At 39.5% G+C, this 64,754-nt stretch overlaps 1 protein-coding gene across 2 annotated transcripts; it reads left to right on the forward strand.

Annotated features, from left to right (window-relative positions):
* The first annotated feature begins 37,269 nt into the window (after positions 1–37,269).
* LOC143269039 (uncharacterized) lies at positions 37,270–42,069 on the forward strand. 2 transcript variants are annotated; one of them, XR_013045343.1, is made up of 2 exons: positions 37,270–37,786; positions 41,583–42,069. XR_013045343.1 is itself a non-coding variant. In XM_076553514.1 (2 exons), exons 1-2 carry the CDS (start codon positions 39,200–39,202, stop codon positions 41,810–41,812), a joined length of 537 nt encoding a protein of 178 aa, XP_076409629.1. In that variant the 5' UTR covers positions 39,193–39,199; the 3' UTR covers positions 41,813–42,069. The 2 variants fall into 2 exon arrangements, 1 of the variants encoding a protein (XP_076409629.1); XM_076553514.1 differs by lacking the exon at positions 37,270–37,786 and adding an exon at positions 39,193–39,506.
* The last annotated feature ends 22,685 nt before the right edge of the window (positions 42,070–64,754 follow it).

Genomic DNA, 64,754 nt, shown 5'->3' on the forward strand with positions numbered 1-64,754 from the left:
AGGCACAGATGCCGAAAATGCATGACAGACGTCATCTGTGAGAGCGTAAGTCAAAACCCAAGAGAAAACGATGCCATCGAGAGATTTGGCAAGCATGAGACCTGTAAGTAACCAGACCCACAATAACAAGACCCACTGGCAAATGCTTGTCAGCACTTCACAGTAAACACTGTTAAGGGGAAGAAATATACTCTAAAGCTATGACCAGAAAAAAATGATGCAGCTCTGTGGTAGAGTAAACTCAAGGTGAGTACAAACTCCTACATTTAATCCTCAGTGCCACTATGTTCCATTATAAACATATGTGCTATGATTTTTCTTCTTCCTCCTCCTTTTCCTCCTCCTCCTCCTCCTCCTCCTCCTCCTCCTCTCCTCCTCCTCCTCCTCCTCCTCCTTCTTTGTTTTGAGAGACAGTTTCTCTGTGCTGCTTTGGAGTTTATCTTGGAACTTGCTCTGTAGACCAGGCTGGCCTCAAACTCACGGAGATTCACCTGCTTCTACCTCCCAAGTGCTGGGATTGAAGGCATGTGCCACCACCGCCCAGCTGTGCCATGCTTTTATACATCTGGCACTACCATGAACATGTGTATAGTATGTTGTTCTATATTGTTAAGATAGTTGTAACATTGCCAAATGCTGGGAAATTTTCAGCTGCATCATCATTTTATGATACTGCATCACAGATATAGTCCACCTTCAAGTAAAATGTTATGTATGTTAAGCAACATGCTACCAGTTCTTTTAGGGGTCAGCTCTCTGTCTACCTAATACGTTTCTATGGAAAAGTCCAAATGGAACCACTTTTCTCTACCCTGCTTTGCCTACAATGTTGTTGATTAAACTTCAGGAAACTGGGAATGCAATCCTTCAGGATCAAGTGTTCCTGGGTTAGCATACAACATATCTAACAACTGCTAACCCACCTCAGAAGATTAGGCCATCCTGGAAAAGCAAGAATTTAGCATGTACGGTTGAAATTGCTTCACATGAACTTCATATTAGCAGTGACACATAGCAACATAAAACAAGCTAACTATCAGTCTTGAAGTCACTTTATTCTTTTTGTGTCATTGTTAACTTTCAGTTAAGCATTCTCTTTAACTGAATTCCCAAATGCGTTATGTAACTGTGGAGTCAGCTTTCTTTGGTATCACATGCTAGAAACATATGTGTAACTTTCCCCTAGCCTAGCAATCATTTCTATGCCTTCTATCCTATAGCAAAGTGATGCTAAGAAAATCTAACTTTGCCTGCTTTGTAACGGTCACTGTTTGGCTAGGCTTAGTCTGCCTAAGAAAGGAGCACTTTTTTTTCTTACACTTTTATATTATTGTGTCTTCCCTTATACAGGTCAGTGGATAATGCACCATTTCTATCTCAAACGATGAACATATATATTGCTTAGTTTTCAGTATCAGCTTAGTGTGAAGTATATAATCTCAGCTGGTTTTGAGTGCTTTGTCAGCTGCTGAATAACTGAAAAGGCTCAAGGACAGTTTTTTATTAATTTATTTACTTTATTGTTTGAGATTACAATATACCATTCTCCCCTTTCCCCTTTCTCCCACTAAATCCTCCCATATCTTCCTTTGCTCTCTTTCAAATTCATGGCATCCTTTTTTTTGTTAATTACATTATATATGCTCCAATTTTACATGTATATATAAAATGTGTGTGTGTGTGTGTGTGTGTGTGTGTGTGTGTGTGTGTACACGCCTGTAATTCTAGCACTTAAAAGGTGGAAGCCAGAGGATCAGGAAAGTTTTATTCATCTTTGGCTACATGGAGAGTTCAAGGCCATTCTGGGATACAAGAAACCCTGTATCCCAGAGAGAGGGGGGTGGGGAAGGAGGGGGAGATTGGTAAATACAACCTACTTAGTCTGTGCAATGTTTTTTGTTTGTTTGTTTTTCTTTCTTTCTTTCTTTCTCTTCTTCTTCTTCTTCTTATTTAATTTTTTATTATCAGCTTGATACAGTATAAATACTTATCCTAATAGTGAGATGTTTATTGTGCCTTGCCCAGTAATTGAGTAAAACCAAAACTTATTATAAGCCACAGTCATCCTAGGGTCCACCCTGTTATAAAGCCTCCCTGGTTCTGTGGGTTGCAGTCTGATTGTTCTTTGCTTTATATCTAGAATCCACTTATGATTGTCCTTCTGGGTTTGGGTTAACCTCACTCAGGATGATATTTTCTAGTTCCATCCATTTGCCTGCAAATTTCATACTGTCATTGTTTTTCTCTGCTGAGTAACACTCCATTGTGTATATGTACCACATTTTCTTAATCCATTCTTCTAACTAAAATCAATCAAAAGAGATTAGGATTGACATTACATATTTATCACAGGAAAAACCCACTAAGATGAAGTCTCAATTCTGAACATTTATGCCCCAAATACAAAGAGAACCCACATTCATAAAAGAAACATTACTAAAGCTTTAATCGCACATCAAACCCAACACATTACTAGTGGGAGATTTCAACACACCACTCTCACCAAAAGACAGATCTACCAGACTGAAACTTACAAAGAAATAAATGACCTAACATGTTATGACTCAAATAGACTTACCAGATATCTACAGAACATTCCATCCTAACACAAAAGAATATATCTTCTTCTCAGCACCCCATGGAACCTTCTCAAAAATTGAGCACATTCTTGTTTATAAAGCAAATCTCAACAGATACAAAAATGTTGGAATAACCTCCTGTATCTTATCAGACCACCATGCCTTAAAGTTAGATTTCAACAACAAAAATTATAGAAAGCCTACAATCTCATGGAAACTGAATACTGCCCACCTGAAACACCAATGGGTCAAGGAAGAAATAAAGAAAGAAATTAAAGATTTCCTAGAATTCAATGAAAATGAAAGTACAACATACCCAAACTTATGGGACACTATGAAAGCAGTACTAAGAGGAAAATTCATAGCTCTAAATGCAATGTTACTCGTGTGTATGTTCTCAGGTCTGAGCATTTGGTATTGGGTAACCAACTGATGTTCTCTTCCCTGAAGAAGACTATATCTCCTTCTGGCAGCATTCTTTAATTGTCTGTACTTCTTTGTACGGGGCTGAGTCCTCCTAAGCTTTATCCAGTACATGTTTGTGTGTCTATGTGTCTCTTGTTCTTGTTCAGCTCATGATTAGAAAATCCTGTGGGTATGGCCTTCGAGACTCCTAAGAGACACAATCTCACAGAAAACACTCCATTTTTTATACCATCTTTCCTTCCCTCTTCTTCAACTGTGGGTATTAATTAACCAGCTTTATTGACATATTTTAGGACAAACAACTTCCCTGTGATTATTTGACATAGGACTCTTGTTATTTCACTATATTTTTGATCCTCCAAATTTGTAGTCTATGAATAAGTCCTATCATTCAAATTTTCTGACGCATAAAATGCCAAATTACAATTCTTTACATTTACATTATGGGTTTTACTGTATGTATCTTAGTTAGAAAGAGGGATAAAATGAAGATTTATGATGTAGGAAAAATTAGATGTTTGATCTTTTCCACAGCAATATTTAGAACTACTAGCTACTGAAATTTCAATTAAACCTGTTACTGTAAGGTTTAATTTGAATCATGATACTATCTCAGGAGGTAAACAGGAAGGAAAATTAAACTTAATCATATGAGAAACTCTAATGAAAAAACATCCAAGGAAGTTAAAAGCAAGCGAGGTCTAATCATAAACCAAACCACATGACTTCAGATGGTTGTACTGCAAACTCCCCAGTGGCACAGGTCTGTGATTACAGAGCTTTCATCCATGAATTTAATCTGTGGAAATCACCACCTAGGAGACTCGCTACAAAGCCAAATAAGGAGATTTGCTGTTGCTACTGCCTACATTCATGGAAAGTGTCTTCCTAGATGTTTCACTATTGGCCTTGACTAGAAATTTAACAAATTAAGCTATGCTCATGCCTGTGAAGGCCAAGAAGAACAACAATGGATTCCACTTAATGATCCATTCATTTGAAGAGGCAAGGTGTCCTGAAAGTTTTGCTTATATTATTATATTTCATTTTCACAGTCAGTTTATGCAGTATGACTTACTAGTTCCCTCATGAAGATAAAGGTCAGACCGTAATAGGAAACCACGAAAACACTTGCATTAAACAGTGTCATGTGGCTGAAAATTAAGTATTATCAGAATGTTCCCATATACTCTTTTCTCGTATAAGCTCAACTCTCCAGCAACCATATAATTAGGGAAAGTTCCTATTTTCCTTTGTCTATGTCTCACAGGCTTGCCTAGGAGATTAGGATTGAGCATGATAGCATTTGCAGGAACACACAGCAGAGCCCCTCCTTCACACCGCCATGCACTGATCATACATCCTCTATACAAAGTAGTCTGTCTCTAGAATCAAATGAGGCAAAGCTTCTGGAGCAAAATGTGTGATGGTTACTAATTTAACTAATTCACCAGCAGTAATTCTCCAGAGACAAGCTAATCTGTCAATTGGACGCCGTCAAGAACTAAAACTCATGCTCACAATTAACACAATAAAATGAAGATGGGGGTAAGTTTAAAGTAATCAGACATGGAGGCTGCAGTGACTAGGCATGGCAGGAAGCTATTACCACCAATAGGCCTCTATGGTAGAGGAAGAGTATTTCTTATGGAAGGCTGAGTAGAGAGAGACAGGACTCCACAAAAGCTTTGGCTGTAAGACCACAATTTTGTGGCCCATCAATAACAGAGCTTATATATTATTCAGGATTCTCTAGAGACACAGAATTTATGGAATGAACATTTATAAAATATATTATATATAGACATATACATGTAAATACATATGGGATTTATTAGAATGACTTACATGCTGTGATCCAGTTAATCCAACAATGGCTGGCTGTGCATGAAATTTCAAGAATCTAGTAGTTGCTCAGTCCAAAATGATGGAAGTATCAGCTGATCTTCAGTATTCCCTGGAGTCCAGAAGTACACTCTGTTGCCAATGAAGGAATGAACTTGCTAGCAAGGCAATGGCAAGCAAGCAAAGAGCAAGAGCTTCCTTCTTCCATGTTGTTATATAGGCTTCCGACAGAAGGTGTTGCACAGATTAAAGGTATATGTCTTCCTGCATCAAGATCCAGATTAAAGGCATGTATCTTCCTACTTCAATGAACCAGATTAGAAGTGAAACGACCTACTTCCATTAAGGAAAAATCCCTCACAGATGTGTTTTTGGTTTTCAGTGAATTCTAGATGTTGACAACCAAGAATATACATCACAGCTGAGAAAGCATGTGAAAAATGTCTTCTGCATGTTTATGTCATTTGCATAGCACTTCTTGTTGAAGATGCTGTCTTGTCTTCAGTGTGTATTTCTGGTGTTAATAAAAATAAGGCAGCTGTGGTTTTGTGGAGTTATTGTTGAATAGTCCATTCTATTCCGTTGACCTATATGTCTGTTTCTGTGCTAGTGCCACACAGATTTTATCACTATGTTGCTTCATATAACTTGACATCAGGTAGAGTAATATCACCTACAGTATTCTTTTTGTTCAGGTTTATTTATTTGTTGTCCTCTGTGTTGGCAAATAGTAATTCAAATAGGATTTTCTCTTTTAAAATTTAATAATATAATGACATCCTTTCCCCCTTCCTCTCCTTCCATATAAATTTTAAGGCATTTTCTATGTCTGTGAAGAATGGCTCTGATATTTTGATTAGGATTGCATTTGATTCGCACTTTGCTTTAACTAGAACGGCCATTTTCACAATATTAAATACTCCAATCCATTAGCTTGGAATATTATTCAAGCTATTGGTTACTGCTAAGCAATCAAAATGCAGAGTTGTGGAGTCCAGTCTCACGGGATACATCTACAAAACACTCCCATAGCTAAGACTCAGGAAGCATTGTGGAAGATGAGCCATGAAAATTGTAAAGGGCCAGAGATTCATATTCTTTGCTGTGAGAATGTGTTTCCTAGTAAAAATAAGAAGCTACACCTATAAAGTCTCACCAGCGTGACTACCAAAATGTGTTCTAGAAAGTAAGATACCAGAATATATGATAAGCTGCAAGGGGTCTCAACTCCTACACAGAGAATTGCAGGTAAGTAAGTAAAGATAGCAGCAAGAGAGGTGGTCCTACCAAGGAAGAGCATACCAATTGGCTGTTCAATGTCATTTGGTCAAATAGTCATTCCTGAAAACATATATACAAGTACACATATACAAGTACATGTGGATTCAACAGGCTATATTTGGAAATGTATATCTATATGCAAATAAATGTATTCATGAAATAACTATTAATGAAAAAAGCCATGAATTTGAAGGAGAGTGGGAGGATTGTATGAGATAGTTTGGAAGTAGGAGAGGGAAGGGAGAAATGAAGTAATTAAAATGCAATCTCAAAAATTAACAAAAAATAACTGTAATGAGCTTTAAGGTAAGTATACTAATTAAGATTAAAAATTTTAAAAAGAGCAAATACTGGCAAGGATTTTGGAGAAAAAACTAACTGCTGGGAGACATGTAAATTGGTGCAGCCATGTTGTAAGTCAGCATGTAGTTTACAGAAAATGATAAACAGAACTACCATTTGATCCAACTCTACCACCCAAAGGTTTCTATGTCCTACTACAGAGATACAAGTTCAACCATGTTCATTGCTGCTCTGTTTATAATAGCTTATATTCTAGTTTCATTTCTGTTGCTATGATAAATTATCCAAATCAAATGAAACTTGGGGGAAGTAGGATTTTTATTTGGTTTACAATTTCAGGTTATGGTTCATCATGGCAAGGAGGTCCCAGAATTGGGAGCTTGAGGTAGTGGTCATATGACATTTATAGTCATGATCAGAGAGAAGCAGTGGTCATGTGACAACTACAGTCATGATCAGAGAGAAGCATAGGTCATTTGACATCTATAGTCATGATCAGAGAGAAGCAGTGGTTATGTGACGTCTATAGTCAAGATCAGAGAGAAGCATAGGTCATTTGACATCTATAGTCATGATCAGAGAGAAGCAGTGGTCATGGGACATCTATAGTCATGATCAGAGAGAAGCAGTGGTCATGGGACATCTATAGTCAAGAACAGAGAGAAGCAGTGGTCATGGGACATCTATAGTCATGATCAGAGAGAAGCAGTGGTCATGGGACATCTATAGTCAAGATCAGAGAGAAGCAGTGATCATGGGACATCTATAGTCATGATCAGAGAGAAGCTAACACATCCACTCTGCCTCCTGCCTCCTTACTAGCTTTTTTTACTCTTACACAGTTCAAGGTCCAGCCTAGAAAATGGTGCCACTCACAGTAAGATGTGTCTTCCGACATCAACTAACAATCAAGACAGTCCTCCACAGATATGCCCAGAAGCCAGACTGGTCTATAGAGTTTTTCATTATTAATTAAGTCTCTCTTCCCATGTGATTCTAAATTGTGCCAAGCTGACAGTTAACACTCATTAGCACAGCTCACAAATGGAACTGATAAATGGATAATGAAAAATTTATGCATATACACAATGGGATTATGTTTAACTATAAAGAAAAATTAAATTATGAATCAGGCAGGTAATATTGGTGTACAAGGAATAAATCATACTGAGTTAGGTAACTCAGACTCAGAAAGAGAAGCCCCATGTGTTTTCTCTCATATGTGGACTCTAGCTTCAAATATTTAGAATGGTGTCATTAACTTGGAGTACATGTAGAAGCTTAGAAACATAGAAAAAGGCCGTTCATGTGGGGGGTTTATTTAATGGAGGAGGGATCAGCAAACAAATGTATTATGAAAACAGAGAAGTGGATACTAAGTATAGAAAATTTACAAGTGATTGAGAGTGAGGATATAGGGAATATGAGGGGGGAAAACAGTCAAAACAAAGTTTATGTTAATAGCTGGGGTGGTTTTAAGAAAATTCCCCCCATAGGCCTATAGGAAGTGTTACTATTAGGAGGTGTAGCATTATTAGAGTAGGCATGGCCTTCCTAGAGGAAGTGGGTCACTGGAGGTGGGCTTTAAGGTTTCAAACACTCAAGCCAGGCCCAGTGTCTCTCTCTTCCTGCTGCCTGTGGATCCAGTTGTACAACTCTCAGTTCCTTCTCCAGCACCATGTCTGCCTGCATGCCTCCATGCTTCCCACCATGACAATAATGGACTAAACCTCTGAACTGTAAGCCAGCCTCAATTAAATGTTTTCCTTTATGAGAGTTTCTGTGGTTGTGGTGTCTCTTCACAGCAATAGAAACCCTTAGTAAGATAGAAGTTATGTGTAAACCTACTTAAAAAAACATAATTTAAAAATGAGAGAGTTAAAAGGGAGATATTCTGGAGGGCTAGATATTTCTTTTTTTTCTGAAAGCTGTAGGTAATAAACAAAAACTTCAGTGCTAAATGTGAGATATCTCCTTGTGAGTTTCTAGACAAGAAAGTCCTAGGATCCTAAGACAATGCAGGTTCTGGTCATTCCTCTTGTTTGCCTATCAGAACTAGTTGACAAGATCCTATTGCTAAAGATTATACACCATGATTAAAAGATATACAGAACTCAAGCTGTAACAAGGCTGATGCTTTCTCCCTCTGGATAGCTTTCATAGTGCTAGAAAGCTACACAATGTGCTGGAGGACAAAGGCATAAGCAGTGCTATCCATCTGTGACCGCCACAAACACAGTATCAACTAGCCAGGCAAAAGGTGTTGTCCACTGTTGCAATCCTAGCAAGACTGATATGGGGATATCCGTCATTCTCTGGAGAATTTTGTGCCTTTCACAATAAAAGGGAATTCATGTCTGGTACTCTTATCCTGGTCAAAAACTTTTGGCTGAGGTGATCTTCAGCCCTAGTGGCAAATTTATTACTGCTAGCTAGCTAAATATCATGGTGCCAAACATTTAGGTATATCCAGAGACAAATGCTATCCAAAGCTTTAATCAGAGAAGCCTCTTTTCAATGAAAGGTACTGGATGCAGAGACACATGGCTGCTCAAGTTACTGAGAATAAATGCTGGTTCAGTACTCAGCCATAAACCAGACTTTTTTAAAATTTATTTTTTATTCACTTGACATACCAACCACAGTTCCCCTCCCCCCCCTCCAGCTTCCCTCACCACCTCTTCCAAACCACCCCCATCCACTCCTCAGAAAGGAAAAGTCAACTCCTCAGAAAGAGGAGTCAACAAGGCCTGGCACTTTCAGTTGAGGCAGGACCAAGCCATCCCCCACATGCCTCACCTCCTCATCTAGGCTGAGCAAGACATCACACCATGTGGAACGGGCTTCAAAAAGCCCTCATGCAGCAGGGATAGATTCTGGTCCCACTGCCAGAGATCCCACAAGCAGACCAGGCTACAAAACTGTAGCCCATATGCAGAGGTCCTATTCCTGCCCTATGCATGCTCCCTAGCTGCCGGTCTAGTGTCCCTGTGCTACCACAAGTCCAGGTTATCTGTCTCTGTGGATTTCCCCATCATGTCATAAACCAGACATTTAAAAATACCATATCTAAGAGTATAGGGAACATTATGGAAGAAGGAACAGAAATAGTAGAAAATCTAGAAGACATGCAGAAAGGCTGTGAAATGCTGTCTTGTTTGGACAGCACATTAAGTGCAGCTACAATCCCATAGTAACTGACCTGGCCTGCGATAGGCCTAAAGATATCTGTGCTTGTCAATGGTCAATTGTTTATTAAGAAGGAATTCATGAGACTCTCTTTGCTAGTCTGCTGACTATTAATGGTTCTGGGAGAGGAACAGTCATTGTCTTCAGTTGTGTGTCAACCCCATGAGCCCACCATTTCCCTATAAATAATTCCAAAGCCAAACAGAAAACCACGGTTAAATCCAGTGGTCCTCAAAACAATGTAAGAAGATGTGAATGTGAGGAAAGGACTTGTGGGAAAAAGAAACGGGGTATTTAGTGAGGGAATTACATGGTAACAGGTTGGGGGTTACTGTAAACAGAGTACATGATATACTTGTATGGAATAAAAAACAAATTTAGCTGGGCAGTGGTGGTGCACACCTTTAATCCCAGCGCTCGGGAGGCAGAGCCAGGCGGGTCTCTGTGAGTTCGAGCCCAGCCTGGGCTACCAAGTGAGTTCCAGGAAAGTCGCAAAGCTACACAGAGAAACCCTGTCTCGAAAAACCAAAAAAAAAAAAAAAAAAATTTAATAAAAACAGTGGAAAAAGAAAGGGAATGAAAGAACCTCAAATTGCTTCCTCCACTTTCCTACTTATTCTTGTTGTCTTTTCTTGATGGAATTCAGTCTGACTCCAGGAAGCAAGAAAATCGCAACCAGGTAGATTACAGAAGATTACAGCTTACAATACAAAACAAACAAGAGTCATTCTACATTAGTCTGCAGTTCAGCATGGATTCTTGTCCATCAGGGAGAAAAATCACAAAGCACATCCATCACCAAATCACCACAGAGTGATGTCATATGTCATCATCTTCATCTACTTTAAATCTCATTAACTATGGAAGTCAAAAATAATGAAAGGAAAATAAATCAGGAGATATACTACATACCTACTGCACTCCCTATCTTTTGAGCTAATTTAGGTCAAATCTGATAGTGCATGTACCGTCCTCCTCATTCCATAGTCCCTTTGAATTTCCAGCACATTACTTGCTTATTCCTCTTTATTTATGGAGATAACACAATTCTTTAAAAAAAATTACCTTGTTTCTAATTATGTGTATATGTAGGAAAGGAGGCATGTTGTAATGTGCATGAGGGCATTCAGTGTCTAGAGAAAGCTAGAAGAAGGCAATGGACTCCTGGAGCTAGATTTAGAGATGGTTGTGAGCTACCAGATGTAGCAAATAGGAACAAAGTTTGGGTCCACTGCAAGACCAACTGATAATAAATTTAAAGATCTCTTTGATTTATTCATCAGCCAAACAGTTAAGATGTGCAAGGAGAGGACATGAATCATTCCCTCTCCACCTCTGTCATCTTTGACGTTTGTTACATACGCCTATATGAGATTATTTGAATGTATAGACTCCCACATGATTCTTCCTATCAAAATACTCTTTACTGCCTGGTCCTGAGGGGAGGGATTTGATGGAGTCATCTGGTTTAGGGGCGAGTGTTCTGGGATCACTCACTCTCTGAATACTGCTTAGTTGTGCATCCCTCTTTGCCCCCACCTGCTTCAGGAGGTAGCCTCTCTGATGATGGCTGAGTACAGCACTGATCGACGAATACTGAAGAATGTAACTAAGAACCATTTTATTGCTACATCATTTTTGCAGGTTAGGTATTTAGTGCTCCCTTGAGTCCCTGGGCAATCTAGTCTCAGGTTCTTGGTCACCCAAGCAGTGTTGAGTATGGGCTCCATTTCATGGAGTAAGCCTTAAAGCAAATCAGATAATGGTTGGTTATTCCAGAAGCTTTGTAGCCACCATTGAACTACTATCTTACAGGCAGGCAGGACTCCATTGTAGATCAGCAGTTTTGTAGCTGGGTTAGTGTTTTTGTTTTCTCTTTTCGTAGTTTGCAGAATACCATCTAGTACCAAGAAAAACAGCATTGGAGATAAAGATGGGGCAGAAAAAGTGTAAGTGCCAGAGGAGATAGAGGATGCCAAGGAAACAATGTCTTCTAAACACAGCAGAACGGACAAACATGTGAACTGACAGAGACTGTGGCAGCATTCAGTAGAACTGCAGGGGTCTGTACTCAATCCATAACCCAGAAGCAACCCCCAATTGATAACCACTTGCAAATGAAAATTTACTTTTCTCCAAGGGAGTCTCACTGGGAAAACAAACTACTCTTAAGGGTAGACAACATTCTCAGCAGTAGATGGCCAAAAGAAAACAAACTCATAAACATCTTGGAGGTTACTTTTCTCATAATATTGTGTCTGTTTTTGTGCTAAAGCCATGGTGTTTTTATTACTATAGTTCCTTTGCACAATTTGAGGTCAGGAATGGTGGTACCTCTAGCATTTCTTTGATTACTCAGGATTGTCTTAGCTATCCTGGCTTCTTGCTGCTATTGTTGTTTCCATATGAAGATGAGAAATTTCTCTGTGAAGAATTGTGTTGTAATTTTTATGGTATTGCATTGAGTCTTTAGATTGCTTTGGTAAGATTGCCATTTTTACTATATTAATCCTACTCATCCATGAGTACAGGAGATCTTTCTGTCTTATGATACTTTCTTCAATTTCTTTCTTCAATGTCTTAAATTTTTTTCTCTTTTGTATTCCACCCCCTGAAGAAATTTTGTATTCATTTTACATACCAACCACAGATCCCATCCCCTCCATCCTCCCAACCCCCATTCCAACCCGCATTCCCACATCCTCCAAGGCAAGGCCTCCCATGGGAAGTCAGCAGAGCCTAATACACTCAGTTTAGGCAGGTTCAAGCCCCTCCTCCTGTACCAAGACTATGTAAGTTGTCCCATCATAGGCATTAGGCTCCAAAAAGCCCACTTATGCAGCAGGGATGGGTCCTGATCCCACTGCCTTAATTTACCCTTAAGTGGGTAAATGTCTTAAATTTTTAACATAAAAGTCTTTCAGTTGGCCAAAACTAGTGCTCTTAACCTATGAACCATTTCTCCGGCACCATCTGTTTTATTGTCATTAAAAGAATGTGTTTGAAAATGTAATCAACAACTATTTTAAAAGGCTTTAACATATCAGATTGGTCAGATGCCTCAACGGAAAAAGAGCTTGTTTGTCTAAGCATATGCATTTGAGTTGGAATCTCAGCACCCATGGAGCAGCCAAGTATGCCAACATATGTCTGTAGCATCAGTGCTGGTATAGGGCAGAAACAGGTACCCCTACTAGCTTGATGACCAGCCAGTCCAGAAGAAATGGATAGTTCCAGGGTTAGTGAGAGGCCCTCTCTCAAAGAAATAAGTGAACATTGATAAATGAAGACATCCAATTGCCACCTCTTGACCCCCAGCACAACCACTTTGGAGATTGCACCTGTACACATACATATACAGTACACACACACACACACACACACACACACACACACACACACACACAGTTAGTACACTATAAGGTCTGCCTGCTAACTTAGATAATTATTACACTTAACCCAGTAAATTATGTAAAAAAAAAAACATTGAAAATATCCGAGAAAATGTTTGAGTCAGTTTGTGCAAATGTACAAAACATCAACAGAAAAAAAGTAAAAGACAAAACAAGTGGTCAATCTTCCTATGATTATGGATTGGAAGAATTAAATAGTTACCTCCAAACTGTAAATCTCAGTGAAAATTTCCCCAGTAATAGAAAATAATCCTAACATTCATATGGAAACACACACACAAACACACACACACACACACACACACACACAGAGAGAGCAGAGAGAGAGAGAGAGAGAGAGAGAGAGAGAGAGAGAGAGAGAGAGAGAGAGAAGCCAAAGCTACAGAGATAGAAAACCTAAAATATTCCATTTTCTATTTTAAATAAATAGCAAAACTTTATGAATAAAAACAATCCAGCATCTGAACAAAGGTAAATCAAGAAATAGACCGGGGTCCAGAAAACAGAGGTACACACAGAGGAAAGCAGTCCCAGCGAGAGTGCCACAGTCCACAGTGGGAAACAGTATAATCCAGGGTGCTGGGAAATTTTCATATGGATGCAAAAATAAAGCTGATCCTTACCTTACATCTTACACAACACCCATTCAAAATGGATTAAAACTACTAAAGAGGTTAACGACATGACTCAGAGGGTAAAGTAACCCATCTCTAGCCTGAAAACCTGAAATGAATCCTGAGGACCCGCAAAGTAGAAGGAGAAAACAGACGCTTCCAAGATGTCTTCTGCCCTCCACAAATTGTTTTCTGATTTTTCCACAATCCCTGTGGCATATTTCCCTTCCTTTTCCAATAAACAATCATACACACACACACACACACACACACACACACACACACACACACACACACACATTGTCATTTCTTGAAAATTGGTTCTGTTCTCATACAGTACACTCTGATTATAGTTCTCCTCCCTTGACATCTCCAAGTTCCTCTCTATCTCCTTTCCCATCCAGATTCACTCCCTTTATGTCTCTCACTAGAAAAAAAATATGATCCTAAGAGATAACAAAATATAACCAAATAAAATACAATAATACATTTTTTAAAATCACATCAAAATTGGACAAGGTGTAATTAGTCAGGGTTCTGTAAAATATATATATTCCATGGGGTGGGGAGAGATAATACGTATAGGAAGAGAGAGAAATATACATATGAGTTTATTGGAATAACTTCAGTCCAGCTAATCCAAGAATGGCTAGCTGTGAATGGAAAATCCAAGAATCTAGTAGTTGCTCAGTTCCACAAGACTGGGTTCCTCAGTTGGTCTTCTGTACATGCTGGAATCCCAAAGAAGTAGGTTCCAATGCCATTGAAGGAATGGATGTGGTAGCAAGGTGAGGGCAAGCAGGCAAAGACCAAGAGCTTCCTTCTTCCATGTCTTTATATAGGCTTCCAGTAGAAAGTTTGGCCCAGACCAAATATGTGTCTTCCCTCCTCAAGATCTGGATCAAAGACATGTCTCTTTCTGCCTCAAGATCAGGATCAAAGGTGTGTCTTACTACCTCAAAGGTCCAGACTAGAAGTGGATTCACTTACTTCAAAGCAAGCAGAAAATCTCTCATGGGTGTGTTCTCCATTTTGGATTGTAGCTCATTCTAGATATAGTCAAGTTGACAACCAAGAATAGCCATCACACAAGGCAAACCAGAAGAAGAAAAAGAGCTCCAAGAGAAGGAACAAGAATCCCAGATCCACTCGTTGACACACTCAGGAATCCTATAAAGACACCAAACTGAATGCTATAATATATATACGGAGGACCTGTAGCAGACCTGTGCCAGCCCTGTGCTTGCTGCTTCAGACTCTATGAGTTTATATAGTTTTCCTCAGTTGGTTTAGAACATCTTGTTCTCCCAGTGTCCTCCATTACCCCTTATTCCTACACTCTTTCTGCCTCTTTATCTGCAGGATTCCTTGAGCTCTAAGAGAAGGTATTTGGTGGAGACATCCCATTTATAACTGTTTGTTCCAGGGCTTCACTCTCTGCATGAATAATGTATGGCTGTAGGTCTCTGTATTTGTTCTCATCTGTGGCAGGAGGAAGCTTCTCTGATGATGGCTCAATAAGGCACTGTTTATGAGTATAGTAGAACACTATTAGGAGTCATTTTATCACTACTACCTTGTTTGTAAAGACCAGTAGTATTTGATTTCACCTTATGTCTCTAGACTATCTAGTCTCTGGTTCTTGGTCACTCAAGCAGTTCTGGGCACAGTTACTCTTTTGTGGAGTGGGCCTTAATTCAAGTCAAACATAGGTTGGCTACGCCCACAAGCTTTGTGCCATTATAGCCATAGCATATTTTGTAGGCAGGACAGCATTGTACATAAAAGTTACATGGTTAGGTTCGTATTCACTTTTCTCTTTTGGTAGCCTGTAGAGTGCCTTCCCATAACAAAGATGCTAGAACTAGAATGTAGGGTGAAGGTTCTATGTAGGCACCAGCTCAACCTCTCCTTGTTCAATGAGTTGTGTGGGTATTGTCTTCAGTGATGAGGCCTTACTGTTTGTGGAGAGCAATCTACAGAAAGACAATATATTAAAAAAAAAAAAAAAACTTTAAATATAAACCTGAAACTGAAAGACTCATAAAAAGAAACAGACAGAAAGACAACAATTACTTCAAAATGACATGAAAAGCAAAGAATAAATAAATAAATAAATAAATAAATAAATAAATAAATAAATAACTAGTAGGATTATATCAAACTCAAAATTTTCTAAGTAGCAAAGAATGTGTGAGTAAAGCATTACTTTCAAAAGGAGGTAAAATGTGTTCAAATCATTTGTCTGATAAGGAGCTAAGATGCAAAACATGTACATTGAGTTAGTTGTTCCTACAATTCAGAGTCAAGGCAACAGCAACCATGTAATCCAACTAAAAGCAGAGCAAAGAATCTAAGTAATGCGATTATATAGAGATTTGGTGGGTAACAGAGCAAGCATAAAAGATGCTCAGTAGTCACATGTCCCAAGAGAAATCCAAATCAAAACTACAGCAATGAATCACATCATAGAAGTTAAATGGCAAATATTACAATAACAAGGATTAATAAGCATTGGAAATAATAATCAAAACTCACAAACAACTATGGTATAAATGTTTCAGCAACTATGAAAGAAGAAATGAAGTTTTCTTTGAAAATTAAATGTAGATCTATACATGCAGACAGCAATCCTAAATCTAGGTATACACCAAAATGAATGGAAATCAGTATCTCAAGGGATACCTCCACACCTATGTTCATCTTTTCATTATTCATAACAATAAGTTAGGGATATACACACATGCCTTTTGATCTATAGAAAAACAGACAAGGAAATGTGATATATGCATACAAAATAATATTATTCAGCTTGAAAAGGAGAAATATCTTGGCATTTCTTATAAGGAGGGTAGATATGGAAGACATTATACTAAGTATAATAAACCATTCACACAATAATAAATGCTGTTTTATTACACTAAATGAGATACTTAAAATACTCAACCTCAAAGAGACATAGCCTCGAATTATACTTCCCAAAAGCCAAGAGAAAAGGAAAGTGGGTAGTTGGTGTTTCATTGACATGAACCTTCAGTTATGAAAAATGGATTAGCTAGCTAGGATAATGCAGACATATAATCCTAGCTACTGGGAAACTGAGTCAGGAGGAGTTTGACTTAGAGGCCATCTTGGGCTACATGTGAGATATCTGTTTTGCACATTGCACAGCATAGAGCCTATCCTCAATAGTATCATACTGTGTACTTACAAATATATTAAGAAGAAAGATTCCATGGTGGCTTTTCTTACAAGAAAAAAGTACAAAGGGAAACTCAAAACCTTCTCAAGATGCTAGATGTGTTAACTGTCTTTAGGTTCTGCAGCAATAGTACATGGAAATATGGAAATTCAGAAAACTGTGTATGTTAAATATGTGGAGTTTACTGTACATCTCTTATTCTAGTAAGAGTTGTGTTTCTAAACAATGAATTGATTTTAATAAATACAAAATTAACACAAAAAGAGAGTGGGTACTCTGCCTGGTTTATAAACCTCTAACGCTAGCACTGAGGAATGGAGGCAGTTGAGTCCAGGTTCTAAAGACAACCTGGAGGATAAACAACATATACAATATTTTTAATGGAAATCATATCCAATATATGACCATTTGAAAGGTCATTGGCAATTTCTGATAAGGCTGGAATTGTCCCTTTAACTACGGGTGTGGTTACCTGATGATTTTGTCTTGGTTTCTGTTGTTTCTTTTGTTTCCATTTTCTCCCTTTCTAACATGTGAGCTTTAGGTTTTACAAGGTCAGTTGTGGAGCATGAAGTCCTTGAGGGACGCAGCTATGGCTCCTTGTACTGTATGACATAGACGTCAGAGAACTAACTAAGTAAGGCTGCATAACCCTGCCCAGTGACTGTGTGAAAATCTCTAAGTGACTGCTGAGGCTAAATGAGACCCCAAAGTAAGGCAGAGAGGCATTTCTTGGACAGCTTGCTTGTTTGGAACTGCATGACAAAGTTCCAAATGTTTATGTTTCAGGCAAAGTGACATAAATCAAAATTTTAATTCCAAGAAGCTTTAACCTGTCCCTTTTAAATGAAGAAGCTGACAACTTTGTGATTTATAAGTATTTAAGCTGTCATTGGCCACCCGGTGTCTTGTTAATGATTTTTTCCCCTTTAGATGACAAATCCAACTGATTAACATCCTAATTGGTACTGTGCACATCTTTCCTTAGCAGGAGTCTGAGGAATTTGGAGGGTATTTTTCAACTACAATTTTGTTGGAGACTTTAAAAGACAGACAATATTCTTTATAGACATGTGTGTAATACTTAAATAGTTCATATCTTTGTTATAAAAACAAACTGGTGTGATGTCTGAGTAGCAAGAATATGACAAATTTTGGAAAATTGCCTCATGTATAACAGGATACAATCAAAATAAAAACTTTCTTTTTCTGTTTGTTTTAACTCTGTTCCGTGTGTGTGTGTGTGTGTGTGTGTGTGTGTGTGTGTGTGTGTGTGTGTGTGAAGACAACCTATAAGACTTGGTTCTGACTTTCCTCCCTGTGAATTCTGGGGATGAAGTTCATGCCATCAAGTTGGAGATAGTGGCTTTGAACACTTAGCCATCTCTCAGACACTGAAACAAGCACTTATGGACATGCTTATAAACATAATTGACAAGGCTGTTAGTCTAAAGTAACTATACTTTGAGTCATTTAAAAACGTAAACAATTTAGAGGATTTAAATTATTTATATAATATCAATGATATATGGAATCTACATATCGTAACCTCCAAAAACTACACTAGGTACTTAAAGAGGCTTTATATACAAAAATCCATAATGATATTGAAATACTTGTGGTTTATGTCTTCACACTTTTACAGTAAGATAAATATTGGTTAATTCTACTTCATTCTCACTGTCATTAATTGAAAGTTTATATATATATATATATATATATATGTATGTATGAATAAAATATATAACTATTATAGATAATACAGCGTGTGTGTGTGTGTGTGTGTGTGTGTGTGTGTGTGTGTGTGTCTTTAATCACATTAAATTACCTTGCTGGCTGATTTTAAAGTGGCACTTAGAGGGTCTACAGACAGCCTACCAAATGAGATGTTAAATAGATTCAAAGTTCTATGATAATATTGAGAAAATTATTTAGTGTAAATATATGCTCCATTCTGTGACTCCAGTGCAGTTATTTTTATCACTTTACTCAAATAAAAACATCAGACAGTTAGGTTAAGGAAGTTGCTCTAACACTTGTCCAAATCTCTACTTGAGTATATTTATATGCTATTCCACTCCGTATTAAGGAGCCATGGAGCCTTATCTAGGGTTTTACATTTTCACCACCAATTACATTTTTATGCACTCATCCACCACAGAAAATAAAAATAAAAAAATTTTTATCATTTCAACTCTGTCATATTTTTAGGAATTTGTTAGCTTACATTACTGAATTTCATTATGATATTTTCATACATATACATATTATACTTTGATGTTCTTCATCCACATCAACTCTCCTCCCTGCCCTTTTTCCTCCCATTATTCTCTTTTCCTCTCCCCCAAATACTCCCTGCTCAAATTTCTTATTTTACATTTTATAGATGTTCATTCTATATATGAAAGAAAACATCTATCTTTGCTAGTATGGATTATTTCTCTTATTATGATGAACTCAGTGGTACTAGTTATTTTTTTCTCAACTTGATACAAGCTGAATTTACCCATTGAAAAGGAATTTCAAATGAGAAAATGCTTCCAGCAGATTGTCTGTGGGCAATTCTATCAGAAATTGTCTTGATTAGTGATTGATAATAGGAGACCCCACTCCACTGTGGAAAATCACACCCCTGGCCAGGTAGTTTTGTATTTTATAGGAAAGCAGGCCTAGCAAGCCATAGGGAGTAAGCTAGTAAGCAGTCTCCCTCTGTAATTAATTTCTGTTTTAGTTCCCCCACCCAGGTTCCTGCCTGGAATTCTTCCCAGGCTTCCCTCAGTGATGGACCATAGTATACAAAGTTAAGCCAAATAAGCTTTTTTTTTTTTTTTTTTTTTTGCCTCATGTTGCTTTTGGTCATGGTGTTTTATCACAATAATAGAAAGCCACCAAGGACACTAGTTTAATTAGTTTTCCTATGAAAGGCATAATTTTGTTCTTTGTGATTGAATAAAATTTGAGTATGTGAATGTACTACATTCTCTCTATCCAGCAGTCCACCGATATGTACCAAGACTGGTCTTGTACCTGGCTATTGAGAAGACTGCTTCAATAAAAATGATTGTGTAGAAGTCCCTACCATTTTCATGTCACCATAAAAATATAGGTCCTTCTGAGAGATAAAGCAAAAACACATCTGTTCCATAAATTCCTATGAATTAATGGCTATCCTGTAACCCATAGAGTAATACAAGAAAGCATTTTCATTGCACTTTGGAAGCGGATGTGTGGGAAGGCAGGGAAGACATATCCCCTAAACTAGCCATGAAGTAAAACCTCAAAATTGGCACATTATAGATGAACAAGCCTAAGCACCCTGGTAAAAATAGAGAAAAAAGATAGCAGAACAGGTAAACACATTATGCAGCCCATATGTACTCTGGGCTGTCTCTTCCAGAAAAATTAGGGAGACTAATACTATTTAATTTCTACTACTCTGATGGTGGTCACTGATTATGTGAAATAACAGAACAGTTTGTTAAACCACACCATAGCTATTCGGCAAATGTTCTTAGTCAATACACAAATTATACCCTAGCAGTTCCCATGTGTATCCACTTAAAATGATAGTTGAGGGATTAGAATAATCATAACTTGGTCTTTTCCTAACTAAGTACAGAAAAATGTTCCTAATACAATTTAGATGTTCCGGTTTTAATTTAATTATTTTTCTTATCAGGAACACTTGAGGTTGGACAAAAATTGTCTCTTTTAAAAAGCAGGGACCAAACTACTTTCAGCAAGTTGACAGGTTGTTCTAAAGTCTCTATAAGTGAAGGTGAAGTGCAAAGAGTTACTTTCAAAGGGGAGCCAGCTCTCAGCCTGATGTGCAGGTTCACATCGCAATAATGCCATTCTCTTCAATCAAGCATTGCTCTGTTTCAAAGGGCCCCAGGCAGCTTACTGGGTTTCATTCTGTTCTTGCATTTGTGTTTACTCACTAGAGTTTCCACTGGGAATTTAACTGTGTTTTATTAAATAATGCTGAACTCACATTCACTTTTAAAAAAACATATCTTGGCCATTGGAAGAAAATGGTTCTAAAGTTTGGAGGAATTTAAGAGAAAGCAACTGTTAAAACTAATCTTTTCATTCAGGGAGTTCTTTATGGATTAAAATATTAAAGGTATCTGCTAAGTCATACATAGAAACTCTCTGTTTAAATTCAAATATTCAGGTTATAACATAAGCTGTTCATTTATGTAATGACCCCAAAGTTAAGTCCAGCATTACTATGATTACATTAAATTATTTAAAAACATTTATAAACATCTGAATATTAATGTACATACTTATTATTATTATTATCATTATGATTATTACTACCACTACATTCACTGTTTGATCATGATGATGAAGAATAAGGAATTTAAATCTCAGTGGCTCCTTTTGGATATCAACTCCTAATTTTAAGTTTGTTCAAGGCAATAAATATCTCTGTTCTTCATCAATCAAACGTGACTTATCAAGTGTCACCAACAGGAAAAATGACAACTGTATTAGCAATCGACTGAATAGATATATTTTGAGTTTTAATGACATAGACCAAAAATCATCATTGTTAAATATAGAACATGTATATGGTTTATTGTTTAGATCTATTGTTTCTATTAGTTCTTTGAGAGTTCATACCATATGTCTTGATTACATTCACTCTCCCAACTTTCCCAACTCTCCCAACTAACTTCATTTATTGTAGTGGCCCACTGAGGCTTCCTAGTGAGACCTCATGCAGGGTCGGAGAATCTGAGCTTGCTTTACCCAGAAGGGCTGCATAAGGGGATGATTTGCCCATGGGTGTGTTTACCAGGTGTTTGGAAGGGTCTGCACTTGGCTGTATGGTGTGCTTTGATCTTGCAAGTGAGAGGTCTTTTGCATCTCCCCTTGGCATATTATAAAAAGCCCTTTTGAATAAAGCTCTGGGTGGCTGAAGCTATCCTGTGTCTCTATCTTTCTATCTATCATTTCCTCATTCCTCTCTTCTCCACCCAAGAACCCTAGGAAAGGTAGGAACAGGTCAGGGCTGGACTCTGGCAGACTCACACAATTTATCTCTCCTTTCCCTACCCATCCAACTGTATGACATTTTTTTAAACCTTCAAGACCAATTTTTGCTGCCCAAATATTCTTGGAGATGTGTTCTTCCACTGGAGAAAAGTCAACTTACCAAGGGCCATAGTCACAGAGATCTTACAGATCAAGATGTGAACTCACATCTGTTCCTGCCTCCATGTCTTTGATCAGCCATCAGGGACTATAACTCTCTGAAACCTTAAGCCAAATTATGTGCTTTCTTTTATAAATTGCCATTATCACAGAAAAAGAAAAGTAATTAAGACAGAAATTGGCAGTAGAAAGTGAGATATTGCTTTGACAGGCCTGACCATGATTTTTTTTTTTTTTTTTGTAGGAATGCAGAAGACAGAATTTGGACCAGAAAAGCAGTTGGATACTGTAAGTAGAACTTAAAGGGTCATCCTAGAATAAGTTTTGTAAACAGTGGTGCTGAGAGAAATGTAGACTACAGGTCAGATTAAGACGTTTCAAAGAGGTGAATTAGATACTAGGTTGCATCCAATTATTGTGATTTTTAGAAAACAATGGGCCTGCTTTCTGCCTTTACCCTAAGATTTTTTCTGGAGCTAAATTGAAATGTAAGGGATTAATTTCTCTGTCAGATAATATTTTAAGACAGCCTAATATTGTCTCTGTGACATTGTTATAAGTAATAGCTGTTCTATAATGAAAAAGTGGGACAAAAAGAACTACAAAATATACAGCTTGAAGAGAAAAAGAGAACCAGGATGTAGACAAATTTCTAAACAGTCTTAGTAAATAAGAAACACAGAGCCAAATACAGAGGTAATAGCCAAAGAGATCAGAGCAAGAGCCAAGACTAGCTTCAGCTTACCACCAGCAGTAGCTTCCTCTGAGAGAGAGCTTCTTCCTGTCTGACTTGTCTTTTTATTGCCTTTCTGTTCTGCCTTCTCATTGGCTCTAAACCCAACCACATGACTTCCTTGTCACTGCCTGTCTATACAGACCTCCAGGTCTCTATGGTTGGTACTGGGATTAAAGGCACTTGTCACCACTCTTGGCTGTGTCCTTGACCCCACAGAGACTCTGCCTGCCATGTGATCAGATTAAGGGCATGCACTACTACCACCTGACTCTGCTTATGGCTCGCTTTGACCTCTGATCTCCAGGCAACTCTATTTATTAACATACAAATAAAATCACATTTCAGCACAAATAAAATATCACCATACCAGGAAATTTAATGTTGCAGCCTAGGCTTGTGCTGAAAAGATAAAGAGATTAAAGACAGGCCTGATCTTCATTTGAGTAAAAGGAGGGGTGCTCTCAGGCCAAGACCCAAACCACCCTACTCTTCCCACTTATGCAACAAAAAGTGTGGTTGATATATTGTGCATCCAGATAAACTTATCTGGGAGTCAGAGAACAGAACAACAGCTAGATAGACATAGAGGCCAGAAAATGGTGTCATACACACACCTTTAATTATAGCATTCTGGAGGCAGAAATCCATCTGGATCTCTGTGAGTTCAAAGCCACACTGGAAACAGCCAGGCATGGTGACATACGCCTTTAATCCCAGGAAGTGATGGCAGGAGGCAGAAAGGTATATAAGGTGTGAAAACCAGGAACTAGAGCCTGGTTAAGCTTTTAGGCTTTTAGCAGCAGTTCAGCTGAGATTCATTCTGGATCTCAGAGGCTTCCAGTCTGAGGAAACAGGATCAGCTGAGGAATTGCCAATGTGAGGTGGCTGTGGCTTGTTCTGCTTCTCTGATCTTTCAGCATTCACCCCAATATCTGGCTCCTGCGTTTTATATTAATAAGACTTTTTAAGATTCATGTTACAGAAAAGGCCTTAGGAATATTCTACTCCTAAAAGAATCAAATAAAGCCACTAAAAATAAAACTCAGGAGTTTAGGCACCATCTCAGGCAGGCAGCTAAATTTCCTGTGTTGTCTAAATGATTCTGACTTTAGGATACAGCAGTAAAGGGGCTGTAGAATCTTCTGTGATTAAAGAGAACTGCTGAGGCCAGGCTGGAGAGTCAATGTATGAAGGCCCTTAGAGACTATTGCATTAAGATGTGAAAGTGAACCCTGGACCGCACTATTTACCCTAAGATTTTTTTAAATTTAATTTAATTTAATTTTACAATATAATTTAGTTCTACATATCAGCCACGGATTCCCTTGTTCTCCCCCCTCCCAACCCCCTCCCCTTCCCTCCAGTCCCCCCCCCCATTCCCACCTCCTCCAGGGCAAAGCCTCCCCCAAGGATTGAGATCAACCTGGTAGACTCAGTCCAGGCAGGTCCAGTCCCCTCCTCCCAGGCTGAGCCAAACATCCCTGCATAAGCCCCAGGTTTCAAACAGCCAACTCATGCACTGAGCACAGGACCCGGTCCCACTGCCTGGATGCCTCCCAAACAGATAAAGCCAATCAACTGTCTTACCTATTCAGAGGGCCTGATCCAGTTGGTGGCCCCTCAGCCTTTGGTTCATAGTTCATGTGTTTCCATTCGTTTGGCTATTTGTCCCTGTGCTTTATCCAACCTTGGTCTCAACAATTCTCGCTCATATAAACCCTCCTCTTTCTCACTAATTAGACTCTCAGAGCCCCACCCAGGGCCTAGCCATGGATCTCTGCATCCAGTTCCCTCAGTCATTGGATGTATTTACCCTAAGATTTTAGAGGTGCCAGAACTCCGGAATATCTGTAGATGAGTTCTGCATAAAAGAATGGAACCAGCTTCAAGACAGGGAAATATGTTGCACATAGCACATAGCAAAGCCAGAGTATCAGAGGTGTGTAAGCCCTCTCACATCAGACATGGAGTTACAGGACTTGGCGGCTTTGCCATGCTCGATTTCCATCTTGCTTTTGTACAGTATTTTCTCACTATACTTGTATTACCATCACCTGGAACATACTATGACATGATAAGTTGGAAATATGTAATTTGATTTTTTTTTACTCTCACAGTTTATGCAATCAAGAGATGACCTTGAGTGTCAGAAGAGACTTTGGAATTCAGACTTTCAAACTGTCAAGACTGAAAAACTGTGGGGACTTTAGAAGGTGGAGTGAATGGATTTTTCATTTTGATATGGTTACAAGACTATGGGAGTCAGAGAACAGAGTCTTCTGGTTTGAATGAGAATATCTCCAGTAGGCTCATATGCTTGAATTGTTTGGTCCCCTAGCTGGTGGAACTCTTGGCAAAAGACGATCTTATTGGAGAAGATGTGTCACTAGGCTTTGAAGTTTCAAAAGATGCAGTCCATTCCGTGTTCCTCCTCTCTGCCTTTGAATTTCTGGTTACGTCTTGAGCTCTCAGCTGTTCCTGTTACCATGCATTTGTTCCAATGTCATGGACTCAAACTCTTTGAGCTCATAAGCCCAATCAAAACCTTCCTTTTATAAGTCGCCTTTGTTGTGATGTTTTATCCCTGCAATTGAAAAGTCACTAGGACAGTCATAGGTCAAATGTTCCTACCTCATAGAGGCCAGGAAGCAGAAGAAACGTGGAAGAAATGAGGGGCTGGCCTCCTACTGTCCCACATCCTCCATGACACGGAGACCTACAAGTAGATTTTACTTCAAAAAGACTACAGTTTCCCAACAGTCTCATTGGCTGGGGAGCAATCCTTTGGTATATTGCTCTTTGGAGGACATTGCAGATTCCAGTAGCGGAGGCATACAAGAAAAAGATCAGGACGTTCGAGACGGACTTCACTGCTTCCTTTACTGGAACCTCTGCTGGTCATTGTCCTTTCTGTGCTTTTCTTTTTTTTTTTTTTATTATTATTATTATTATTATTTTACAACACCATTCAGTTCAACATAATAGCCACAGAATCCCCTGTTCTCCCCCTCTCGCCCACCCCTCCCCCCAGCCCACCCCCCATTCCCACCTCCTCCAGATCAAGGTCTCCCCCGAGGACCGGGGTCAACCTGGTAGACTCAGTCCAGGGAGGTCCAGTCCCCCCCTCCCAGACCAAGCCAAGTGTCCCTGCATAAGTCCCAGGATTCAAACAGCCAACTCATGCAACGAGCCCAGGACCCGGCACCAATGCACAGCTGCCTCCCAAACAGATCAAGCCAAATGACTGTCTCACGCATTCAGGGGGCCTGATCCAGTTGGGGGCCCCTCAGCCTTTGGTTCATAGATCCTGTGCTTCCATTCATTTGGTTATTTGTCCCGGTGCTTTATCCAACCTTGGCTTCAACAATTCTCGCTCATATAAACCCTCTTCTTTTGATCCCCGTGAATGATGGGTAAAACGGCGCTGGTTGGTGGAAGTGTCACGGGCCATGGCTATCAGAGTTAGAATGGGCTTTATTAGAAAGAAGAGGGAATAAGAGGGAGAAGCCAGGCCTGGGCAGGGGAGGGAAGCAGGGAGCAGGGCAGGGAGCAGGATAGAGCAGAGAGCAGAGAGGAAACAGAAAAGAGAGGGTGGGGTCTGTGTCTGGCTTTTTAAGGCAGGACTCAGTCGCCCACACCCCCTGATGATATAAGACATTAGACCCTGAAGAGTGAGTGCAGGATCCTAACAATGACCTCGGTCTACCTGCTTTCACATTTGTAGTCTTTTATTTCCAGCCCACAGAAGCATCTTGCAGATGAAAAAAAGGCAGGGGCAACTGAAGTTCAATTTTTGTTTGTGGACTTTTCTTCCTGCAGAGTCAGTGCCAAAGGTTGCGGATCTCCAATAGGCAGTTGTTCTGGTCTGAGCCCTCTCCACACCCATACCCACCATGGGCTTGGGTAGCAGCTTTTCCTCTCACCACTTTGGGGTGAAGTGTTAGAAGGTGACACACTTTTGCTACTTTGGGGAACCGCAGTAGTCCTTCATGCTTTCATTCGATCTTGCCCACATCTGTGTAAAATCAATTTATCAAACTTTCCTCGCTGTGAGAGATTTTTTTTTTCCCAGTCAAGGCATATATTGACTGACACAGTTCCTGACTTGTGAAAGGCTACAGGAAGCAAGGATTTTCACCTCTCGGGGTTTAGAATCATATCAACATAGGATCTTTTTTTGAGCTACTCATGTGTTTGAGAAGAGATGAAACAGCCTCTCCGCTGAGGGTTAGGTACCACTGGTAATTCTGTGTTGTGTGGCAGCATCGTAACTCAAATTATCCCTACCAGCAGCATGCGGTGGGTGTTGTTGTATGGATAGAGAGGTCAAGTGGCTGAAGCATTGGTGGCTATGACAACAGTCCTGATTACAAAGATTGTGCAGTCATTTGGCTGTTTCTGACCAGCTTAGAAGGCATAAACAATAAAAGGGACAAAGTGGAGTGCTGAGTGCTCAACTAAGCATAAAGTGATTTTTAAAAAAAAATCAAGGCTGGGTGGTGGTGGCACACACCTTTAATCCCAGCACGTGGGAGGCAGAGCCAGGCGGATCTCTATGAGATCGAGGCCAGCCTGGGCTACCAAGTGAGTTCCAGGAAAGACACAAAGCTACACAGAGAAACCCTGTCTCGAAAAAAAAAAAAAATTCAAAAAAAGTTTAGGGAATTTTTCAAAGAGATTTTTCCCTCCTACAGTGACAACAAATATTTGCTAAAATATAGCTCATTAATAGAATGGAACATGAACCTTAAGACAGTGTGTTTTAAAAGTGCTAAAAACATGAGCAGCAAAATCTTCCTAAATCCACCTTCTCAGAAGTTTTATATTTCCAGTGTGTGCTTGCTGCTCAAGGCAGGTAGGAAGTAGACTCCTCTTGAGTAAAACATTTTGATGCTTTGATTGTTGCTTTATATAGCAAAAGAAAAAAATATTTAAAAATTTTCAAGCAATATGCTATGATCATATTATTTCCACTCCCCATCTGCTCCCAGATCCTATCTACTTCTCTCCACATCCAACTTCATGTTCTCTCTCAAAACAAAAACAAAGCAAAACTTATAATCTGCATCATAAACCAAGGCAGAACACAAATGGCTCAGTATTTTAATTTTATTTATTTATTATTATTTTGGGGGGGTTTGTGTGTGTGTGTGTGTGTGTGTGTGTGTGTGTGTGTGTGTGTGTGTGTGTGTGTTGGGGGAAATTTCATTTTATTTTATTTCTTATTGGCTTTGTGTTTGTTTCGATTTTCATTTTCCATGAGCTATTTTATCTTCTGTGTTTTGATGCTTAGACATCTAGGAACTGTACCTCCAGGGTAAGCATTTCTAGACATAGACAACAGTTTAATTAGGAGCATACTTAGCAAGTACAAACCAATTAATCCTGAGCTCACAAACAGCCACCTCCTTTGAAGGAATGTTTTGTCCATGCCAATAACTACATGCCCTCAATCAGATGCCAAACAGCAAAAGGCAGCTTTTCTACCCAGAAACCAACTAAAGTTACTAAAATAAACCAATCCTAGACCTCTACCTCTTGTCTTAAATGATGCTATTAAAACCACATATGAAGTTATATTCTAGAATCCTCCATCTCTTTCTGCCTCCTGCCAAGCTCTGATGCTTCCTTGTGTGGACATAGTGTGTTCCTTTCTCAAGAACTGTAAATGATAAACTACATCTTTCAAGTTAGTTATCATCTGACCTGTCATTCTTTTTACCTCAATGTCTCTATCAAAATACATGTTTTTAATAAACTACACTGGAAGTTCATGGAATTACTTAAGGGGAAAAAGTTAATACTCCAGGTGTGTTATTCATTATTGGATGCCACTAATTTCTATTAGCAATGGTCTCAAAAGTATTTTATGATTGGACTCTAGACTAGACCAGAAAGCATAAAATATAAGTAATTGTGATGAATGTATTATATGTGTGTGTGATTACTGTAATTAAGCATTTGCTTTATTGTGTTAAGTACTAAAAAGAACATTGGTAGGAGAATATTGAGCTCCTGAATTCTTATTTTCTCTTTATACAATAGTTACTCTTCATTGTAAATGTCACAGCATACAGAATCACCTAAGAGTCTGGTGAGGACATCTGTGATTGTGTCTGGAAACTTACTTTAAAATGGATTAGCTGAGAGGAAAGTCTCACTCTGAATATGAGTTGTGTGGTTTCATAGGCTGTCAACCAACATAACACAAAAGTGGGAAAGACAAAACTAATTGAGAACCTCAATTTCCCTTCTCTCTACTTCCTGTTATTCAGAAGTGAGAAATAGCTCTCCTCCAACACATGCTTCTGAGACCATGATGCTTTCCCAAGTGACCATGCATTGGGATGAAGTAGCCACAGACTAACCTGTTGTGGGATATTTGTACACTGTGTGAAAATGTACTACTGTGATTGGTGTAATAAAAAGCTCAGCAGCCAATAGCTAGGCAGGAGGTATAGGCAGGACTTCAGGGCAAAGAGAGAACTCTGGGAACAAGGCAGAGTCACCAGCCATACACAGGTGAAGCAGAATGAGCAGTATGGAGAGATGAAGTAATAAGCCATATGACTGAATGTAGATTAAAATAAATGGGTTAATCTAAGTTATAAGAGCTAGTGGGACAAGCCTAAGCTAAGGCCAAGCTTTCAAAATTAATTATTAAGTCTCCAGGTTATTATTTGGGAGCTGGCTGGAGGGACAGAGAAAGATTCCCTACACTAAAACTTTTGAAATCATGAGGAAAAAGTCCTTCTTCCTTTGCTTATCTCAGTGACTTTTGTCAAAGAAATGCACAACTAACTTATACACTGCCAACTCCTCTTATTTTCCTAGACATGGGTAAATTCAACCTAGTTGCCTACGGCTACTAACAAAGCATGCTGTCCTCTCCTTCTCTAGAGTTACAAATCTTAGCCTACAATAAATGTTGGGCTCTCTCTGTTACACTCAAGAAGCACAATGATCTACACATATACCTTCTGCAGAGATTCATTGAAGACTGCAGTCTAAATTGATCAGGAAATTATCAGTGACAGGGTCATCACTATATAAATCTGTATAGTAGCTGACTTGCATAAGCAAGAGCTAACAATGGTTTCACTTTGGTCAAGAGAGCAAATAAAATGCATCCTAGACCAGATGCCATGACTAGTAACAGCTACAGCATCTGGTAATTCCTATGACACCCTAACTTAATTGCCTGTTAGCCTGTGCAACAACAACAACAACAACAACAGATAACCAGGTCAAAGAGAATAATGGTAGATCACCACAAAACTTCCTCATAATGTAACCATCACATTCACATTGCTAGAGATATGTCTTTTCTAGGGCTATGAATACACATAGTCTCTGGTAGGGAGGAGAATTCTCTTCTTCATTACTGTCAGGAAAATTCACATTTTCAACATTTTTACCTTTCTCAGCAACAATATCAGCTTACCTTCATTTTCCTAAGAGCTGTGTCAGAATAAAGCCAAAGGGTCTCTTGATCATGCACCTTATTACTAACATTTAAATTGGTGACAATGTTGCAATTGACTCTCATTAGGCTGAATTAGTAAGACTTCAAATTGTTTTAGTAAAGTAAATTAACACAAGAAAATGGAATGTAATCCAAATATTTTCTGGGATTCTTCATACTAGAGAAATGTCTCTAAGTTTTAGTAGTAGGGAGACTGTGTCATTGAATGCAAGTTGCTGACCTTGTGCCATTCACTGTGAAAAACTCGGTCTTTATTGGTTCTTTAGCAATCATAAATTTGACAGTTTCAATTGATGCTCAGAATAAAAGAAAAAATGTTCCCTGGTAAGGAATGGTTGACCTAAAACTTGGACTCATCGGAAATGTTCCTGGTAGTTTGATTATCACTAGAATGAGAAACGCAGATCTCTACCATTTGAGAATAAAGGCCGATCATTTATCCCCTGGCTTCTGCATATGAAAAGTACCCTGTCACTTGGTACTGGCCAAAGTGAGAATAGAATTGTTAACCATGCATACGTAATCATGTACCCCCAATGCATGAAGTAAGCAAGGTGTTTGCTGAGCTACTAAATCATAGAATAGGCTGAGTCCAGCAGTTTGTCACTGCTGAGCAAAGGGGGAATTTATGACACTGGGTCTGAGAATGTCTGCAATGCAGAGACAAACTGTAGAAGAACTTGAAGAACTTGGGCGTGCGCTTTTTCACTACTTTGTCACTTTTCTCTCACCCTACATGTCTAATAAGTTTGACCATCAAGTTCACATTCAAATTGCATCATTTGCAAGAGGGAAAACCAATACTACTTGTAACTGATATGGAGCAGTGTATTTATCCTGTACTAGCTGGAAACTATCATGTCCTTGCCTATAACCATTTGACAAAGGAAGAAATTCAAGAATAAAACCCATGAATTTCAGTTTACCAGATAATACTGTTCAGAATTTCCAAACATTCAAAACTGGAAGACTGTTTTACTGAATGCTATACTCCACCAGGAATGGTCTTGAAGGAAATTTTGTAGGGGATTTCTCTTAAGCTGGCAGTCACTTGGAAATTAGGGTGTATGATTTCAAATAAGAAGAGAGGTAGTCTGCAATTCCTTTGCTGATTCATGGACAATAGCTAGTCAGAAAATTGAAAAAAAAAAATGAAGACTGCTAATGGAATTTGAGGTGAGTTATAGACCTCTCAAACAAACACAGACTTTAAAAATATTTTCAACCTTTATAAATGCTGACCAGTGAGCTGTCACTATGGATGAATCTCTTCCCATCAAAAGACCAAGCACATAGAACCCTAGTTTTGCAAGCCATCCAGGTACTTCTCAGAGGACCTATTGATAACGGGACCAAGTCAGCAGGATGAAGGCTGTGTGTGAGCTGTCCAGGAGGTTGATCCTTATCCAGGCTAATTTTGCTACTGCTGTTGTGTTCAACCTGCCAAAAGTAAAAGCCAATGCTTCACTTCCGATTTGGTTTCAATCCCTGGGGTAATAATAGGCCACCTGGTGACAACATAATTAACTTAGATCTTTTATGCTATGGAAGTGTTTGTTAGCTAGGGTCCCCACCCCCACCCCCAGTGAAAATCAGTCCCCAACTATCAATGACTTGAGACAATAACAACAGCAGCATGAAGTATTTCATGTTCTGGAAGTTGATGGCAGGCTGATAATCAATTATGCTAATCTGCAGTGGAGGTGAATGAATGAGTCCAGTTGGAGACGTTATATTATTGTGGAAGAAGAGAAAGTCAGAAGCAGCTGTAACAATCACACTGAAAGTCTCTACTCTGTATGTGAGCAGTATAAGTCATTCCCGTACGTTTTCCTTGCATCAAAATAATTCATAAGGCTAAGCCCAGCAGTTAAAGGGGAAGATTCTACTGCATATCTCATTCCTCAGGAGATTAGACAAACCATACAAGCAAGGGAGGAGGTCAATCCTCTTCTAGGGAATAGCAGATCGCTTTGATAATAATGCAACCTTTTGCAAATCACTCTGTACACACAGGGCAGACATTTTTCTACATACATATTTATTATAATTCTTCTTCCAGGACTAAGTATAAGATATTTCAGAAAGCTTTACCAACTGCCATGTATTGCATACACCATAAGCCTTTGTTATAGCACATATGTTATAGCAATCTAAGGTTGGGAATGCATTCAAGCACACAGAATTTAGTCTCACCACATCTTACATCCCCACATGTTTGATAGCATACTCACTAGCCTACAAAATTGATGTGTCAATCAAAAAATGCACAATATGTCTTTTATCAGTGCCCAGAGTGGAAGGCACAAGTTTAAGAGTCAAATAGTAAAATCAGAAGTGCTTTCTCCTACTACTAAAATATATTATCATTAGAAAAGTTTTTCTTATTCCCCAACACAATAGTAGGGTTTCTCCAGAATCAGAGAGCACCAGCATTATTCCATTTAATCAAAATCTAAGTCCATATTCTGACCAGTTTGTACTTAGGAGCTGAAGTCAGAAACATCATTCTTATGCTTATGCAAATTGCATTTTTTTTTCATTTTTATGCTCATCAGACAAAATAAGAGCTATTGTGAATTTTCTGCCTTATGGTGCTAACACATTTCACATGGCCTGAGGCATCTACAACCTTGTAGCTTTTATTTATAGATACACATTTTTCACTGGAAGAACGAAGAAGAATGGATGCCAAAAGGGACCAGGATAAATTGTGGCACGTAAGTCTCACTTTTCTCATTTGCCCTCTCTGTGAGAAGATGGAACTGTTTTAAGTTGCATCAACTGACACAAAAATAGATTGATGAGAAAAAACTCAGGATGTAAAGATATTTATATTGTAGGATCACACTTACCACTAAAAGAGGCATAGAATAATTCAGCAATCAAAATTACTTGACAAACTGTTGTCAACCAGCCTGTATCATGGCCGTTATTGGCAAACTGCTCCTCAGTGGAGTAATCACCGATGAAAGTCAGGCATGGGATCAACAATGGACTCACTTAGCTCTGCCAAATATCCAAATTTCTAGCAATTGAACCCAATGCCAGGTTATCAAAAGGGCCTGTTCCAAATGCGACCCAACACACTAGAAACTCATTTGTCTTTATTCTGCTTGTTTCTCGAGAGGGTGAGAACAACCACAGTCCTAAAATGGTTTTTTCGGGTGAAGTGGGTGGCATATCTATTTGAAATCAATAGAATTCATGGTACACTTCCCAGGTGTCTTGTTTAGGACAAAGCCAATCCTTTATTTCTACATCTCTGGGAATACTAGATTCTGATGAGAAACAGCTAGTTTTTGTTCTAAATGGATTTAACTGGACCTTTTGCTTTTAATTAGAGGCATCATGTTTCCAGGGCTGGGCAAAGGAATGGCCATGGAGTCTCCATGTAATGGCACTGAAATTCAATATATATCTGTTTGTACATGTCCTGATTACTCCACTGATTAGAAGTAATAATATATTGAATGAATTCCCTCATTAAACTTCTATCCACAAACCTAGTCCCAGAGTTTGATTCTTAGAAAACCCATTGATCATCAAGTGCTAAAACAAATGATTTTTGATAGTTAACAAATGATTTTTTTACTTAGTCTATCTAAAATAAACAGCATTATATCTTTAATAAAATACAATTCTATTATAATTTACTATAACTTTGAGCATCATTATGATCCTGTAATGAATCATTTTAGGTTAATTTCTCAGAATACGCTATATTAAAATTGCTGCAAATTTTAATGAGAACTTTTGTATTCATATACACAGACAAAACATAACGTATCTTTTTGAAAAATTTTTTATTTCACATAATTTTTGGATGGTAATTTTTTTTTTATTGTTGACTCCCTTCTCATTGTTTCTAATGCTGGTAGGAAGTGGTGTAGGTGAAATCAGCACAGGACCAATACCATAATAATTTGTTGCTGTATAAACCAAATGGGAAAGTGCAGAAAAGAGGGAAGGGAAGGATACACTCCTGGTTTCATAGGTGTCAATTCATCATGTCAAGAGGAGTTTTGAGCAGTTCACACAATAATGGCAGGAGAATAACAAGGGGCAGGAAAAGGTAAGGGAAAATATAGGATGAAGGACCCACTCTTAGTGTCTGAATCCCTTCCCTCTATCTACGCCCCATCTTCTAAAAAATGTACCTCTCGTCACAGCACCACCAATATTATATACATGAACTTGTCACAGGCGCTTTTTCTTTAAAAATATTTTATTACATATTTGAGAGTCTTACACAGTTTGCTGGTCCTCTCAGACCAATTTTTCTCTCCCTACCTATCAAGTTTTATGCTCTTAATGAGTGTTTTTAAAACCCACTGAGTACAATTAGTGTTGCCTTTATTCTCTTGAATATGTCTCCAACTACTGGAGCATATTAGACCTATCAGGGACCACACCCTTAAAAAGAATTTATTCTCCCCCTCCTAGCAAATATCAATTACCAATAGCTCCTTAGCTAGGGTTCAGACTTTGTGTGTACTTCCATTCTCCACGCTAGCTTGAGTATCCACAGGTCTTGTGCATTCTCTCATAATTATTGTTGAGTTCATATGTGCAGTTGCCCATTGCATCTAGAAAATATGGTTTCCTTGTAATCACCTACCACCTCTGGCTTTTGCAGTCTTCCTGCCCTCTCTTCCACAATGATCCCTGGGCTTTGGGAGGAGGATGTGCTATAGCTATCCTATTTTGGACTTACTTGTCCACTGACACTAGTTCTCTCCACTTTGACTAGTTGTATGTTTCTATGTTAATGGCCAGCCACAGGAAAAAGAAGTTTCTTGGGTGAGTTTAAAAAATACACTAATATATATATAATGAAAGGTCATTAGGAAGAATACTTATTAGCAGATTAATAATAGAAGGTGCTTCCCTAAGGCCTATCTAGACACAGGTTCTTGGCCCAGATATCAATGCCAGTTATGAGTTGCATATTATGAATCAGATCTTAAATCCAATCAGAATATGGTTGGTCACTCATTGAGATTTATGCCACTATTGCACCTGTAGGCATATCTTGCCAGGCAGGTTATCATTGTTCAGAGGACTCAACAGATGTATAAGATTAATTATTACTTCTGTTTCCCAGTAGCAAGAATAATGTCTTCTAGCAATATGAAAATGGCCCAGTAAAAATGAAGCTTGATTTCATCATGTTCTATGTCTCAAATATGTGATTATTCAGCAATACATTCTGATCATCAAGTTCTGGAGGACAACTAAAAAAAATTACAAGATCTTCTCAAAAGATTCAGGAAAGGATTTTCACAAAATCCAATATGCCTTCAGGATAGAAGTCCTAGAGACAGCAGAACCAGAGGAAGCATACTTCAACATAATAAATTTTCTTAAGTGGTGGATGGGGAAGAGCTCAGCCCATTGTGGGTGGTGCCATCCCTGGGCTAATGGGTTCTACAAGAAAGCAGGCTGAGCAAGCCATGACAAGCAATCCAGTAAGCAACACCTTCTATGACCTCTGCATCAGCTCTTGCCTCCAGGTTCCTATCTTCTGTGAGTTCCTGTCCTGATTCCCTTCAGTGATAAACTGTAATGGTGGAAGTATAAGCCAAATAAATCCTTTTCTCTCCAAGTTGCTTTTTGATCATGGTATTTTCTCACAGCAGTAGTTGCCATAACAAAGACACCTGATTATGGTGATATTTTATTTGTACTGAAATATTTATTTGTATGTTAATAAATAAAGTTGCCTGGGGGTCAGGGCTAATAGCAAGCCATAGCAGAAGTCAGGTGGTAGTGGCGCATGCTTTTAATCCCACCACTTAGGAGGCAGAGCTAGGCAGATCTCTGTGTGTTTAAGGATTCAGCCAGCATTGAGACACACACATTTCATCTCAATACCAACCATAGAAACCTGGAGGTCTGTATAGATGGGCAGTGATGAGAAGGTCATGTGGTTGGGTTTACAACCAATGAGAAGGCAGAACAGAAAGTCTATAAAAAAGACAAACAGACAGGAAGTAGCCTCTTGGCTGAAGAGGACAGCAGCAGCAGTGAAGGGAAAGGTTCTTAGCTCTTGGCTCTGACCTCTTGGTCCTTCAGCTCTGTATTGGCTCTGTGTTTCTTATTTCACAAGAAGGTTACATCTACACCTGGTTTTCCTCAAGTTTTTGCAGAAGGAATCAAATACACCAAAAGAATTACTTCATACAAGAGAAATGACATTTTTCTTTCATATTAAACTAAAAGTTTTACGTTTTTATATAAATAACAAAATATAGAGTCTCACTACAAATGTTTTTATCTCCTTGCCTCTTCCACAGCAAAGATAGAAACAATCATCTGCTGAAGGGCTTATACTTTTGAGTCATCTAGTATTCCATTAATGTGTACTGAATCTCCTGCTACTAAATGTGCATTTTTTTGAGGTTGGAAAAACATCCATTGGGAATGAAATCATCAGGAAAAATAATGTCTCTGTTAACCAATCTGTGTGAGGATTCACCCTAATGTCCATTATTACCAAATAGCAGACATAGTTGGAATTGCTTCAGTTGCATGGGCCACCTCTGGTTTTTTACCTTTCCCTTACTAGTGATGCCCCATTACTAACCTTACTCATTTAATCTTTCTTCTTTTAGACATCCAGTCACCTGTCTACAAATTGAAGTTAACTTTACATACCAGTTATCATCTCTATTAAAAATATACTGCTGATTAAAATGTATCCACATCACTTTGGCTTGTGTCCATTGTAGTTAATATCTGACAAGAAACAATAAAATCCTTTTAAGAGGGGACATAGGGATTGTTGAGAAATTAATACCTCAACTAATATCTTAACTAAAAGAATAAAGGAATGGATGAGATTTCCTGTTGCATAATTTTTAGAAGTAATTAATATCTTATTAGTGGCTAGTGTGTAAGTATTTGCCATGAATACTATGAATATAAGTCATATGCATCTAATGATAGGTTTTATTTAAAACTTAACACTAGTGAGGCTGAACAACAAACAGGCCATCTGTGCTTTTCTTTTGTAAATCTGTTGAAAGATCCCAGCATACTAGCTTAGCCTAACGCCATTTCAAGTAAGGTCTGAAAAGCGCGGGGTGTCTACGGCCGGCCTCCTGGCCCCAGAAAAGGGTACTAAAGGTCAGAAAAACAGCTTGGAGCCAGACAGCAGGCGTGTCAAGCTCGGGGAAAAACCACGAGCTGCCCTGAGTTTGAACCCGGCCTCATTTGAATCGTCCAATCAGAGCCCTGTAAACCATGAGCTGCCCTGAGTTTGAACCCGCCCTCCTCGTGCTCCTGCTGCCCGACCCTATAAAAACCCTCCGCTCCAGCCCAGGGGCGCGCCAGTCTCTTGAGCTTCTTGAGGGACTGTGTTGCCCCGGGTACCCGTGTTCCTGAATAAAGCCTCTTGCTGTTTGCATCTGACTTGTGGTCTCGTGTGATCTCTGGGCGAGGGTCTCTCCAGAGGGAAGACTGCCTTCGGGGGTCTTTCATTTGGGGGCTCGTCCGGGATTAGAGACCCCCCGCCTCGGGACCACCGACCCACTGTCAGGAGGTAAGCCGGCCTTGGTGTATGTCGTTTCTGTCCTGTCAGAGTGTTGTCTGTTTGCGCGCCTGAATCGGTCTGGAGTCAGTGGGGCTGAAGGAGCTGACGAGCTCGGACTTCGCCACTGCGACCCTGGAAGACGTTCCACGGGTCTCTGAAGTCCCCTTCTGGGGCACGGGAAGTCCCCTTCGGGGGCACGGGAACTGTTGTCGGTTTGTCTGAATGTTAAATGTTATATGTTTGCGCGCCTGAATCGGTCTGGAGTCAGTGGGGCTGAAGGAGCTGACGAGCTCGGACTTCGCCACTGCGACCCTGGGAGACGTTCCACGGGTCTCTGAAGTCCCCTTCTGGGGCACGGGAAGTCCCCTTCGGGGGCACGGAAAGTGTTGTCGGTTTGTCTGAATGTTGAATGTTATATGTTTGCGCGCCTGAATCGGTCTGGAGTCAGTGGGGCTGAAGGAGCTGACGAGCTCGGACTTCGCCACTGCGACCCTGGAAGACGTTCCACGGGTCTCTGAAGTCCCCTTCTGGGGCACGGGAAGTCCCCTTCTGGGGCACGGGAAGTCCCCTTCGGGGGCACGGGAAGTCCCCTTCGGGGGCACGGGAAGTCCCCTTCTGGGGCACGGGAAGTCCCCTTCGGGGGCACGGGAAGTCCCCTCTGGGGCACGGTTTTTCGGGGCCACCCCCGTATCAGAAGGATACGTGGTGCTGGCAGGGGACGGAGAATTCAAACACTCTGTGTCCCCATCTGAGTTTTTGCTTTCGGTTTTACACCGGAGCCGCGCAGCGAAACTGTTTCTTGTTTGTGGTGTCGTTTTGTTTTGCGTCCTTTGTCTAATCCTTCTCCATCCAGGCGCGGCGCCTCCTGTCATGGCGCCGGCCGCGACCCCGGCGGCTGCGCTCGCGGCGCCTCCTGTCATGGCGCCGGCCGCGACCACCTCAGCGGCTGCGCTCGCGGCGCCTCCTGTCATGGCGCTGGCCGCGACCACCTCAGCGGCTGCGCTCGCGGCGCCTCCTGTCATGGCGCCGGCCGCGACCACCTCAGCGGCTGCGCTCGCGGCGCCTCCTGTCATGGCGCCAGCCGCGATCCCGGCGGCTGCGCTCGCGGCGCCTCCTGTCATGGCGCCAGCCGCGACCACCTCAGCGGCTGCGCTCGCGGCGCCTCCTGTCATAGCGCCGGCCGCGATCACCTCAGCGGCTGCGCTCGCGGCGCCTCCTGTCACGGCGCCGGCCGCGACCACCTCAGCGGCTGCGCTCGCGGCGCCTCCTGTCATAGCGCCGGCCGCGATCACCTCAGCGGCTGCGCTCGCGGCGCCTCCTGTCACGGCGCCGGCCGCAACCTCAGCGGCTGCGCTCGCGGTGCCTCCTGTCATGGCGCCAGCCGTGGCCCTCCCAGCGGCTGCGCTCGCGGCGCCTCCTGTCATGGCGCCGGCCGCGGCCCTTCCAGCGGCTGCGTTCACGGCGCCTCCTGTCACGGCGCCGGCCGCAACCCCGGCGGCTGCGCTCGCGGCGCCTCCTGTCATGGCGCCGGCCGCGACCACCCCAGCGGCCGCCCCCCCCATGAAGACCCCGCTCCCTGGGGACTCGGAGGAAGAAGAAAAACAGAGAGTTTTCCTGGAGGCCTGGAAGCAGGTTCCGGGCGATGACGGGAGGCCAACCCAACTCCCAAATATCATCGATGCCGCCTTTCCCTTGACCCGCCCAGACTGGAACTTCAATACACCTGAAGGTAGGGAGCATCTACGTCTCTATCGCCAGTTGCTCTTAGCGGGTCTCCGAGCGGCCGCCAGAAGGCCTACCAATTTGGCTCAGGAAAGGAAAAAGAAAAAGGAAAGGAAAGGAAAGGAAAGGAAAGGAAAGGAAAGGAAAGGAAAGGAAAGGAAAGGAAGAATCACCCGCTGCATTTTTAGAGAAGCTGAAGGAGGCTTATAGGATGTACCAGATATCCGAACCAAATTGCAGCGGTTGGAAAGTTTGCAAGCGCTAGGTTTGCCAGATTTATTGAAGGAAGCAGAGAAAGTGTTCAGTAAGAGAGAAACTCTTGAGGTGCGTGAGGAAAGGAGATGGCAGAAACGTGAGGAAAGGGACAAGAAAACAACATAGGGAGATGAAAAAGGTTTTGGCCACCGTTGTGTCTCAGGGACAGCAGAGAGAGGGAGATAGGTTGGGAGAGCGAAGGAGGCCACCCCTTGATAAATATCAATATGCTTACTGCAAGAAGAAGGGACCAAGAGTCACAGGTCCTAAAGGAGACCCCCTACAAATCCTTGCCCTCAGTTTAGAGGAAGAATACCGTTTGTTTGAGGCAGAACCCACGGAGAAGTCACCTGAGGAGCTACAGAACTGGCTGAGGGAGTTTCCTCAGGCCTGGGCAGAGACTGGGGGCTTGGGGTTGGCACGCGATCAGCCACCGCTGATGATCTCACTAAAGGCCTCCGCGACTCCCGTTTCAATCAGACAATACTCAATGTCACGGGAAGCTCATGAGGGGATCAAGCCCCATATTCGGAGGCTCCTGGACCAAGGGGTGTTAAAGCCCTGCCAGTTACCTTGGAACACCCCTCTCTTGCCTGTTAAGAAACCGGGGACAGGAGACGATAATCTCCATCCCCCCTCCTCGAAACCCCCACCAAGTTCGAGAACTCCTGGATACGGCTGGGTACTGCCGCCTTTGGATTCCTGGCTTTGCCGAACTGGCAGCCCCATTATACCCCCTCACTAAACCAGGGACCATGTTCCAATGGGAAGAGAAACATCGGAAAGCGTTTCAACAGATCAAAAAGGCCTTACTCGAGGCCCCGGCTCTGGGTCTGCCAGATCTAACCAAGCCCTTTGAGCTGTTTGTGGATGAGAACTCAGGCTACAGGATGGCCTCCATGCTTCCGCATGGTGGCAGCCATTGCCGTATTACTCAAAGATGCCGGAAAACTGACTCTGGGACAACCATTGACTGTGCTGGCCTCCCATGCAGTGGAGGCCTTGGTCCGACAACCACCGGACAGATGGCTTTCTAACGCCGGATTTCGGGACCACAGCCTGAGAGAGACCCCGTGCCCTATAGCCCAGAAGACCATGAGCTAGCAAAGAAAATGGGGGTGGACTGGGAACAAAGAAGACAGGCATTGACCCATTTGAGCAAAAACAAGATAAAGACCTTATTAGACAGAGAAAACACCTGAGCAGTGCTGCTGAACCAGGATCAGGTACTCCAGCAGGTAACTTCCACCTGCCCAGCCTGTGCTCAAGTCAATGCAGGAAAGGTTCATCTAAACAAGGGGGCCCGCCAAAGAGGCCATCGTCCTGGTGTTCATTGGGAAATAGACTTTACAGAAGTACTCTATCTCCTGGTCTTCGTGGACACCTTTTCTGGATGGATCGAGGCATTTCCAACCAAGAATGAGACGGCTAACGTGGTAACAAAGAAACTGTTGAAAGAAATCTTCCCCAGGTATGGGATGCCTCAAAATATTGGGGTCGGATAACGGGCCTGCCTTCGTCTCCCAGGTAAGTCAGAAGGTGGCCAAACTATTGGGGGTTGATTGGAAACTCCATTGTGCATACCGCCCCCAGAGCTTAGGACAGGTAGAACGAGCTAATAGAACAATTAAGGAGACTCTAACCAAATTAACGCTTGCAACTGGCACTAGAGATTGGGTGCTCCTACTTCCCTTAGCTCTCTATCGAGCCCGAAATACCCCCGGCCCACACGGCCTAACCCCTTTTGAGATCATATATGGGGCCCCACCTCCTGTTGTAGACTTTCTCCATCCTGATATTTCCTCTCTTGCCACCACCCCTACTTTAGAAGCACATCTTCAAGCCCTCCAGTTGGTGCAGAGGGAGGTCTGGAAGCCCCTGGCCAAGGCTTATCAGGAGCAGCTAGACAAGCCGGTGGTGCCCCACCCCTTCCAGATCGGGGACTCCGTTTGGGTCCGACGACACCAGACCAAGAGCCTGGAATCACGGTGGAAGGGGCCCTACACTGTCTTGCTGACCACCCCCACTGCACTCAAGGTCGACGGGATTGCTGCATGAATCCACGCCTCTCATGTGAAGGCTGCCAGGGAACCCGACCCAGCAGGATCCAGAAAGTCAACATGGACAGTGCGCCATACACGAAACCCCTTAAAAATAAGGTTGACCCGCGGCTCCTCTTCCTCCCCCTCCTCTTAATCTCTACCTATCCCCAGGGGACTAGGGCGGCAGAGAGCCCGCACCTAGCTAAGAGGCTCACTTGGCAGGTCATTTCACAAAATGGGGAGACGGTCTGGCAAACGACCGCCTTTCACACCCCCTTTCACACCCCCTTTACATGGTGGCCTAACTTACATCCAGATCTCTGCCAATTAGCAGCAGGGTCAGAGGACTGGGACATCTCTACCACTGACCCCATGAACCCCAGAGCACCAGACGTCTGTCAGGATGGTAAGGGAACTTGCAAATGTAGTGACGGGAGATACGGATGTGGCCACCCTGAAGCTAGGGCAGCCCTGTCACAACTATCCTTCTACGTCTGCCCCCGGGATGGTAGGGACAGAAAGCTGATTAGCCAATGTGGGGGTTATGAAAGTTACTTCTGTAAAGCATGGGGATGTGAAACAACTGGCAATACCTATTGGAAGCCTTCGTCCACTTGGGACCTCATTAGGGTAAAAAGGACTACCCAAGGGGAAAGCCGCACATGGCGCCCACTCACCCGAGCACATTGTTGGGGTTTCCCAGGCGAGCTTAGTACATACTGGGAGGGGGAGGGCCCCTGTATAAACTTCACCTGCAACCCCCTAAACATATCCTTTACTCAGAAAGGAAGGGGGACGGCACAAGATTGGATTAAAGGAAAAACATGGGGACTTAGATTTTTCATGACAGGACAGGACCAGGGATTTACCTTTATGATTAAACTTAAAATTGAGGAGCCCTCCGCCTCTATAGGCCCCAACCAGGTTCTCTCTGACCAAAGGCGCCCCTCTTTACCTGCTCCAGCACCCCCGAGGGCTACCACCCGACCCAATTCGGCCATTCGCCCAAGCACGGCTCCGAATGCCGCAGTAACCCCAGTCACCCTCCAACCACCCAGACCCGGTACGGGAGACAGGCTATTGAATCTTATAGAGGGCGCTTACTCAGCCCTCAATGTTACTAGCCCAAATCGGACTCAGGAGTGCTGGTTATGCCTAGTTTCCACACCTCCCTATTATGAGGGGGTGGCCGTAGTCGGCAGCTTCACCAATTCCTCTTCACCCCCATCAGGATGTGCCTCAACACCTCAGCATAAGCTCACAATCTCCGAGGTGTCAGGACAAGGACTATGTCTGGGGACAGTACCCTACACCTACCAACACCTGTGTAATCGCACCCAGGTACTTGTACCAGGACCCCATTATCTCGTGGCTCCCAACGGAACTTACTGGGCCTGTAGCACTGGACTTACACCATGCCTCTCCCCCTCAATACTAGCTAATACGGCCGATTATTGCGTGCTCATAGAACTGTACCCCAGGATAGTCTATCATACACCTGAAGATATCTATGCCCGATATGAAACAGGGGTCCCCCGTATAAAAAGAGAGCCAGTCTCACTAACCCTGGCCCTGATACTAGGTGGATTAACAATGGGAGGGATCGCCACCGGAATAGGCACAGGTACCACTGCCCTCATGGAAACCAACCAGTTCCGACAACTCCAGGTTGCCATGCATACCGATATCCAGGCACTGGAGGAATCCGTGAGTGCCTTGGAAAAGTCACTCACCTCCCTGTCGGAGGTAGTTCTGCAGAACCGGAGGGGATTAGACCTCCTCTTCCTGCAGGAAGGGGGGTTATGTGCTGCCCTTAGAGAAGAATGTTGCTTCTATGCGGATCATACTGGGGTGGTGAGAGATAGCATGGCTAAGTTAAGAAAGAGACTAGAACAGAGACAAAAACTCTTTAAAGAACAGCAGGGGTGGTTTGAAGGATGGTTCGGAAGGTCCCCCTGGCTCACCACCCTCATCTCCACCCTTATAGGGCCCCTTCTGATTTTATTCCTCCTTCTGACTCTCGGGCCCTGCATCCTAAACAGACTTGTCCAATTTATCAGGGAACGTGTTTCTATAGTTCAGACCTTGGTATTGACCCAACAATACCAACGACTCAACCAAGTGGGAATGGAGCCACATCCCTATTCTTCCCCATGAATGGAGGATTCCATTCCCTGAGATAAGAAAATGGGGGAATGAAAGATCCCAGCATACTAGCTTAGCCTAACGCCATTTCAAGTAAGGTCTGAAAAGCGCGGGGTGTCTACGGCCGGCCTCCTGGCCCCAGAAAAGGGTACTAAAGGTCAGAAAAACAGCTTGGAGCCAGACAGCAGGCGTGTCAAGCTCGGGGAAAAACCACGAGCTGCCCTGAGTTTGAACCCGGCCTCATTTGAATCGTCCAATCAGAGCCCTGTAAACCATGAGCTGCCCTGAGTTTGAACCCGCCCTCCTCGTGCTCCTGCTGCCCGACCCTATAAAAACCCTCCGCTCCAGCCCAGGGGCGCGCCAGTCTCTTGAGCTTCTTGAGGGACTGTGTTGCCCCGGGTACCCGTGTTCCTGAATAAAGCCTCTTGCTGTTTGCATCTGACTTGTGGTCTCGTGTGATCTCTGGGCGAGGGTCTCTCCAGAGGGAAGACTGCCTTCGGGGGTCTTTCACTGTGATTCATTTTTCTCAATTTGAATTAATTTATGTAGCTTAGTTACATAGTATTTCATAAAATATTCTTGAAATTAATTCTTCTCAGTTGCACATAATGTATACACCCTTCAAAATCATTAATAATTATTTTTGGGTAAAAGAATTCTATTTTTAATGTAGTCATAGTCATTGATAATATTTTTTTAATCTGTGCTCTGCTAAAGAAGTCCTTTCTCCATTCAGAGAAATGTATTCATGTAATGGAATAAAACTTTGTATGTGAGTGTATTTGGATGTGTTTATTAAGTCTGGGACTCATGGATAGGACAAAATCAATGGTTTGAAATTAAATATCTGTTAAAACTAAATTAATCAGTATAACAACCAGTAAGTGTTTTAAGTTAGACAAGATAGATGGATGACTCCAGGTGAAATATATAACTACATGAATCTTCCAGAGAAATCTTATAAGCTCGAGGCATTTGATAATTTACTCCTAGAGAAATCATACCAATAACTTTCAATCAAATAGAGAGAACAATGGAATAAACAATAATTATTGCTTCACTGAACAAAAAGGAGACATCAAAATGATTTGGGCTGCCATAATGTAAAAACCCAATGCACAACCAGAAATAAACACTGCTGTAATCATGAAACTTGAGCTTTCTTCAATTGTCATCATATTTTAACACTGTAGCATTAAAATAAAATGCTCATTTGGGGAATTTTTCCTGTATTTACCTTCTACCAAATACTGTGCTTTAATAAAATCTTTATTACTTCCAAGCCTACAAATTACTTTTCCCCAAAGCAATCATGTAAATTCAATGAAATTTCAATCAAAATGAAACAAAGCATGGTAGTATGCATACACACTATGTATACAATATTATTCTATACAGTTGCAAAGAAAGATGAAATCTTCGCAGAAGAAACTCGAAAAGATCATATTGAGTGAGGTAACCCAGATCTAGAAAGACAAACATCACGTGTTTTCTCTCTTCTGAGGCCCCTAGTTCTAAATCTTCAGATATAAATACACATCCTTGGGTATCTGCAGCAACCAGGAAATTAAAAGGGTATCATTACCAGTGCAGGAATGGTGAGCTACAGATAAGGGAACAGCAAAGTACATGTGCTCTGAATGGAGGAAATAGGAAAAAAAGGGATCTAATTAGTGAAGGGGAGGAGACAAATACAGAAAGAAAGAGAAAAGAAACTGTAAGATATCTGCAACAATGATAAGGAATCATACTATTAACTAGCTATCTAAAATACTGTAGTTCACACAAGTTTCTATAAATATACATGTATAGTTTAAAGGAAAATTTCTCACCTGACATGACAATGCTCTCTCCAAGAGCCAAAGACTATTTAACAAAACCTTCAACACTGGGAATGAGAAACCCTTCATTGAGTTGTGGGTCAGAGTTGTCCAAGAGACTCCTAAAACATTGCCTACTGTTCCTATTTTCTTTGGTTGCCTTGTGAATGGAAGGTAAGTCCCTATTGGTAAATAACAGCACGCACTTCAGAAACAGGGACCAGAGGCCCCTGAGCTCGAACTGACCTAAAAGTCCTCTGTCTGAGGACAAGCTTTCATGTTACATGTTTCAGAAAGCACCATACAAGCTTCCAAAGGAGAAGAGCAACCAAACAGTCCTCTTCAGTTATGCAGCCTGTGAAATGCAATGACACCAGTGTGGTACTATAACCTTAAGTGTACAGTAGTGGCATATCCTTTGTAACCAACAGCTCTCTAATTGGACTCAGGACCTTCTTAACAAGAGTGAAACAGTACTGGAAACCCAGCCAACTATTCAGGGCTAACGGAGCCGTGGATCTCAGAAGAGAAACTACAACCAGCACTTTATGAAACCTGCATAATCTCTAACAACATTCTAAATATTTGTCCTTACATCCACAGTTCAGTGTAATCCTCATCCCTTATTAAGAAAACTATTTGTGGCAGATGCAAACCATTACAGAAAACCACAGCCAATCAAAATGCAGAGTTGTAGAGCTTAGTCTTGACTGATACATCTACAATGTGATTCTGGTGCCTACTATTCAAGGATCACTGTGGAAGAGAGAGAGGTGGAAAACATGTATGACTCAGAGGAAGGGGAAGTTTGCTGCAAGAGTATGTCTTCTAGAAATGCCGTAGACGCAACTCGCAAAAAGTCTCACAAACGCATCTAAACTTGGGCTAAACAAAGACAACAGTAGACATGCTTAGTTGGACAAAGGAGAACCTCAGTCATAAACAAAGAATTACAGGCAACTAAGAAATGCAGAGAGCTGGAGAAATAGTCTTCCCTATGGATGAGCACACCACTTGGTTATCCAGTACCAAATGGTCAGCCCCGAAAAATATACATACAAGTAAAATTATAGGGACTGTGCAGATTGTATATTCTGTTCTTAGGAATATACTTGTATATACATTGCATATATGTATATAACAACAATTAATGAAAAAAATCCATGAACTTGAAAGAGAGCAAGAAGAAATACATGGAAGAGTTTGGAGGGAAGAAGGAAATAAAATATGAATACAGAAGTTGTAGGATTAAAAATCAAATATTCTCACTGCTACTATTACTTAGTTCTACCTATTTCCACAAGGACATTATTGAATTTAAAGTTTGACTCTTTTCTTCCAGATATTTTATTTTGTTTTCCATGCATTACGTAAAATTTAGGTGGAGGGGATGGCACAAAAACTATTTATCACAGTACTTGAAATATTATAGGAAGATAGTATTTCATCAATTTGCTTGCTGACACTCTATAATCCCTGAAGTTGTACATTTTCATAGAATGATTCAGGAAGACTAGAAAATGACTGTTCCTTTATAGCTCAATTTCAAAAGAGGAAGTCAAGATTCTGTCTTTATAAACTGTGTCATAATAGATCAAAATATACTAAGTGGCAATTCTGCTTCTTATTTTCTCCTTGTCTTCCCCACCATATCTCATATCCCCTTAACAACAATGGTTGTATATCATTTTGAGGACAACAAATCATGCTCATGTCTACTCCCAGCAACATGTAAGACTACAGTATTCATGACACCACATGTACCATCTACTTTTCTTACAGCAGAAGGCCAATAATTTAAAATAGAACTGGCAGCAAACACGGCAGTGTGAAATCTTTGTTGGCATCAGCAGAAGAGCCTTTCTTATTGCTTTTTAGTCACACTTCCAGTTTTTCCTCTCACTGCCAAGGTGTAAAATATTCTCTTTTTTCTCCCTTTAACGGGTGTCACAAGGAGTCAATTTTTATGCTACGTTCCTTGTGGAGTTTTTGGAAAATGTTTAACTTTCACAGAGATTCTAAAAAAGGTTTCTCTGTGGTAAATAAATGCTGTTTTCTATCAGTCACATTAGGGCTCTTATGGTTATTTTCCATTTTGTGCAATCTGGTGAGGTCTTAAGCATTAGAAAAATGGAAGGGACATGTATTCTAACAATGTCAGCTGTTTAAATTGCCAGTTTCACTACATTTACATTCTTCCACGGTACTGAAAACAACTTAGCACAAGTTGTCACAAATACACAATGATGTTCTGTACTCAAGGCAGAGTTGAAGGCTGAATCAAACCGCTCTGCTATTCTCCAAGCATTTGTTCTGAACAATATTGACCTTGAGGCTTACAGGAAATATATCGAGAAAATTCTATGTATCGAGTTCAGCGAGGAGACGTACAAGTGGGTCCAATATTAAACTGCAAGTACTTTCAGGTTCACCAGAAAGTTAAGTAAAGACAACTAAAGAACAGAGAAACCTGCATGGCTGTGAAGAGAATATTATTCTGCTGAACTCAAAAGCCAATTGATAAAACTGAAAAAAAATAGGCTAATAGAATTAGATTCTGTAGAGTGTAGAGTGATGCATGCAAAGGAATTAAGTAACAGTGGAGGAAGTGGGCTTCAGCATAGTCCAGGAAGCTCCAGTCCCCAGAGAAAGGAAACTAGTCAAGCAATTTGCATAGATGATTTTTCTCTTAGATAAGAGTGAGTTTGGGGGTTTTCAACATTCGTTAATTCTCCCATACTCCCCTTGGTTACTGCTACTGAGGGGCTATAATTCATGCAGGAGCATGTTCATGTTGACTTATGGGCTCAAGTTGTACACAGTCATAACCCATAAAAAGCTTCATGGATAGAGTAACCATGAATGCCCTCTCTTGGAAAGACCTGTGTAAAATACTTGGAGGTTGGGTATTTTAAGTAGGCTATTACTTGGATTTTTATTTGTGCTTCATCTACCCCTAGGAAACTAGAAATGTAAACAAGAACTTGTATATTCCACTCATTCATTTATCCCTTTACTTAAGAAATACTTGTTACATGATCATAAGAATAATACTTCTAACTATATATACTGGACAATTAAGATTTATTATTTTATGTGTATTTACTACATTTAATGATAAAGACTAAGAAAATGTATAGGAGCAACATAAGGCTAGATCATGGTATTCACATAGAACTGTACAGGCAAATTTAAGAAAAATCTGGAAAATATATACTAAGTTATACACATACCAAGTCAAACTAAAAGAAAAGGGAAATGTGAAATATTAAGAATAAGAGATATGGTAGAAAAAGTAGAGCTATGAATCCCATTGTACATTGAAAAGTTAAAGATGCAGGAGCATAAATGCAAAATAATCAGCCAGAGTAACATTGATGTATAGATAACATATAAAAATCACAAGATTTTACCACAACACATACCAAGTTACGGAAGAGAAGAAGTGTTGCTACTCAAAAGTAAAACTGTCAATGGAAAATTAGTGTCCTGAAGAAGTTCCAATGAAATGTGCACTGTGGTAATACTCATAACACAGTGTAAGATCATTTTCTTATCAGCACCTGGCTGTTGCATTCATGTCCCAAACCATCTTTATCCTCTAACCAGCTTGTTAGTAGCTTCATAAATGGCCTTTTTTTTGCAGCTTTTCCTTCATGATCTGTATTCAAAGAGTATGCAGACTGCACTTAGTCACATCTCATTTAAACCATATCCTCACTATATTCAAAGCCCTCTAATTGTCCGAAGTCTCACTCAGGATGAAAATCCGACCTTCTTCTCCTACAGTTCTGAGATTCCAGTGCATGTAGTTTGTGTTGATCTTTTCCTCTCACCTGCTGTCCACAACTTCTACCATCCCATCTCACCATTGCAAGCATTTCCTTGATACCATCGTATCTGAACCAACTTGTGCATTTTTATTTGTGTCTATTCAAAATGCTCTTCCCCTAGACCTCAAGTAGCTTGACGCACTAACTCAGGAGTTTACTATACTCTCACCAAATCTTTGGTAATTTACGTGATTTCAAATGCTTGGCCCACCTTCCAAATATTCCCCATATCTTTTCCTCATTTAGTTTTCACCATATGTATTTAATATATTGTATAATTTAATTTTCATTTTATGTCTGTAAATGTTATAAGAATATCAGTACCATAGGAGCTGGGGTGGCTTTTGTCTTTGATTTACTAACGTATACTAATGCCTTGCATTTCACTTTGAATACATAAGTATTTGTTAAATACTTCGTGAAATACTGATCGTTTAGAACTGACATCTACTTACCACAAATGATTTTTTGAGAAAAGTATGTAATAAAACATTTCTATTTATAGCACAGATGAACACTGTGAATTAAAAAAAAAGTAATCATCAGCTTCCAAAAGTAATCCATGATCACAACCTAGAAGATAGATACAATCCCAGCCCAGAAGGAGGAGCTCATTATGTTGTATATTTAAGATTGTGTATATGACAAACATCCCAGGTTAAAAAAAATTAAATAAAAGTTTGTATTAAGCCCAAGGTAAAACTATCTTCTTTTGTCAATATGGTTATCATCTAACTTGAAAGCACTAGGGATGTGGATAAAAAAAATGGTGACTACACAGGGTGACCAGCTGTGGCTTCCAGGGCTTCCTAGCGACTCGCAGCAAAATTGCAGATGAATTTTAAGGAGACTAAAGTTTCTCTAGAACACATTTATGAAGTATTGTGCTCTGGCTGTTAAGTGATAGATAGGTAGGTTATTTTTTCTGTTTTTTTCTCTCTCAAAATCCTCTGTTTTCTTGCTTCTATTAGTCATTTGCTTCCTATTTAACAGCCTTGAATTTCTTTCTGTGTGAATCAGTCAGAACTGCAAAGAAAATTTCAAGATAATATCATGACAATTCCAATTGCATGGGGGAGTATATTATAGTGAGACATCCGCTTGAAATCAAAGAACAATTTTCTCACCGTACTGATTGCTCCTATTTTAACTTAGTAGCTATGAGGACAGTGTATTAGAAGAATAAGATCCCATCGTTGCTAGTAACATGAAATAAATCATTCCCTGAAGCTAATAACAGATATAATGACTTAGAACTTGAGTAGTTAGTTAAATGGAATAAATCTCAGTAACAAAAATCAGGTGAATTTTGTTTACCTTGAGAATCAGCTTTGGCTTAATTTTTTTTCTTTTTGTTTTCTTCATTCTTGTATCTTACTGATCTGTTAAAATTCATTGATTTGGGATGCTTTAAAGCAGTATACTTCACAGGAGAAAACTGATGTTAAATATGTAGCGGTAGTCTATTATATATGTAGATGTATCCAACCACCTTATTAAATAAGAAACACAGAACCAATGTAAAAGAGAAAGCCAAGAGGTCAGAGCTCAGAGCTAAAATCTTACCCTTTCTCCTGCGGTGCTCCTAGCTCTCCGGGAGACCTACTTCCTGTGTGTATGTCTTTAAATAGTCTTTCTGTTCTGCCTTCTCATTGGTTGTAAACCAAAACACATGACTGCCTCGTCACTGCCTGTAAGTACAGCCCTCCAGGTCTTAAAGGCGTATGTCTCCAATGCTGGCTGTATCCCTGAACACACAGAGATCTATGGGATTAAAGGCATGCGCCACCACCGCCACGCTCTTTCTATGGTTCTAATAGCTCTGACTCCTGGGCAACTTTATTTATTAACATACAATAAAAACCACATTTCAGTACAAATAAAATACCACCATATTTTCCCTTTTCTATTTTAATAAAAAGGAAAAAAAAACAAAAGGTTATAACTAACAAAAGAAAATCTATATACAAAAGTACAATAACTATATACAATATATACAAGTAACAAATACTTAAACAATGTCTAGTCCATTTGTATTTGACAAATCACAGAAAATAATTCCATTATCTATCCTATTTTGGTAAGTCCAAAATTTATCTAATTTACTTTCTATCCTAATTAATCTTCAACTATAACTAACTAATCTTCAACTCCCTCAGAGACCCAAGAAGGAAATAATATTTGCTAACAAAAAATAAAAATAGGAAGTGCATGCAAGCAACTTCCAAAAAATTTGTGAGTTGACAGAAACAGCCAGCTGCCTGGGCAGTCACCTGAGGTTTCTCTGCAGTGTTGGGGCATCATCTTCAGCCTATGGGCTTAGCGTATCTGACAGACTCATCTGTGAAGTAGGATGTACACAAGGTCAACAGTTCAACCTCACATTGGGTGAAAGCAGTCCATGTACCAGAAACACCTGAATTCCACTAGTGTCCTGTCATGATTCAGGATTTTAAATTCTGGAAATTGTTGACGGTTTTTGAATTCAGCTGTCCATTCTTTTTGGCTGTGTATATATGGCTTCATCTCAGCATCCCCTTCTTCTCCACATCCCTCTATTAAATGCCAGTCTACCATTGAGAGGCGTGAGCTTAATTACTTTTCAAGAATAACTGTTTCAGCTGCTGTTCCATTGCACATCAGAAGCCATCAGCCCACTGCCTGTTCAGCTGCCTTTGAAGAAAAGGGCACTGTACCTTTTCCAGATTGCGAAGGCCACTTCAGGGATGGTGCCATATTGTCCTGGCCCCAGAAGATGCCTTTTGATAAAGCCATAACCACACTTGTTTTGGCAAGAATCAGTAGTCCTTTGTTTCATGTTCTGTCCATTTTGTCCTGTTGATTTGAGGATACTTTGTTGTCCAGTGGCTAACTTTTGCCACAATGAAAGTTAACTCCATATGCAGTTTCTTCAATGCCCATATTTTCTCTGAAGTAGATTGGTATTGCCAGGAGCCGACATGACTCAAAAAATAAAAATTTCTAAGTTATTAAAACATTTTAAATGTCATATTCTGTAGATCTCTGAAGGGTTTGAAGATGACCTGTCTATCTAAAATATATCTGCTCAATTTTTAAAACATGTCTAATATGACTACAAGTTCTATTGTAATGCCTAACTACTAACTTTCATTTCTTTATATCCTAATAGTTGGTAATAATAACATTCAAGGATCAGAAAATTGCATTGCATTGTTAAATGAATGATATAAATACAATTAGAAATATAAATATAGCATTTTCTAACAATATCAATTTCAAATTTGTATACAATATAAAACAATCCAATCCAATGTAAAGTATTTAAAACTAGTAATTGTCTTTTCTTTCTTTCTTTTCTTTTCTTTTTTTTAAACAAGAACCTTAAATCTAATCTCCTTTGCTTAGCCTTTTTCCTAACCCTTGACAACAACTTGTAACCAAGCCCCCTAAATAATGAAAATTATCACAGATCCAAAACCCATTAAAAGGACCAAAAAACCACCTGCCCCACACCACCTCTTTGGGAATGTGGGCGTCGTATTCTTAAAATTGCTTGCTGCTGGGTATGGGCAAAGTTATCTTTATCCTGAAAGAAAAAGTTTAGGTTAATTGTCAAATTCTAGGAAAGGTAACTATATCCTTCATTATTATCCAGTCTATGTATAATGCCAAAGTTCAGGGTTTATCTCAAGTCTTTATTCAAGTAGTCTTTGAGACCAGATCATCTCAGCTAGTCATCTCAAAATTGCTCCGAGCACTTTGTAGTTCAAAGCTGATCTGTAGATGATGTTTGTTAGCTTAGTGATATTATTATTGTCCACGTGGAATTGTTATTGTTGTGGGGCCCATTTTCTTTCTGGAGACTTCAGTTGATGTTAGGCCTGGCTGTGATTTCCTGCAGAAAACTGATAAGAGACTCGAACACAAAGACATATATAGGCAGCTAATTGAAGCCTTTTTTCTAGAATTAGTTAGTACTCTATATGACCATTCATATCTTAACAAAGTTTAAAATGTATATATTATTATACATCTTGTAAATTTTGATATAAAATTCATACTTTAAGAAAATTTAAAGAATCAGAACAGAATCAAAGAGTTGAGATTAGTAATAGAATAGTCCCTTAATTAATTTGGCTTTTGTCCTGTCCCATAGCAGAAGATGGCTCTTTTATTCTGGCATGATACAGGGAGGTTGCAGTTTCCTTTTAACAACATGCTTGAGTTTAAAGAAGGAGAGAGCCATTCTCCAACTCCAAAGTCAGCTTTAAATTTTAATCGAACTGGGACTATTAGAAGATCAATAGTGTTAAATCTTTAGAGGAAAGCAGAAACAAACATTTAGGAAGACATGAAATTTTTTAGATAATATATACCCATACACCATTTCGCTCTCTTTCCTGGGATAGATGATTTGTCCCTTTTCTTCAGTTGTCTCATTTCTCTTGTGTTCTTCAGATTCCTTAACCTTCATTCTCCTAAAAGACAAAAACAAAAACCTTTCCCCAAGACTAATTTTGGGGATGTTTCTTTTTGGCAAGTTATCTGATTAAATGAAAAGGCATGTGTTACTGGTACAAGTTAGTTCAAATTGGATGTTCATGCTGGTTGATGACTATCACCTCCTCTAATTAAGAGGTCACTCTTGTTCAAATAGAACCTTTATCAATTTTGATGGGATCCACTGCTTATCTTCTCCTGTAGAAACAAAAGCAAAACCTCATCCCCAATGTAATACATACCCTGGTTTCCATTCTGAGGTCAGCACATCCTTAAAGTATATAGGCTGATTTAATTCTGTAGTTTTTTTCTATTATCCAATGTCTCTCTGCAGCTGTTGTTCCTTTCTCATTGGCACTGAGAAAATTCAAAGTTAATAGAGCATTATGCAGTCTATTTCTGGGAGTTTTTGTTATCCCTTTCTATTTATTTAACATATCCTTTAGAGTTTTGTTTGATCTTTCTATAACTGCTTGACCTGTAGGATTATGTAGTATACCTGTAATATGATTTATATTATAATAAGCAAAAAAACTGTTTCATTTTATCAGAGACATATGATGGAGCATTGTCAGTTTTGATTTGTGCAGGTATACCCATGATGGCCATAACTTCTAGCAAATGAGTGATTACAGAATCAGCTTTTTCAGAACTCAAAGCAGTTGCCCATTGAAATCTTGAATAAGTATCGATGGTGTGGTGTACATATTTCAATTTTCCAAATTCTGCAAAGTGAAACATGTCCATCTGCCAGATTTCATTCCTCTGAGTACCCTTTGGGTTATATCCTGCTGGTAATGGCGTTTGATTGTGGAAGGAACAAGTAGGACATTTCTTTACTCTTTCTTTGGCTTGTTGCCAGGTTATGGAAAAATCCTTTTTTAAACCTTTACTATTGACATGATGTTTTTTTATGAAATTCTGAGGCCTCCAGCACATTTCTTATCAACAATTTATCAATCTTATCATTGCCTTGTGCTAGAGGGCCTGGCAGACCAGTATGGGATCAAATGGGAGCTATATATAAAGGATGACTCCTTTTCCTAATTGTATCTTGTAATTGAATAAATAGTGAAGTTAATTCTGAAGCATCAGGGATAAATTCTGTAGTCTCAATATGTAATACCACTCTTTCAGTGTACAGAGAGTCAATTACTATGTTGAGAGGTTCTAAAAAATCCATTAATACCAACAGAATAGCATACAATTCTGATTTTTGAACTGAATTATAAGGACTTTGAACCACTTTACTTAAATTTTCTGATTTGTAACCTGCCTTTCCTTGTTTGTTGGCATCTGTATAAAATGTATGAACTCCAGATATGGGTTTTTCCTGTACAATTCGAGGCAAGATCCAATCAGCTCTCTTTATAAGATCAATTCTATCGCTTTGGGGATATTTGCTGTTAATTTCTCCCAAAAAATTACTGCAAGTTCTTTGCCAAGGTTCACTTTCTGTCCATAATTTTTCAATGTCCTCCTTAGTTAAAGGTATGACAATTTCTGCTGGGTCTATTCCTGCTAATTGACAAAGTCTCAATTTTCCTTTCCAAATCAAGTCAGAGATTTCTTTCCACATAAGTTTTTAATTTTTTATTTGGTTTATTTGGTAAAAATATCCATTCCAATATAATGTCTTCCCTCTGCATTAATATTCCAGTAGGAGAATGCCTAGAAGGTAAAATAACCAAAATGCAATCCAGCTTTGGATCAATACGATCCACGTGCCCTTCATGTACTTTCTTTTCTACCAAGGCCAATTCTTTCTCAGCTTCAGGTGATAATTCTCTTGGACTATTTAAGTCCTTGTCACCTTCTAAGCTTTTGAACAAGTTAGTCAGTTCATCATTATTACCCCAACAATAGTTTGTAGATGAGAAATATCTCCAAATAATCTTTGAAAGTCATTAAGAGTCTGTAGTCTATCTCTCCTAATTTGCACCTTTTGGGGTCTAATTTTTTGTAGCTCTATTTTATATCCTAAATAATTAATAGAATCTCCTCTTTGTATCTTTTCAGGAGCAATTTGTAATCCCCAGCAAGGCAAAATTTTCTTTACTTCTTCAAACATTCTTTCTAAAGTATCTGCATTTGAGTCAGCTAGTAGAATATCATCCATATAATGATAAATTATAGATTTAGGAAATTTTTTATATCACTTCCAATGGCTGTTGTACAAAATATTGGCACAGAGTTGGGCTATTCAACATTCCCTGTGGGAGGACCCTCCATTGAAATCTTTTAACCAGTTGAGAATTATTATAAGTAGGCACTGTGAAAGCAAATCTTTCTCTGTCTTTTTCTTGTAAGGGTATTGAAAAGAAACAGTCTTTTAAATCAATAACTATGAGAGGCCATCCTTTTGGTAACAGAGTAGGCAAAAGAATTTCGGATTGTAGAGAGCCCATTGGCTGAATTATTTGTTAATTGCTCTAAGGTCTGTTACCATTCTCCATTTACCAGATTTCTTTTTAATAACAAATACAGGAGAATTCCAAGGGCTGGTTGATTCTTCAATATGCTGAGCATTTAACTGTTCTTCTACTAGCTCTTCTAAAGCCTGGAGTTTCTCTGTTGTTAAAGGCAATTGCTGAACCCAGACAGGCTTGTCTGTTCACCATTTTAAAGGTAGAGCTCTTGGTGTCTTTGGAAGATCATCAATTGTTGTGCCCTGTTCTTGTATAATATGAATGGCTGGTGACCACTCATTAGAATAATATCTTCTAATATTTCTCTCAGAAACATGTGCTAGTTTATGATTTGTTTCTGAGATTGGAGGGATGTTAATCTGAGTATTCCATTGTCGCAACGTCTTGACCCCACAGGTTCAAAGCTATGTTAGCCACATATGGTCTTAATTTTCTTCTCAGTCCTTCTGGACCTATACATTCCAGCCATCTTGCACTCTGTTTCACCTGATATAATGTCCCAATTCCTAACAGTTGAATGTTTACCTCCTGAAGAGGCTAAGTTGGATGCCAAAATTCTGGTGCAGTTATGGTAACATCCATACCTGTGTCTACCAGACCAGACAACAAAACACCATTTATTTTTATCATTAATTTTGATCTTTGTTCATTAATAGAAGTTTGCCAAAAAAATTTCTTTATGTTTTCTCCTGAATTTTCTATTCTCTCTGTTTTATCATCCTGATCAGCATGATTTATTCCATTAGGCATTTGGTTATTTAATACATATTCATTCACAAAAGCATCGGGTATTATGAGATGGAACAGCCAATTTCCCACACATTGCTGGTATTAATGGATGTTAATTTAAAAAAAAACTTCTTTGAAAACTAGCTGTATATAGAGCATATGTATCCTATATAAATAAGAAATTATAGTGTGTAGTTTTCAGAAAGGAATGTACATATTTATTCACCAAAAATTAAGATTGGCTAATAAGATAACATTTATGAAGATAAAGGAATACATAAATTAATAAATGCTAGAAAATAACCATACTGCCTTTTTTTTTAAGCAATCTAGTGTGTTCTTCCAACATTCAAAAATAGAATTTGAAGCTTTGATACAGAAAATCACTTCTGGTCTAGCTAGTGTGATGAAGCAAAGTTGGAAATTTTATTAAATGTGTTTTAAAACAGGTTTAAGTCCAAGGGTTAGGAGAAAAACAGTGCTGAGTAAGGAAGAGCTGACTGAGAGCCTCAAGTGATGTGGCCTCAAGAATAATTGCAGAAAGACATCTAAACATGGGTATGGGCTTCCCAGGGGAGAGTTGCTGTTAACTGTCTCAGCATCCATTAGCTATACACACTGTTCTCATGGCTCTCAGGTTACATCTCAAAAAGCTGCTAGCAATCTATTTCTCTTTTCTCTCTCCTTCAATAAGAGAATGCAGTGGGGCCATAGAAATGACCTAGAGTGAATTGGAATCTGAGAAGGTAAAACCAGGAAACCCTGGGTTGCACAAAGTGTTTTGTACATGTCCTTTCCCTGTAAATAGGGTTCCCCGTGAAAGTCCTAGAGAACCACAGGTTTACAGCAGGAAATGAAGAAAGTCCTTAAACGTGTGGTAATTGTGCTGCAATCCTTGACTCTTTGCTGGGGAGGCACTTAGTGTCAAATCCTGGGTGAGGGAGTCTTCTCCCTTCTTTAGGTCTCTAAGATCTTTCCTGTCAATCCATCCTTCTTCCATTTAAGTATAATAAGCTTTGCTAAACATGTCAGGTGTCATCCAAATGATGCAGAAGCTTTCTTATCTAACATGTTCAGTAGCTCGGGATGGAAGTGACAGCTGGAGTTTTGGAACATTCAATGGCTGCTGTGGTTTGAAAGAAAATGGTCCTGATAGGGAGTAGAACTATTAGGAGGTATGGCCTTGTTGGAGTAGTTGTGGCCTTGTTGGAGGAAGTGTGTAACTGTGGTGGTGGACTTTGAGGTCTCCTATGCTCAAGCTATGCCCAGTATGACACAGAGTTCACTTCATGTAGATCATGATGTAGAACACACAGCTCCTTCTCCAGCACCATGTCTGCTCACAGGAAGAAAATGGACTAGAGATAATGAACTAAACTTCTGAACTGTAAACAAGCACCAATTAAATGTTGTCCTTTATAAGAGTTGCCATGGTCATGGTTTCTCTTCACAGCAATAGAAACCCTAAGATAGTTGCCAAAGCCACCCCCAGGTCAGTGGCCTGTTGAATTTTTTGTTTTGCACACTCAAAGAATGAAGTTCATGGACAACAGAGAAGGCAAAATTTTACAAAGGAGCTAGTTACAGGTTCATAGGTGTGAACATAAGAGGGGAAGCAAACAGACCTTACTTAGCAAGAGTAAATCTCAAGAACTGGGTTGCCTAAGAGGGTCATTGTTTTGGGCTTAATAAGACTTTTTGGATTGAGGCATGAAAGATGAGCTGGCTAACCTGTTTGACACACCTATGAGGTAACCACTTACCTCTCCATCCCAGTTGTATGGATGGAACTAGATCATATGCTCACATATAACTTCTAGGAAGCTGTGTAAAAGAAGAGGAAAGGTAGTAAGAAACCAGACCAGAAGTAAAAGTACCCAAAGACTTGTGCAATTTCTAGCTTCTGGCCAGGACAGAACCAATTTCTGTCTTCTAGCCAAAGACAAAGACGAAATCCCTGTTTCTCAAAATACCTGACCAGTTCCTATCTCTTGTTCTTTCTCACATACCGTATATATGACATAGATGTATTAATATGTGGGTGTATATGTACTTGTATGAGTACATGTACATATAAGTATATGTATATATGAACTGATGTTCTCTGAGGAAGCCACACCAGTATGGGAGATTCTAGGAATGGATGACTGTCTGAGAACATTATAGTTGGAAAGAGAGGGAATGTTGCAGATTAAGAGCAAAAGGGTGGAGCAGTTTTTACAGCCTTTAAGTAGCCATTTAATATCCACTTCTGACCCGAGCTAAAATGCTGTGACTGTTAGATTAAACTTTGGGATGTATTGTTAAATTTAGCAGACAGTTAACGTCCATTGACTCTAAGAAGAAACTGCTATAACATCAGAAACCTATGTAAGAGACCTCTTTGCTCAGCTATAGCTTGCCTCCACTAATGTGTTTGACAGGTGCAATGATGCATGACTGTCTGTCACTCTATAATTCTTGAAAGTTCTTATACCTTCTTACACAATGGAGCATGGTGCCTTCACAGTTCTCCAAAGCCATCAAACTCTCAGGAAAAACTATCTCTTATATTCTTTAGAGAAAAGCTGTGTTTTGAATGTCATTATTTATTTTTCAACATATCAGGGCTTTTAGAAGATTTTGAACATTCAATTATATAAAGACATGAGCAATAGACTTACTTATAAAAGGTAGTATTTGTTAGTTGATCCAGAAAATCAACAAAGGTTGTGAGTCCATTTTGTTCCCTGAAAAGAATTCTGAAGCTATAATGGATTACCTAGATTATTATCTTGACTCCAACTTCTAGTTTATAGTATAGTATAGTACATCTAGTTTATATTTTAGTATACATTTATGTTATCATTTAACAGAAACATTTTTATGTTGACAGATTTAACAATTCCAACTATAAACTAAGAGAAATAGGATAGCTGATCAACACAATTATGTTTTCCTTTAAAGATTCTTTGAACTTTCTGTGTAAGATAAATGTAGTTTGCACTATTTCTGCTCCCTAATGAAATGAATATATAGAATGACCCTTTAGTATTAAATACATTTATTTAATTGTAAATAATCTTTTCTAATATTTATGAGAAAGGAAGTACATGTTTGCTGGATCACCTCCCCTTTGGCTTTGGCAGTAGCTGGTATTTTGATTAAATTGGGAATGAATTCTATTGAAAGAAAAGCACAAGTTATTTACATACCAGAAAAATTTATGTGGGATCAAATTTCTCTAAGTTTCAGTGTGATTCCATCATATGAGGTTCAAAATATTTATAAATGGCTTCTGTTTAGGCAAACCATTATCTCATTTTCATTTTTATGATTTAAAATGCCCCATTAACTGCGCTGGTATTGATCCAGATACTAAAATGGTAATCCGAATTCAATGAATTGAATAATTTTCTTATGAGCATGCAAGCTTAGTGTCTATCTGTTTTAATATCTGTGTTTTTATCTTATCTCCCTGAATACCTTCCTTTCACAAACCATTAAGTTTCTAAGTGTGTGGTAGCTTTTAGATTATTTAATTCACCATAATAAAACAGTCCATTCAGCAAAATTACAGAAAAAGGTAGAGTACATTAGTAACAATTTTTATTTGTTCTTTTTTATATTAAAAAAATGTTATGTTGGGTGTAAAAGTGCATGGACAAGCATTCTGGGGAAATTTTTCAGGCATCATGACTTTTAATTTTGTTGCTATATCCAAACCAATAGATTTATATAGTGTAGTTGTTCGCATTACAAAAAACAAAACAAAATAATAAAAGTATCCATATTGAAAACAGTAAATGTTAGAGAAACTATAAACTGTTTGGAATGAGAGCTATTTAAATTTATAGTAGTTAGCAATGATGAAGTTTTAACTTTGAATACTACAACCCATCCATTTCAAAAAGGGATTTCTGTTTCTACCAAACTGCTTTGGTGGCACCTATGATATTATGTTATTGGATTAAAAAGACTCCTGAGAGACAAATTCTGCCCTGCTATTGGCTAATTTGAAAAGATTCCAGAGGCGATCACAAATGCATTGTAAGCTACAAACTCCTCCCCTCTTCTTCAAAAGTTTCAGGGTCACAGAATTCATTATCTTCATGTATATGTTTTCCTCGTGTACCAAGAACTCAAATTCACTTAGCTCACATTCAAGTGAAAGTACTGAGTTATGTTAAGACTGCTGTCATACATATGAAAACCAGTAATTTTCAGTCAGCTCCTCCAGACTTCTCTTTAGTTTACCTTCAGAGAGGATGCTGCCTTGTCTCCTACAGTACATCTCTGAGAAAGGTAAATCAGAATCTTCTCCAACTATGACTGTATGGTAAATATGTTAGGATAAATGATTAGAAGTTCATCGTGGCCACGTATGCAGTCACTATATTTCCACTTTATCTTTGTCTGTAGTAGACCTAATGTTTCAGGCTCCACCCACTGCTACATAACTCTTTCTTTAACCAGGAGGGGGAAAAGGCATGAGGCAAATAGAGACTTACCAGAGTTTCATGAGCATATGTGTGTTTTATTTATACTTCTACTTTGTTGATGTCTAAGCACATATTGCAATACCCCTGAAAAGTATACAACTCAATGAATTATATTTACAAAACTGTACAATTATCACCACTATCTAATTGCAGAACATTTTATTACTTCCTAAAACAAATGCATTATGCATTAGTGACATTTTTCCCTCTGCTATCCTCTCTGACATTTCGCATCTACTAATTTACTGACTCTATGGGTTTATGCGTTCTCGACATTTCATATAAGCAGAATATGTGGCCTTTGAGATATAGCATTATTTTCATTTAGCAGGAATTTTAAGTCCATCTTTTCTTTTAGCATGAATCAGCACATCTCTATTTTATGGCTGAATGAAATTTGATGGTCTGAGTAAGCTGACTTTTTTATCTGTCTGCACATGATGGGCATTTGCTTATTTCCTTATACTGACTATTATGCATAATGATGTTGTAAATATTTTTATACTTTTGCATTTTTTGTATTTTCAGATATCTACTTAAAATAAGAATTGGTAGATGAATATAGGTAGAATATATATATATATATATATATATATATATATATATATATATATATTCTATCTCCAATTTCTTCAGAAAATTACAAGCAATTTTTCAAAGTCACTGTACCATTCTACATCCACATCAGCAACACTTGATGTTCAGGACCCATTTTTCCTACATCCTTAACAATGCTTGCTATTGTTCATATATTTTATTGCTGCATCCTTAATGGGTATGAAGTAGTACCCCATAAAGGTCTTGCTTTGCATTTCTCTAGTGACTAATGATGGCAGGCCTTTTATTTTGTATGTGCTTACTGGCATCTTTTATAACATCTTTGGAGAAAAGATGGTTTAAAATCTGATGCCCACCTTTAATTGGGTCACTTATTTTATTCCTGAACACTAATCATTTTAATTTTTATCGTCTAAACCTTTATCACGTGCCACAGCTTGCCATTGGGTTCTACAATCCACTGTACTGTCTTGTCATTTCATAGAGGGTGTTCTTTGAAGCACTTTGAACAAATTTCCAAGCATTAAAATTTATGTATTTTTGTTTGGCTTTGTTGCTGTTTTTTTTCATTGAAATACCAAAGAAGCCATTGATCAACAAGCTCACAGAGAAGTACATTTGAGAGCTTTATACTTTAATTTCTTTTTTTTTTAAGATTTATTTATTATGTATACAGTGTTCTGTCTGCACACACCCCTGCAGGACAGAAGAGGGCGCCAGATCTCACTACAGATGGTTGTGAGCCACCATGTGGTTGCTGGGAATTGAACTCAGGACCTTTGGAAGAACAAGCAGTGCTCTTAACCTCTGAGCCATCTCTCCAGCCCCATACTTTAATTTCTTATATGCAGCTATTTGGCTCATTTTGATTTAAGTTTTGAGTATGGTTATGTGTCTATGTTTTAATTATACTCAACTTGGAAGAAACAAAAGGCTCCTTGCCCACTGATTGTAACTATGACAGCACAATTTCTGACAGTTTACTGGTTTATGACTTAATAAGCTTAATCTTAAACTCTCCCCTGATCTCATGTCTTCCATGCAACTTCTTCCTGACATTATTCACTGATAACTTCTATACATCTCAGTGAATTCTCAATAAATCCAAACACAATTTGAACTGCCCAACCCTCATTCCAAACACAGTGGATAAACCCATTATGCCCCAGTTAAGGAACAGGTGTGGTCTCTTGATTCTATCTGGTTCTAATCTTGCTTTTAATGATTCATTTTTTCAAAAAAGAGGCAAAAATAGTAACTTATAAACACAATTGAAGTAATCCCCTTGCTTGAAATATTTTAATAAATTTCACAGGAGTTTGGTTTGTTGTTCATTTGTTTGTTGCTTGTGCTTTTTTTTTTTACCTCAAAGGAGAAATAAAGCAATGATTAGAAATGTTTTTAACTGGTTCATGGGGGCATGGATGAGTAAGTGTCATTGAAATCTTGCACAGGATATCTATGTGGCTGAACACCCTACAATGTACAGGGTGGTCCCACAGTAAAGTGCTATCAGGTCTGAAATATGAATATTACAAAGACTGAAAACCCCATATTTAAGTCAAAAAAAAAACTTCCCAACATGGACTGGAAGATGCTCACCTTGCCAATCTCATCTAACATTCCCATCTCTCTCCCCATGCTCCAGTTATATATCTCTTTCTTTAGCATACAAGGTTATTTCCCAAAACAAAGCCTTTAACATTGCTCCTCACTATAAATTTTGAAAATGCAATTTTCTACCCTAGATTGGCTACTTCCCAGCTCTAAGGTATTTCCAAGCATCACCTGTTTAGAAAAGGGAGCCTTCACATCTGCAAGGGATAAAGACTAATAGAGGAGGGTAGCACTTTAGAAGAAAGGGTTATTGAAGGATAGCATGAAGAAAATTAAAGAAAAATGAAATATGCATGTAAATAGCAAATGCTGAATGGTTGAGATTCTCACTCTCAGTTTTTTTTTCTCTCTCTTGCCTCCTCCTGGCTTTGCCCAAATCTCTTCTCAATGCTGCCTTCCCAGATGACCCCATTTTTATTAACATTTTAAGCGATGCTGCAAGATAATGGATTTCATTCTGGCATTTTCATATATATATAGTTCACCCTTCCCATTTCTGTCCTCCATCTCCATATGCCCTTCTGGCTGGTCCTTTGGTCCCCAGACCGTCCTCCCTGCAAGCAATCTTTGAATGACTAGTATGAGGTTGAAAATGCCTTACATGAATGTTAAAATGTGGTTGGGAATTGGTAGGTAGACATGGAAGAATGTTAGTAAGAAGACTGGGGAGCCTATTGAAATGAGAAAATAGTATTTGAAGAATGGCTACAGCTGTGAGGGTTTATAAGCTGCATAAGCAGCTTGTGCACCATGAAGAGTGGGGTCCGTAAGTAATAGTTGAAGGAGAGTGTACATAACAGTAAAAGGATAGAGAATAAGCACAGAGATATCTTTCATAATTTTTTATCTTAAGGCAACAATTTT

This window comes from Peromyscus maniculatus, chromosome 17 (assembly GCF_049852395.1).
Source record: "Peromyscus maniculatus bairdii isolate BWxNUB_F1_BW_parent chromosome 17, HU_Pman_BW_mat_3.1, whole genome shotgun sequence".
Classification (NCBI taxonomy): domain Eukaryota; kingdom Metazoa; phylum Chordata; class Mammalia; order Rodentia; family Cricetidae; genus Peromyscus; species Peromyscus maniculatus.

Coding starts and splice junctions, on each gene's coding strand:
- LOC143269039 (XM_076553514.1), top strand. CDS start 39,200: ATGGCGCCGGCCGCGGCCCTTCCAGCGGCTGCGTTCACGGCGCCTCCT. Junction 39,507..41,582: donor GAACTTCAATACACCTGAAG/GTAGGGAGCATC, acceptor CCCCTACTTTAG/AAGCACATCTTCAAGCCCTC.